The 69,693-nt window shown below is 49.9% G+C and overlaps 3 protein-coding genes and 2 long non-coding RNA genes across 6 annotated transcripts; all 5 read left to right on the forward strand.

The window, feature by feature from the left end:
* Window positions 1-868: 868 nt before the first annotated feature.
* LOC137903637 (gamma-aminobutyric acid receptor subunit rho-3-like) lies at window positions 869-8,484 on the forward strand. The gene is made up of 10 exons (XM_068747765.1): window positions 869-999; window positions 2,796-2,908; window positions 5,423-5,490; window positions 5,900-6,123; window positions 6,234-6,316; window positions 6,550-6,687; window positions 6,883-7,035; window positions 7,113-7,174; window positions 7,276-7,407; window positions 7,592-8,484. The coding sequence occupies exons 1-10, from the start codon at window positions 869-871 to the stop codon at window positions 7,892-7,894; spliced, it is 1,407 nt and encodes a 468-aa protein (XP_068603866.1). The 3' UTR covers window positions 7,895-8,484.
* Window positions 8,485-17,929: 9,445 nt separating this feature from the next.
* LOC137903979 (disco-interacting protein 2 homolog C-like) lies at window positions 17,930-39,068 on the forward strand. The gene is given in 39 exon segments (XM_068748151.1): window positions 17,930-18,008; window positions 25,239-25,310; window positions 25,779-25,883; window positions 25,991-26,116; window positions 26,655-26,951; window positions 27,072-27,194; window positions 27,540-27,686; window positions 27,811-27,930; window positions 28,984-29,148; window positions 29,151-29,180; window positions 29,694-29,785; window positions 29,953-30,063; window positions 30,741-30,864; window positions 31,020-31,129; window positions 31,445-31,547; window positions 31,658-31,722; window positions 31,949-32,042; window positions 32,143-32,262; window positions 32,715-32,829; window positions 32,942-33,081; window positions 33,162-33,298; window positions 33,374-33,582; window positions 33,707-33,821; window positions 33,899-34,100; window positions 34,204-34,304; window positions 34,557-34,637; window positions 34,738-34,861; window positions 35,003-35,124; window positions 35,207-35,318; window positions 35,553-35,662; window positions 35,859-35,989; window positions 36,515-36,683; window positions 37,180-37,350; window positions 37,425-37,486; window positions 37,584-37,641; window positions 38,171-38,245; window positions 38,335-38,509; window positions 38,593-38,716; window positions 38,816-39,068. Coding segments are annotated over 39 exon segments (4,869 nt in total).
* A 2,671-nt stretch (window positions 39,069-41,739) lies between these two features.
* Window positions 41,740-44,562, forward strand: LOC137904008 (uncharacterized). Of its 2 annotated transcripts, none has more exons than XR_011105797.1 (3): window positions 41,740-41,834; window positions 43,684-43,814; window positions 44,006-44,562. It is a non-coding gene; the product is annotated as an uncharacterized lncRNA (long non-coding RNA). The 2 variants fall into 2 exon arrangements; XR_011105798.1 differs by lacking the exon at window positions 41,740-41,834 and adding an exon at window positions 43,510-43,602.
* Window positions 42,772-43,437, forward strand: LOC137903595 (uncharacterized). The gene is made up of 3 exons (XR_011105784.1): window positions 42,772-42,882; window positions 43,085-43,262; window positions 43,354-43,437. It is a non-coding gene; the product is annotated as an uncharacterized lncRNA (long non-coding RNA).
* Window positions 44,563-47,745: 3,183 nt separating the features above from the next.
* On the forward strand, window positions 47,746-56,263 carry LOC137904120 (vasoactive intestinal polypeptide receptor 2-like). The gene is made up of 13 exons (XM_068748282.1): window positions 47,746-47,802; window positions 49,618-49,717; window positions 50,157-50,264; window positions 50,409-50,506; window positions 53,772-53,869; window positions 54,412-54,550; window positions 54,648-54,798; window positions 55,238-55,298; window positions 55,369-55,438; window positions 55,519-55,610; window positions 55,694-55,832; window positions 55,935-55,976; window positions 56,074-56,263. Exons 1-13 carry the CDS (start codon window positions 47,746-47,748, stop codon window positions 56,245-56,247), a joined length of 1,329 nt encoding a protein of 442 aa, XP_068604383.1. The 3' UTR covers window positions 56,248-56,263.
* Window positions 56,264-69,693: the final 13,430 nt, after the last annotated feature.

The following is a 69,693-nucleotide window of genomic DNA, read 5'->3' on the forward strand; positions in this document are numbered from 1 at the left end:
TAACATTGCAGTAAATTGAGCTACATAATTTGTTCCTCAGTATCTCCGTTGATTATTAACTGATGTTTATGGAATTTCACCCAATCATGTAGGATGGGGATCTCTATGTTATCACCGAATTTCATCCGAATTGGGTCCGGATTGCTGATATTATCAAGATTTTTCTAAAAACGGGGTAATAATATCGATGCAAATCCAATTACTAAAGTTATGTTTTCGTGGTTACGGAATATAAAAATATAGATAAAATAAATGTACGATCATAATTTTTGGTGCAAATCACAAAACAGGAGGACTGCACACACACACACACACACACACACACACACACAGGCCGAGGTGTGCGCAAACCTCATACAATCACACCAGGTGTCTCTTTTTTCATTGTCCCACTGAGGAAATCCTGATTACTGATTGGTTTGCGCGTTTGTGCGCGCCCGTTTGTAGGTTAGTGAAAGATTGCTGCGGCTGTAGATAAGAGGATTAGGGTGGAATTAGTGTCGTTCCTCTATCGCTGGACGAATGGATTCATATCGATTTTAATCAGACATAGAAAGAGAAACGGACAGACAGACGGCTGGAGGGAGAGGGGAGGAGGATGAGAGGATGAAGGTGCGCTGAGGGCGGCGGAGACATCAGGAGATTCCTGGAGATCAGCCGGGACGCTGCAGGGATACACGCATGGACTTGTAGGTGGACCCTCCAACCGGCGACTCATGCATTCACCTTATATGGACGTGTTGCGTCGGAGCGCCGCGGCTAACGGTTGACCCGACGCTCCACCGTTAGTCTGCAGAGCGACCAGGACGGAGGTGGCGCTGCTGGGATGCTGGCTTCGCGTCAGTCGTGGCGGGACAGCTTGTGAAGCATGAAGCCGGAGGTGCTGCTGGCCGTGGCCGTGGCCAGCCTCATCGCCATGGCGACCGGTGGCCGCCACTCCGCACGCAGGAGGCATAAGGAGGTCTTCCTCGGGGAGAACAGCAAGTTCAAGTTCGGAGGGTGAGACACAAATGGACAAGTTAATGAGCAAAAAACTGCTGGTGTGGCCAATAGGGGGCAGCAAAACAAGTTGACCTGCTAACAGGCTCAGATGCAACGTGAATTAGATCTCATTTATGTTACTTCTAGAGCCAAAACCAAACGTTGCTGTTTGCCTTTGTGGGTTTCAGAGTTTATAGTCCTTCAATTTTAATGACTCGTGTATAAAAAAAAAAATGAGATGAAGGCCAACCTGACGGGAGTGAAGACGTCTTGGATCTTCCTGTCAGCAGGGGGGGGGGGGGGGGGGGATTAACGGAGTCAGGTAGATGTGTGATCTACTTAACAGGCGACGCCGAGGCGGAAGCCCGTTCTCCTTCTGCAGGTCGGGTGATGTTTTAAGGTCGTGTCACTTCCGGTTTGGACCAGCTTTGTTTAGGAATGTTTCAAGTATAATTATGATCACACACGTGTTTTTGAATAAACCAGAAGTAATCCGTGCGTCCTTCCGGAACCTCATTCCCACGTCGACCTGTGGGGAAACCCGAACAGCGTGACCAGGCTGCTTGTCTCGAGCTGACCTGCTTCGTTCTGGAGAAACTGTTTGCTTAAATCTCTTTGTCGCTTTGAAATGGCCGATAGCTGATGTTTGTGTAGCAACGGTGGGGAAAAAAAAAACACACAATATGACCTCCATCCCGTGAGTAATGTCACAGCCCCGCCCTCGCTGCCTGACTGACAGGTGATCTATGGGAGGGATTAAAGCAATATGGAGATGAGTACCGCAGCAGGTACATGTACACGTCATACTAAACGTGTAAAATGTGATAATTATTGGTTCCAGATTCACAGATGTGACGATTTGCTGCTTCTTAATTATAATCATTAGAATTAAATGATTGATGCACGGCCACGTGTTTCTCTGCGCTGAATACTTTTCATGCTAATCAATTCTCCTGATTATACTTGGACTTTTACCAAAGCAACATTCTTAAGCTTGTGATCAAGTGTTTGTGGTATCTGTAGGTACATTCAAGTAATCCCAGATCACAGAGTAACTTGTAGTTACTTTGACTTCAGATGGTTTTTGGGTTCATTCTGCATCAGGAGACTTTAATTTGGGATTAATGTTGAATTTGGTTTGTTTTGGTGAATTGTTGTGTTTGTTTCAAGGTTAATTTAAGGGATTATGGAGATGGGATTTGGCTCAAATACGACGACTGAACTCACAATAATAGGGGGGGGCTCGGGGGGGCTCCCTGGCTTGTTTGTTTGGTGAAGGTGTGTGACTTTCAAAGAGGCCTTTAATCCATCGGCACCTAAAATCTCAGTTTTTATCTCTTCCCTCTGTGTTTCTCTGTGAACCACACGTGTGTGTTAAGTTTTTCCTTCCACCCTGACTTTATACATGAAGGTTGGAGAAGAAAGGCCTCATGGGAAACGTAGTGTAAAAGGCATGTTACCTGCTCCAGTAGCTGCTTCTATCAGTCCTGCTGCGGCACTGAGGTGCGATACGCAGCCAGATGTTTGTTGTGCGAGATCATGGAGTCACGCCACGCCTTTAAGGCCACGGCGCAGGGAAAAGGAACCAAAGTACTGCTGACGTATTCACTCCACAAATTATACTTTAAATCTTCATGGTCTTGTTTTTTTATGGTGTAAAATCTTAAAAGTCCGAATATCACGGATACGAAAGTGATCTGAGGGGAATGATTGATTAACTAGAAAACTGACGTGTGTGTGTGTGTGTGTGTGTGCGTGCGTGCGTGTGTGTGTGTGTGTGTGTGCGTGTGTGTGTGTGTGTGTTGTTTCTCCAGACGTATCGACTACAAACTGAAGCGGCAGGACAGCACGAAAACACTGCTGATAAAAAGTGAACAGCTTCTGAGGATCGAGGAGCACGACTTTGCCATGAGACCAGGCTTTGGAGGTCGAGCACACGCACACACACACACACACACGCACACGCACACACGCACACACACACACACGCCTCATTTCATCTCTCAACTCAGATGATTTAATCCACTCACACATCATCCAAGAGACAGAAATCACTCCCACGCCGATGATGCGCACGAGGTGGCTCGGTGGGTCAGCCTGACAAAGGATGCGTCAATCCCAAATCATCAAACCCCGACCCGGATTACAGAATCCCACCGCAGCACGGTGGCGTTGGAGCATTAATGCATTCGAAACGCAGGACTCTGTGTGCTCGCTCAAATGTCATTGTGTCCCTCCATGTGTTCTTGCGATATAATGCACGTGTGTGTGTGTGTGTGTGTGTGTGTGTGTGCGAATCGGGGGAATTCGTGAACATTAATCCGGATTATATCTGGAGCAGATGGAGGGGTGGGAAACCAACGGTCGACTGCAACGTAGAGCGAACAATAGTTGCCGACAAACAAAAACAGGATGCTACATTTTCTATGATTACTCGTATTAGTTACTAGTTACTCTCAATATTTAAAACCAGGTTTTTACCGTCATAACGGACAGAGGAAGAGGCGTGTCGCTGAAATGTGAACATCTTTTTACGTTTTTGAACAAAGGGCAACAAACAAATGTCTCTTAAACCAGCCAGAACGCTGAACCCAGGCTTCCTCTGACTTCCTGCGTGCGTTCAGGACTGCGAGTTCTTCTATATGTAGGTAGAACCGGTGCCACGCAGCGAGAAGGTTCTGAGTTCTGATCCACCTGAGGACCTGGAACTTTTCCGTGTTGAGCATGCATGTCCAAAAACGTTTAATACGTTGTCCTAAGTAGCCTGTAAGCGTGATTGTGAGTGTTTAAAGTTGTCGGTCGGATCTGATCTGACCTGAGCGTGTTCCGGCTCGAGGTCTGAACTTCGCCTCTCTAAGTATAAAACTACCCGCGACTCGTCCAGGACGCCGCTGTCAGAGATACTTCCTCCTGTTGAAATAAAGGTTAAAAAATAATTGGATATATATAATGTAAATGTATATACGTCTCCGTAGAGATGAACTCCGGCCTTCCTGTGACCCCGCACAAGATCAGAGGTTGCAGTGATGGATGGATCCTTTCATCTTCCCTCCGGGGCCGCATGCCGCGCTTTGGCAGCAGCCTCCGTTAGCTTTGTGTGGCAGCTTGTGTTCTTACCTGCGTCTGCGCTGCAGTCACGCACCCCCCCCCCCATGGTAGAAATCAAATACCATGCGTTTCATTTGTAACGGGATTAAAGTTCCAGATGAATGAGTTCAGTATTTCCCTCTTTTTGTGACGCACTGGAGTAGAAAACTTTAGTTCCTAAATGATTCTCATACATTATAGAAAACAATGAGCAGCGCTCGTACACGTAAAGCCGCCGGTTTAGGACATAAAGGCTGGGGGGGGGGTTTACTTTCATCACATTACACCGTGTCAATCCGAGCCGCTACGGCTATGCATGACTGACTTGAGTCTATGCCTGTAGGAAGCAAGTATATCAACTCTTAATCCCCCTCCACCTTTCAGCGCCGCCCTTCTTTTCTTGGTGTGGAATCTCAACAGATCGACGAGAGAATGAAGCTTCCGATCAGACTTCACAGCTGCTTCCTCCCCGTTATGACTTGCAGGAATTGATCCATACAGGCTTGTGTTTGGGGATTAAAGGAGTCCGTTCCGAGACGCACACAAAACATTTGGGGATGAAAAAGCACGCCGTCAAAGCTTCACAAAGCGCAATTTCCATGTGTTATTAGGTTAAATCAGCAGCAGCTGTAGATTTACCCAAATATAAATCCAGAGCCGGATGAGTGAACGAGCAAAACTTACAGTCACATAAAATACCCTCGAATATCCGGTTAGATAATCCTGAACAGCCAGTAGAGTTACGTTAGCATTATTATATTATGATGCGAAGCAGAAAGCGAAAAAACTTTAGGAGACACAAGTGTATCCTGGTTTCCCCTCATTTAAACAAGCAGCGTAGATTAAATGGGAAAAACAGAAGAAGAAGAAGAAGCAGGATCAAGACTTATTCGCTCTATTTATTATTTCATGTTCCGTTGCCCTCAGTATTGAGGAGTAGTGAATTAATTTGTAGATTCTCTTAATTTCTCATATGGATAAATCAATTATAGCCATATTTATTTTAATGCAGTTATTTGCTGAAGCTTCAAATAATCCAAATAAGAGAGAGTGCGTCTCGTTCTTCCAACATTCTCTAACGGAGAATCAGTCGTAAGGAGCAGAGCGATGGAGAGAAAAGTCACCTTCTGTTTCAGCCCCAGACAGTCGGCAGTGGTTGTCATGGTTACGCTAAAGGTTGAGTCTGCGATGGAGGCCGTTAACTGGTAGCTCTGTGGGCCGTGCTACCAGATTAACTTCATTAAATAACGTGTTTATCGAGCTGCCAGCGTTTTAGGATTGAAGTTATTCTACATGCACTTCACAGAAAAAAGTTGAGGTTTTTAAATCTGATGACGCTCTTCTCTTGTTTTAGGCGCTGCTATCCCCGTGGGCATCGACGTGCAGGTGGAGAGCATCGACAGCATCTCAGAGGTCAACATGGTGAGCGACCGCCGCTCAGCTCCAGCGCTAAAAAAAAAACCTGTTCCTGTAAACTAGTTTTAATAATCAAGCAATAGTCATCTTTAAATCCCAGGTTTATTTCATGTTTTGTTCTTTGGCTGCAGCAACTTCCCCCAGCAATGAGGAAGTGATAGTTTTCGTAATGTTTCGATATCAGAATCAGTCAATCGGTATTTTACGGCCTTTGTAGAGGAAGCGGGTTGCGCTGTCCCTCTGGCATCGCTTCCTGTTGGTCCATCTCATTTGGTTTATGGCCCCACGCTGGCTCCGCTTTCAACTCGCCGGCCTCTTATCAGCGACTTATTGAGTTCCTGCAGAAACGTGCAGAAAAAGCCCAAACAATCCCAGGTGAACTTTATTCCTTGGGTTGCGCCGGCGTGTCCTCCAGGACTTCACCATGACTCTGTACCTGCGTCACTACTGGAAAGACGAGAGGCTGTCGTTTCCGTCCCGGAACAACCAGAGCAGAACCTTTGACTCCAGGCTGGCGAAGAAGATCTGGGTTCCCGACGTCTTCTTCGTCCACTCCAAGCGCTCCTTCATCCACGACGCCACCATGGAGAACATCATGCTGCGGGTTTACCCCGACGGAAACATCCTCTACAGCGTCCGGTACGTTTATGTTGTGCCGTAAAGACACCCATGAATAAAAAAATAAACATTAAAGAGTGAGAGATGGTAAATTAGTGGTTTCCTTGGAGACGTCTGTTTGTGTGTTTCAGGGCCACGGTGACGGCTCTCTGCTCGATGGACTTCAGCAGCTTCCCTCTGGACACGCAGAACTGCTCGCTGGAGCTGGAGAGCTGTGAGACACACACACACACGCAAACACACACGCACACTCACACACACACACACGCACACACACTCACACACACACTCACCATAGTCTTATATCTTGAAGCGCAAAACTTGGGACATCCAATCTGTCTCTTTTTTTCACTTGTAATTTTTCCTCTATTTTCCATGACACTGAACACCTCTCTCTCTCTCTCTCTCTCTCTGTCTCTCGCTCTCTCTCTCTCTCTCTCATCACAGATGCTTACAATGAGAACGACCTGATGCTTTACTGGAAGAACGGGAGCGACTCTCTGAGGACGGAGGAGATTGTCCTGTCACAGTTCTTCATTGAACATTTCCACGCCTCCAGTGGCTTGGCTTTCTACAGCAGCACCGGTGTGTGTGTGTGTGTGCGCGTGTGTGTGTGCGTGTGTGTGGTTTAATAACTTGTGAGGTTTCCGTTTCCACCAGGATGCAGAAAGTGGCCCCCCTCCTAGCACTGATTTACTTTTGTTTTTACGTAGACTCATATTTGGTCCCACTTCTGGCAGCGATCGTTTGTACCCCTTTAAACTTGTGTCGTTCTGTCAGGTTGGTACAACCGTCTGTTCATTAACTTCATCCTCCGGAGGCACATCTTCTTCTTCATGCTGCAGACGTACTTCCCCACCATGCTGATGGTCGTCCTGTCCTGGGTTTCCTTCTGGATCGACAGGAGGGCCGTTCCTGCGCGCGTCTCTTTGGGTAACGCCAGACAGCCTGTCCGGATCTTTCTGAAGAAGACGTCTGTACGGTGACGCCTCTGCTGTCTCCTTCTGCAGGCATGACCACCGTGCTCACGATGTCCACCATCATCACAGGAGTGTCCTCTTCCATGCCTCAGGTGACGTTTCTTCTGGGTTTGGGTGTGTGGAGACGATATCATGAATCCTATATTTGCATATTTACGCTGGCTTATCTTTTGGATGTGTGTTTGTTGCCCAGGTATCCTACGTGAAAGCGGTCGACATCTACCTGTGGACCAGCTTCCTTTTCGTCTTCCTGTCTGTCTTTGAATACGCAGCTGTGAACTACTGCACCACGCTGGAGGAGATGAGGAAGATGAAGAGGGGGAAGGTCAGCACGGGGCACGAAGAGGGAATATTCCTGTATAAGATGCATTCAGGGAAAACAGGGAGGAAACAATGGGAAAGATAATAATAAGAGAGACTCAGGAAAAGTCATGTTTTGCTTCATGTCTCCCTCTACTGGTCAGAAAGAGGCATTACACCAGATCCTTCTGCTTTCTGCCCTTATTCAGATCCCATCCACCTTCAACGTCAGCCAGGCGATGGCCTTCGATGGCTGCTTCCATGACAACGACATCGAGCTGACTTCCTTCTCTCACATGGCGCCCACTATGACGTCTGACCCTCTCGCCACTCCAACCCAAACCTCAGACAGCCAGCCCACAGAGGGGACCCGCCTCCGGAGGCAGCGTTCCGTGCGTGAAAATGTGGACCTGCTGGTCAGCAACAGCTACTTGATTGACTCGTACTCCCGTCTGGCCTTCCCGATGTCCTACCTGCTCTTTAACACCATCTACTGGAGCCTGTACTCCTGATGCGGCGCCACAAACTCTCCGTGAACTCTGGCGAGTGTTGAGTCCTGAGAGCATGATGGAGGACTCCTCTCCACCCACAGGGCTGCGCCAAACCGAATGAACTCATGAACACAAGAGCTCTTTCAGCTCCAGCGTCATCACTAATCAACAGGGAAAAGCACTTCAGTTCCTAAGAGCAGCAACTCTTCATTGTGCACAATGATATTTCTATTTCTCTCATGGGAGTGGGTCGCAAGGTACTTTAACGGATCCCGAAGAATTTTACACTCTCTTGTTGATACCTTTCTTTACCTATTTCCTTAGCTAAATTAGTCAGGGGCCAGACTTCGATGGTTTGGGCGTGTCCAGAGGGAGGACGATGCAAAGGACAGGGTGAAGTGGAGAAGGTTGATTTGCTGTGGCGACCCCTAACGAAAGTAGTCGGAGCTGTAAATACTCCCTCCCTCAAAATGTCCTCCCCATCTGAATGAACGATGTGACTGGAGTCAAACACTGTTTATGAAGTTTAATTTTTTAATTTTGCTCAAAAGTGAATGTGTGTGTGCCATATTGTACATTTTATTTGAGTGTGAATATCGTGGTTTTTATCACCTTTGAGGCTGTTGAAGCTTCGTGATTATGTATGGTGTTTAAAATTAAAATGTCAAACATGACTAATGCAGTTTTGTTTTTTATTTTGTGAAAATAAATACCAGTATATTTACTTTTAACTCCTATTGAGTCAATAATGATTGGAAGCGTCTCGGAATATTTTCCTTGGGGATAAACAGACTAATCATATGCATAAAAAATGTGATGAATACAAAGTAAATTAATCTCTTTTTTTATTTGTAGTAGTGACGCAGAGGCTTTAAAACAGTATTAAGAGCTTTATTGGGATTAATAAAATATTTATTGTAAGCAAGCTGCCGATTGGACGGATGAAACCCGCCAATCAGAAGCTTTCTCTCTCTCTCTTCGCTTTCTCCCGAGTGGTGCGTTTGCGGTCCCGATAACAGCAGCGCTCGGAATACCCAGGAAACATCCCGCGGAGGTAATGCTGAATTTTAATTGAGGATATAACTGTAATTCTAACGTCACGTTTCCGTAGAAACTGCGTGTTTAATTCTTGGTTAAATTCATATTTTGTTTTGGAAACAAACGAAAACAAATTCACCATTCGCCACAAAAACATCCAGAAGCGAGGCCTGACTCCTGCGGCGGAGGACGAGTGACAGGTGCGTTCCTTGAAACAGTTAAATTATCTTGTACTGAATTTACTTAAAATTAATCACGCAGAGATCTGTTCGCGTAACTTCTACGGTAATGTTTGGCTGCAGTTAGCCCGCACTGACGTTGCTGTTAAGACTCGGTTAACTAGCTAACGGTGGAGGCTAATTTGGAACCCGTTCGGGTCGACTGTTTCGCCGGTACGGCCGCTTGGATAGTTTGTAGAAGCGGGTTTTTATTTCTGCCAAAAATTCTGCTCCCAAAAGTAGGTAAAAACAAACCAAATTCAAATGTAGCTCTACAATATTTAGCTTCATGAGCAGAGTTTAGGGAAGCAGCAGAACTCGACTGTAGATGTCTGTTTTGAGTAGTTTTAAAGGTGCACAGCGCGCTAAAAGCTTCTAATTTCTGTTTCGCAGAAGTAGAAAAGAGCCATTAGACATCTGATATATTAAATGTGCGCGTTATCTATTAATAAATAGTTTGATACGTTGATTGAGCGCACGAAAAGGTGGTATTTTATAACCGTGTATATCCGGTGTACTGTGCCGGAAGTCAGCCATTTTCGCGTGTGCCGCTATGTTGAGATTTGACCAACAATTCCGTAGTTTGCTTGTTTGTCTTCTGCTTGGTTTTAATCGATTAGTTATTGATAGAGACGTGAAGCTTTTGAGGCTTCTTCTTAATTGTACCGAAAAAAAGATTCAAAGCTTCAAAGCCTCAAATAAAGACCCTACCGGCGACCTCTAGTGGCCAGCTGCTGTTATAGCAGACATGATTTACACGTCTTGGTACCGATACACCGTCACTTCCGGTGTTTTATTGTGACGTTTCGGGACACCGACAGTGTTTTTTTTCTTTTGTCCAATAGAAACCCTAATTTCCTGCTCAAATTAACGGATTAGCGTTTTAATCTGCATCAGGTTTAGTCCACGTGGATAAATGTTTGTTGCCGTGCGACTCACTCTCCTCTCTCCGTTGCTCTTCCTGCCAGTCTCCGCTGTGATCATCGGTAGCTTTCGCCCCCGCTGAGCCCCCCCACCCCGACCCCCCCCCCACCTACCTGTGTCACATGACGACATACAGAAACCCTCTGCGTCCAGCAAATCTACAGGTGCAGTTGATGTACGGCGAGCTCGGCCCTGGAAATTACTTCCCCCAGGTACTGGCATTAGTACTGCGTAGACAGAAACTCGTGCTGTACCTGCGTACCTTCGGCAACGTAACTATTAATCATTTCGTAGGTCGAATTTATTCTCAGTTTCCAGTTTGAAAAGCAACTTTTATTGAAGATTTATTTATCTCAAATTTCCCCCCCGGGGTGTTTTTTGGAGAGTAAATGGGGAAAATCCATAAAATGCGATTTCTTCCATTGAGAGTATTCTGATTGTCGGGTCCAGGCAGCACCTCGGGTACCCGTCGTCCTCGCCGGGGCGCCGTTGTCCTCGCCGGGGCGCCGTTGTCCTCGCCGGGGCGCCGTCGTCCTCGCCGGGGCGCCGTCGTCCTCGCCGGGACGACGGACGAGGTTGGAGGAGGCAAAGTAGCGCAGCGGCGTGAGTCGAAGTGAAGCGTATCAGTGGGAGTTTCAGGGAGTGATGCTGCAGCGTTACTGCTCTCTGATTGGTCCCTGCAGGGGTCATGTGCTGACCCCGCTCAAACTGTAGCCTAACAAGGGCTTCCACGCACACACACACGCACACACACACACACACACACACACACACACGCACACACACACACACACACACACACACGCACACAGAGTGGTGTGTTGAGTGGCGGGGACATGTGAGCGCCTCCGCATTTGCTATTCTGGGTAGGGGAGGGGTGAAGGGGCCCGAGCCGGGGGGGGGGTCGAGGGTCGTTTCTCTTCCTGCACGTGGCTGAGCTGTCCCGAGGAGCTCCTCATGGTTGTGTCTGCGTTCGGCCACAGCAGTCTCGTGTTTTTACTCGCACTCCAGGCCGGAGGCGATGGGGTGCTGCTTTAGTAAGGAGGTCGCCCCCGTCCTGCCCAATGAGAGGAGCGGTCTGTTGCAGCCCCCGCGCCATGACGGGCTCAGGGAAGTGACCGAACGGGTCAGACGGCACGCCGCGGCTTTAGCCCAGCGCGTGCGTTTGGGCAGAGGAGAGACTCGGACGAAGCCTCTGGAAGACGATGAGGGACGCGAGGAGCCGGAGGACGAGGTCGGGACGGGGACGGAGACGGAGACGGAGACGTCTGCACCCGGCAGCGAGAGCGACCTGAGATCTGCTCACGGGGAAGATGGATCTATTATTATCATCGCAACCAGAACAAGCGCGCACGCGATGGATGAAGAGGCAGGTGGCCCCCGCTGTGCGCCGGCGTCGCCTATGGGGGTTCCGCGTCAAGGGGACCAGCAGGAGTTCAGCGTCGTCACGGCGACGTCGGGTCAAGACTTGGCGACGAGGACCCGCTGCTTCTACACCATCTGCTCTGTTGACGCGGACGACCTTGGGCTTGACCTCTCCCACGGCCGGCCCCGAACGGCTGGAGCAACCCCGCCGGCGGAGGAGGGGAGTCCGGAGCGCTGTCACGCCGCCGGCCCGTCACCGACCCCGACCCCCCCCGGAGGGCAGACGTCTCAGCCTGCTGCAGGCTTGTCCTGTGACCTGCAGCCCCCACGCAGCAGTCGGACGAACGCCGCGGAGCCGCAGACGTCCAACGGGCACACGCCGGTGACGCCACGCACGCCACGCACCGATGAGAGCGTCCTCGGGGAGGGGTCAAAGGAGATGACCGTTACAGGGGACTGTGTGTGGCGGGGGGGCCGCAGGACCGCAGAGGAAACGACGGTCGAGTTTCAAAAGGACGAACCGGATCAGGATGCGGATTCAGATTTTAACGCCGGAAGTTCACGGAGTGCCGCTTCTTCCGGGTTGGACGTCAGCCTGGAGCGGCGAGGCGAGGCGCTCGCACCGTCTCTGTCTGGAAACGGGGACGGGGACGGGGACGGGGACGATCTGGCGTTGGAATCGAACAGCAGGAGTCCCTTTACCGGCGCCGGATTCGCTGAGCGTGAGCAGCAGCTCAAGAGCGCCGATGGGAAACGCGAACACGAGGCGCCGTCTTTTAAAAGCGACTCGGGCCGGCGTTGTCCGAGCGTCCTCTTGAGCGCCGGCTGGACGCGCGGAGACGCTGAGGACGGTGACCGTCCCACCGAAGAGGCGTCTCCGGTTGAGACGAATGGAGAAGGCGAGCCGCCGTCGGCGCCGTCTGACGGCTTGATGGTTCTCAACACGATCACCGAGGACTCGAGTGCCGTGCGGCCGCCGCCCCCCGGCGGCGAGCTCGCTGTCGCTGCTTCCTCCACCTCGCCCTCCTCTTCGTCGTCTCCCGAGGGAGCCGAGCAGAGTACTCGGCAGGAGGTGAATTCAGCGCCGACGCCCGACGTCCCCTCAGACGCTGCCCCCGCCGGGACGCCGTCCCACGGCCCCGAGGTCCACGCCGACGGCAGCGTCTGTGACTCGCATGTGCTTCCTGATGACTGTCGGGACGACCTCGCCGTGGCCCCCGCCGACCCGGCCCAGATTGACGTTTACGCCTCGACCCCGTCCTATCAAATCCACCGCCTCTCTCGCGTCGGGGAGGGGGGGGCGAGGGAGACGGTGTCCGAGCTGCTCGGCGAGGACGGCGACTCTTCCGCCCGCCTCCTCTTTCCAGAGCCCTGGATCAGACTGGGTCTGGAGGAGGGCGGCGGCCTCGGGTGGGCCCGGGACGAGGAGCGGATCCCAGCCTCGGTGTCGGAGCTCCAGCCCTCCGTGGCGCTGCTGGGGGCCGACCCCTACAGCGCGGCCACGCCCCTGGGGGCCGCCCCCTACAGCGCGGCCACGCCCCTGGGGGCCGACCCCTACAGCAGGGCCACGCCCCTGGGGGGCCGCGTGTGGGACTGGCACGCAGAATGCACTCGGCCTGTAAGTGTTCACGCTACTCTGGAGGGAGCCTCAGTGACGGCGTTCACTCTGGCGTCTTCTGTCGGGGAGGGGGGGGGGCGGCGGCGCCGGGAGGGTTAGCATCCAGGCTAACTAGCATTAAGCCCTTCTTTTAAACGTGTAGACGCATCTTACAGCCTCCGGTTGTGCGGCGGGTTTATCTTTTAAAAGTAACGACCAGGAGATTCCAGGTGTCTCCGGGTGTCTCCGGCTGTCTCCGGCTGTCTCCGGTTGTCTCCGGCTGTCTCTGGCTGTCTCCAGTTGTCTCCGGGTGTCTCCGGCTGTCTCCGGTTGTCTCCGGGTGTCTCCGGCTGTCTCCGGCTGTCTCTGGCTGTCTCCAGTTGTCTCCGGGTGTCTCCGGGCTCTAATGGAACGCTGTTGTGCGTTTTGTCTCGTGCTTCCAGGCGCCTCTCGTTGCCCGGAGCCTGAACCCCGATGCCGAGGTGTGGCCCAACCCCGGCGTTAACCTGAGCGTCCACGCCCCCCCCGCGCCCCCCGCCTGCCTGCAGCCTCAGCCTCAGCAGCAATGGTCCCAGTTCTCCATCGACCTGAACGATCAGGAAGGTCTGCTGGAGCTCCACGCCTGTCGTTGTCGTCGTCGTTGTTCTTTGGGTGAATCTTCCTGCTCGGGGTCATTTCTAGGGTACATTTCCGAGTACATGTCCAGTATGGATCTGGCTGAGGCGGAGACCGACACCCCCGCGGCCTGGCCCCCGACCGACGGAGCAGAGTCTCCGGAGCAGCCGGTCTCAGGTACCCGGCGGTGAAACAAACCTTTTTATTCTGTGTTGTGATCCTGACTTCCTTCCTGATTTCAGATGAGCTCCGGCAGCAGCTGAAAACCGTTTTGGAGTCGTACCTGAGCAGGTAAGAGTGACGTCACCCCCCCCCCCCCCCGGTAGCGAGCGGGCTTCCTCTTCAGCAGGGACTCTGCTCCGCCTCCCCGCAGGGAGCACCTGGTCACCGACCTGTACCTCGTCTCCCAAATGGACTGCGACCAGTACATCGCCATCGACACGCTGGCCGGCCTGGAGCAGATCCGGAGCCTCGGCACGAGCCCGGACGCCGTCGCCGACGCCTTGAGATGTTGGTCTTTCTGTTTCTGGAGCCGTGAAGGCGTTTCATTTTGGTCTGATTGGTCTGTTGCGTTTTCCTCTCCTCTCCTCTCCTCTCATTGGCCGACAGCCCTGCCGCTGGTCCAGGTGTCTCCGTGCGGGACGAGGGTGCGTCCCGTCCAGAGTCGGTGCGTCGTCATCCTGCGCGAGATCCCCCACAGCACGCCTCAGGAGGCAAGAGGCCCCGCGCGCTGCTCTCCTGCTCCCAGTCCCAGTCCTAATCCTAATCCCGGTCCCCCGTCCTACTTCTGTCCTGCAGGACGTGGAGGCTCTCTTCGAGGGGGACGGCCTGCCCGAGTTCCTGAGCTGCGAGTTCGTGAACAACGATAACTGGTTCGTCACGTTCAAGTCGGAGGCCGACGCGCAGCAGGTAGAGTCTGTCCCGTCCGGGGGATGCTTTCTAATCCCTGACGTAATCCCGTGACGTCCGGTGAGGAACGCCGCTGGTCTCTCCCCACCTCCAGGCCTACAAGTACCTCAGGGAGGAGGTCCGGGAGTTCAAGGGGAAGCCGGTCATGGTGAGGATCAAGGCCAAGACCATGGCCGTCACTTCCTACGGCCCGAAGAACGGCTACCGACCCCCCCGGCTGGATCCGGGCAACAACCCGTACGGCGACTTCGCCCCCGCCGGCCCCTACCGGCACGGCTGCGTGCACCACGTGCCCGAACAGTGGGCGTACGACATGTGGGCGTCGTCCGTGACCGGATTCGCCGAGGTGAGTCGATTTTATCTTCGAGGTTTGTCCGGCGGCTGGAAGACGTTTTTAGGGAGGGGGGGGGGGGGGGGGGCGTGTCCCGCCGAGCTCTCTGTGATCCGGCTGCTGTTGTCTTTGTCAGCATCCTCCGGCGATGATGAACGGCTTCATGAACGGAATCCCAGCGGCCTCCGGCTGGAATAAGTAGCCGCCATCGTTCTGTCTTCTGATTGATAGCCGCCGTGACAAAGACGCTTCCCGCCCGTCGGCTGCGGCTCGATGGCGAACGATCGCTCCGTAATTCGTGTCTTCCAGGAGGGGCTCTCGGTGGTCGAACCGCGGCGACGGATGGATGGATTTCTCTCACTCGGCGGAGTCGGGGCGCCACGCCTTTCCTCAGTCAAAGGGTCGATGGAGGTCGCGGGGCGGCGTGCACGGTCCGGGCGGGGGATGCTGGGGGGACCCCAACAAGCAAGACGTGTCGATCACTTCTGACTGGACAAGGTAGCGGCGCCGTCGGCCCCCACAAATCGTTCCCGAGACGCAGTCGGGACGTGTAAAAGGCGCCGGCGGGTGCTGCTCATCGCCGCTCTGCCGCTTCTGTCTGCTCCGAAGGAGAGGACACAACCAGAGGAGGAGAGGGACGCCGAGGCCGGGCTACAAGCACGCCAGGAGCACGCACGTGAGTCGCCGGCTAGCGCCGTTAGCGTTAGCTCGCTTCGCCGAGTCTGCGTTCTGACACGCTTGTGCGTTCGCTTAGAATCCACAAAGTCCTGCGCCTCCTCCTCAGCTGCCTCCTCTTGAGCTCGGCCCGCTGAGCTTCCCTCCTCTTCCCCCTGCGAACGCCGCCATGGCAACGGACGCTGCAGCCGGCGTCGCCGTCGAGGTGATGGGGTCGCCGTTCGTCCGAGCAGCGCGGCCGGAGAAGCGAAACGTTAACACGGACCCTGAACTTTCTCCTGTCCTGCAGAGCCCAGTCGGCGCCAGCCCAGTGATGTCACAAGAGCCGCAGCCAATCGCACGGCAGTGAGCATTTTCGCCGTCGCCGTATTTCACGTTGGTGCGTCGGCTGTCAGAGACGCGTTTGGTTCGGTTCGGTTCTGTTCTGTTTCTGCAGGAACGCGGAGGGTCCAGAAACGAGCAGCGATTCCTCCCCAGCAGAGTTCACACAGGAACAAATCGCGGTAAGACTTCTCAGCCGCAGCTCTGCGCCGTCGCGGCGTCCGGTTCTGGTTCCGTATCGGATCGTTCGGAGACTCTGACCCCCCCCCCGCCGTGTTCCCCGATTGTTCAGGAGTCCAAGAAGCTGAGCTACGCCCAGGTCTGCCAGGGGGCGTCGTCCAACGCGGCGGCGCCCGCTGACCACGCCCCTTCAGAGGCGGCGCCGGCCCCGCCCTACCCGGGTCATGCATCCAATGCAGCTGTGATGATGTCACAATGATTCTTCTGCGTAGAGGAAAATGAAACACGTGGGGATTTTTTTTTTTTTTTATCTTTTGGGGTCACAAAATGGAAATGTGTAAAGTCTGTGTCGGGAAGATCAGAGAGTTAAACATCAAAGCCTTCAGACGCGCTACATTTAGGTTCTGATTTCACTTAATTGAAGCTGATTGGAGTCTGGAGCCGCCAACAACCCGGGACGTTGACTCGACATTTCTGTTGGAAGGAATCTGTAAAGTTTGTTCTGCTACTCTGTTGGTTCTGTATCGGCCCGCCTTCATTTTGATTTAGATTTAGATTTAGAAGCTTCCCTACCTGTTCCGTGTGTTTGAAGGTTTCTGACTGTACAGGATTTTTCTGTTTTCCAAACAGTGTTATTTTTTTGTGAACGTGACTTTATTTTATTTTTCATGATACTTTTCAGGCTTTTTTTTTTATATATATATTTTCTGACATTTGCAGGATGCCAGTGATGAGCAGAGGTCCAGTGTGTGTTGTGATTACCTCCTGAAAAACACTGAATACTTTATCTTGGCATGATTTTTGTTTAATTTGTTTAATTCATTTTCATTAATTTTAACTTTGTGTTAGGCAAAAGTGATTTTTTTTTTCTGCGTTAAAGCTTAAGTCTCATTTGTGTAGGAACGAATTTAGCTGTCGTGAGGTCCAATGTTCTCGGCACGGCTGTATATTTCATGTTCTGGACTCTATTTGAATTGGATCGCACTCAGTTTGATGCTCTTTTGTTTAGTTTTAAAGCGTAAGACGGTTGTCAAAGCGAGAGTCGACGTTGTTGTGGCACGTGTTGATCGGTCTGTACAGATGTACATATTATTGGACTATTAAAGAAAGTGCCTTTAAATTGAACCGTTCTGATTTTTGCGACCCCTTCCCCCCGGTGTTTCTGTAGTTCCCTCTCCCGACCAGCAGGTGGCAGAAGGGTCGCGGATAATGCGGGTGCTGCGCTTGTTTACGCCTGAGGATGATTTGATTCCAGGGAAGCTGCGGGGCTTAATGAATGGGATGAATAATACTAACGAGATCTGCTGCATTAGAAGCAGAGATTGGAGCTCGTTTACGCGTCGGCGCCACATTAGGCTTGTAATACTGGATAAAATTAAAGGCGTTTAAAAAGCAGCGAGATGCGGGATTTCTCCGACAGACGGATTATTCGCGCTACTTGTGTAAAACTATATAAAATATGTATATAATAATTTTAATTAAAAGCGTATTTAATATAATGTAAGTGTAAAGTATTCGTAAACAGGTTTCTGTAGGCGTGGTTGCGGTAAATGGCGCCCCCTGTCTGTGATGACCGGCGCAGCCTCCTCCGTAGAGTCACGTGACACCAGCGGCAGAGAGCTGCGCGAGCGTCATCATCATCATCATCATCATTACCGACAGCACCGCAAAGGCAGCGCAGCGACTCCACCGGGGTCTCCAACGATCCGCGGGACCGGGCGTCACGGCGGAGCGCCGCTGAACGCGACACCCAGATTTTTAGCCTCTTTTGTTCTCCGTCGACGCCGCGCAGCTTTTACCGGAGGAGGAGGAGCAGCGGCGGCGGCGGCGGCCGGAGGAGGAGGAGCAGCGGCGGCGGCGGTGCTTTCTACGGGGCGAGCCGAATGGCGGACCGGGAGGCGTCGCCGATCCCGCTGGAGATCCGAGCCCGGCTGGCGGAGCTGGAGCTGGAGCTGTCAGAGGGTAAGAAGGGCGAAAATACCCCCCCCCCCCCCCCCCCCGTTATCTCATCACCCCCACCATCATCATTCACATCCGCACCGCGAGCCTTGTCTACTGACGGAATCTCACCCTTCACCCCCCCCCTCCTCCTCCTCCTCCTCCTCCGGCCGCTCCTCCCATCCAGATGTTTGTCAGCCGGCCCGGCCAGCTCTCCGTGGCCGGGCCGGGGTGCGGGCGGAGCGGGGAGCTCACTGCGGGACTCGGCCTCTTTGCTCTTTGTCTCCACGGCGGTGTCGTTTGTGAGAGAAACACCCCCCCCCCCCCCCCCCCCCCACCGGGGGGCCGTTCGCCCGTTCTTTGACCTTGAGGTGTTGACACAATCAGCCGAGACTATACCTGTGTGTGCGTGTGCGTGTGCGTGATGCAACGCTGCGTGACGGAGGGGCATTGGCCCTGATCTCAGCCTCCTGTCTCTGGTTGTTTTTTGCCTGAGGAAGAGGAGGATGATACCCCCCCCCCCCCCCCCCAGTAGCATATATACAATAAATACTCTTTCTAAATCCCAGCAGTCCACCCTGCTGTTATTAGCCCCCCCACCGAGGGGCAACGGGGCATTTCTTCCTTGTATAATGGGGGCAGCATCTTTTATTCATGCAGATGGATGCACGTCGGATGTCGGCCACCCTGTTGCCTCATAGATGTCCATTTGTTGTGGCTCCAGTGAAGGTGCATCTACCCCGAGCAAACGAGGGGGGGGGGGGGGGTATTTATGCGGCTTTGCAGCGAAGATCAGATGTCGATTCAGTTTTATTCATTTATCATTTCTGTCAGGTCTGCAAAAAATCTGCAGTGAAACCTGCTTCTGTAAAAAAAAACACAGGGGTGGCGTGGAACGTCTCCGGGGTGGCTTTGAATGTCTCCGGGGTGGCTTGGAATGTCTCAGGGGTGGCGTGGAACGTCTGCGGGGTGGCGTGGAACGTCTCCGGGGTGGCGTGGAACGTCTCCGGGGTGGCGTGGAACGTCTCCGGGGTGGCGGGGAACGTCTCAGGGGTGGCTTGGAACGTCTCAGGGGTGGCTTTGAATGTCTCCGGGGTGGCGTGGAATGTCTCCGGGGTGGCTTGGAACGTCTCCGGGGTGGCGTGGAACGTCTCCGGGGTGCAGAACGACTCGCCGTGAAACGTGGAACCTGCAGCCTCGCATGAAAAACACCCGTCTACCCACCTTTTAAAAGCGGAATCAAGCGCCTCCGTTTGCATCTGATCAGCATCATCATTCATAAAAGGCTTTGTTTTCCCTCACTGCAGCGACACACACACACACACACACACACACACACACACACGCGCTGGGGTGGGAGCGTGGCAGCTGCAGCTCTTGAGTGTTTATCAGAGCAGAACCTGCTGCTGGCAGATGTTGTTCACGACGGAAACGTCAGACTGGCGCCGCTCCCTCAGGTGGGAAGACACAGGTGTGAAATGAGAGCAGAGGGCGAGGAGGATCACGCACGCACTTTGAATAGGCGATTGATTGATAATCCTGTTCAGTATCGCAGACTAATTAAATCACTTTGCTTTGTCCTTTGCGGATGACGAGACAGAAAACTCCGTTTGGAGCCGAGACTATGTGCCGATCGATCGATTGGAAGGCAGGAAGTGTGTGTAATTATAGCATTTGAACGTTTGAACTACAAATCCCACTTTGTTTTATGACAGTGTGTCTTTTGGGATTATCGGTCAGACAAAACGAGCATCTTAAAACCGTCATTTTGAGCTGCAGCTGCATGTAATCGACTTTTGATTGACTAGCCGATTAATGGGGGGAATGATTAGCTTCACCCCCCCCTAATGGAGGGGGGGGGGTTGTCTTCGTGAGGACGAAGCGACGCTCCGCCTGTTCGGTAGATAAACCCATGCGATCCGCCCGGCTCCCTGTCCCTCGCCTCGTCTCTGCGGTGTTGCTCTGACCTCCGGGCGTCCATTTTGCCCGGCGCTCTTATGCAGAGCGACTTGCAGATGGGACAAACTTGGATGTCATCTTTAACGGGAAAGACTGTCCCAGGTTTGAGGAAACCAACTCCAGCGGCGAGACTAGACGCCCCCCCCCCCCCACCCACCCCCCACCCCTGGACCGCGAAGCAACCCTTAAGGCCTTTTACGGGATGAAGCTGTGGGAGCTTTTGTTGCCTTCAACATCCTCTGGAGACTTCTTTGTCCGTCGAGCTAGGATTCGTGCGAGGCGTCTCCTCGGTCTTGAATCTGTCAAACCGGATCGAGACTGAACTGCCGGACCGGCAGGAACAAAGAGAAACAGATTTGGAACAAGGGATTGTCCACTCATGCATTTTTAATCGCCCCGAGCGCTGCCCAGGTGTGAAACCGACGGCACGAGTCTCTCCTCTGCTAAATATTTCACGTCATGGAGACGCTGCCCTTCCTCCGGACCGGATGGGGGTTGCTGGTGCTCCTCCAGATTCTCCTGGATTTGGGATAATGCGTGGTTTGCGAGTGCCTTTATTCCCTGGCGGTTTGGGGTTCCTGTGACCCGTCGGGTGTGTTTCAGGTTAGCGTAGCCTCGTTTCTCTACTGCTGCTAGAATCGTGCACCTTACATCTGGAGGAAATGCATGGTTTAGCACGCTCGATGTTCTTTATGTTGCTAACCACCCTGTAAGCATACTATCTGGGGGGGCTGTGCTAGTTAGCCTACAGCACGGCAAGCATAACTGGTCAAAAATTAGACGAGTGTCTCTAAAATCAGATTTTTTTATGACATCTTTAAATCCAAAACATAATTTTAATCATGTAATCACAAAAAAAAATCACTTTCACAGCATTCAAAGAAGATTTTTACGCTAAATTATTAATGGAAACATCATAGAAAATGGCGGATGTCAGAGGGTTAACGAGTAACGACGGTGAGGGTTCAAGAAGATTAACAGTAAGCCGTCAGGGTCAATAAAGTTTTCAATAGAATGCATCAGATCGATTAATAAAGGCGGCTTCTCCAGACTGCAGGAAAGGCTAACAGCGAACAACGAAATGTGTTGCTGTCGGCATAAAACCCTTTACACTTTTATCCTCCTTGAAAATTAAATTACAGAATGAATTAACATGCAGATGTAAAGAAGAGTTTTCACGTCTCATGTTTAGTGTCGCATCTATTTGATAATATTGTGACATCACAAGTATCTCTCATCATCTCGCGTTTGTCAAACGAGTTAATTTACACTTCGAGCAAAGAATGCGAAAAAAAAAAAAACAAGTGTTGAAAATTCGAACGTCGGAATAAGAAGGAAGAGATTTCTGAATGGAAGGGATTTAAAAAGCAAGATTGTGTGTTTGCAGTGTAAAAAGTGTGCACATTTACAATGACAATAAAAGCTAAACTTATATGTGATCTAAAACCATAAATATAAAGACCATGCGTCGGTTGAATCTTCTGTTCTTCTATTCCTCGCTGTGGACATGGAAGAAACATGTTAGAAAAGTAGCAAATATAAAAAAAGCAAAGCATTTGTATAATGCTATTTCAGACTGTGGCTAACAACTGTTAGCCATACAATCAAAATGTAGAAAGAAAAAGCAGATAATAGAGCTCCTTATAAATAATATCCAACCACCCATCCAATCCTGAAAAAAACCGAAAACCAAGAGTTTTGTTCAATGGAAAGTGTGAATTTCAGAAACCGTTTTCCTCTGTCGGTTTTAATTTTACAGTTTAGGTCTGTAATTAGGAGGGTAGAGTTCAGGGAGAGGTGGAGGCAGCGGCGCCACCTGTGCTCAGATGGTGAACAGATTAGGTACTCCACTGAAAATTGAATCTAATTGTGATAATTGATGAACCATTAGTGTCATTTATTGAGTGAAAACACCAAACACCGTCTGAGAGAGCCTTGCAGAGCTGGAACCTGGAACTTTATTATTGTTCTCAAGTTACGCAATGATTTTTGTGAAACTGGATCATATTGAATGAAATTTAATTTTCTGCTCTTGTTATTGCTGGAACTCTTTGTGATTGGCTCAGTTTCTTGATTACCTTCTCTCTGGAGTAACTGCGAATTGCTGCAAGCGCTAGCCAGCGTAGCTTCCTCCCTGGATTGACAGGCAGCTGGTGGACAGTCATCCATCTCCTGGCTAGCCGTGCGGCCGTCGTTAGCGGACCTATTAGCCGACTCGGCCCCCGGGGTTCCCGGAGGCAGGAACAGCGACTGAACCAACATTGGTGCTGTTTTTGGGCCTTGCTAGGCTAGTTAGCATTCAGCCAACCAGTTAGCAGACCTCCCAGTCAAATGCTGTTGTTGCTCTTCATTTGTTTTTGATAAATTGATTTATTTTTGGGGTTTTTAAGTGTAATTACATAATTTATTAATGATTTTTCAGAAGCATAATCACGTTTTTAGCTTCTGAAATGTATGTATTTCCTTTACTCTGTTTCGTGGTTGTGAACTTAAAAAAAAAAAGACTTTTAAAGATGCCAACTTGGCGCTATCTGTTAGCCTGAACTGGGTGGCCATTTTTTTTCCATCTCTTATCATTTTACAGATGAAATAAGAAATATCATCTGCAGATAAACAGATTAAAATAACTATTATCTGAAGCTTTAATTGTTGGGTTAATTAATAACAGAATGTGAAGATAATTGTCTCAATGCGACCAATGACGTTTCTACTTGTGACTGCTAACTGTGTGTGTGTGTGTGTGTGTGTGTGTGTGTGTGTGTGTGTTGCCGCTGGCTCTGCTGTGGACTCGTTGTTGAGCCAGTGGACCCCCACGGTCCACACGGGTTTTTGCATGTGAGTGTGTGGACCCAAGGTCCAAATGCATGACGCATGCTTCAGGCGTGTGTGTGTGTGTGTGTCTGTGTGTGTGTGCGCTTGCATGTGCGTGTGTGTGCGCCTGCTGGATGGAGATTCGGTTACCATGGTGGCTTCGTGGGTGGACTGCCCATTTTTATTGATGCGATAAGGAAGAGGGGGAGATCAAATAAAAGCAGGATGGATGAGGAAGAAGACAGAAGGAACGAGTGATGTGAGATCAAACGAGAGATGGATGGATGGAATGGACAGAAAGATGGAGGATGGGTGCAGCAGTCTGTGTGTTTTCTTTCTAATGCACATAACGGAATGATTATTTTAAATCACAGGAAGTAAGATTTGCGATCGAAAGTCTTCTTGATTGTAAATGAGCGATAAATGGCCTTTGACGGATCTGGAACGTAATCTGTAAATCAGTCCTGCAGAATGAAAGGAGGAGGAAATAGAGCCGTCTGGTTTTGTTGGACTAAAGTGACGGATGTCTTTGAGGGTTGAGCTGCCGGTTGGTTGAAACCAGTTGAATCAAGTTGTTCTGTCGGAAACAAGCCGTTTCTTTCCTGCTGAAAGCTGCTCGGCGAATATCCGAGGCTGAACTCCAAGATAAAGCTGAGGAGGCGAAATCAGAAAAATCCGGACTGACGTTTTTAAGACGGATGACATCACAGATGTGATTTGAACCCGCCAAAATTAGTTTCGGCGTTTTTTTGGAAACACAATCTCAGCGGGCCTGCAGTCGGCTGCTATCGATTCTCTCTCAGCCGTGTGCCATTAAAGCCGCCTCATGGAGCAGGGAGGAGAGGGAGGAAAGTAATGAGTCTGCCAATACAGACCGGTATGACACACACACACACACACACACACACACACACAATCATATGCACTCACCCTGGCAGGTGTCATTAGCCCACTTCTCGCATCTCAACCTCCAAATCCAAGATGGCTGTCTCCAGCCTGCTCCCGGAGAACCGTTGCCAGGCAACTCCCTCCCTGCTCTGCAGCGCTGCAAGTGGAAGATGGCGTCTCCCCGTGGACCGTGTGTGTGTGTGTGTGTGTGTAGGTGTGTGTGTAAAGAGAGAGAGCGCGAGAAGAGCATGAAAGTTACGAAGCAGTGGTGGCTCTATAACACACACACACACACACACACACGAGCAGATTGGATGTTGTGTCCGTTCTCTACGGTGAAGACTTGTACTTGTTCTATCAATCGATCGATCGGTGGATCCTCCTCTGTGTTGTTTTCACATTTTTACTTTGGGGGGTGTCCGGTGGCCCCCTGGTGTTCAGGCTTGGCCCACTCTCCGTCGGTGTTCGGCTTCCTGTCGTTGGCTCGTTGAACGTTTCAGTGGCAATCGAGTTGGGATCAATAATCAGCGTTTAAGGACATTTAATGGTGGCCGCTGTGATAAAACTACGTTCCGTGTGACGTCATCATGAGTTTTCTTTTCGGAGGAGAACTTCCCTCCAGGGAACCGAGATGCTGACGCTCTGATTGGCTAAGGCAGTGATGACATCACGTAGGCTGTCGGCCACACTGGATGTTTTGTGCGTGACGGTATCTCTGGCTCGGGTTTAGGGTGATCAATCATCCGTGCGCTGCTACAGTTTAAAGTGTTCTTCGGTTTGATTTCTGGCTGCTCTATTTAAATGCGAAGCGCTAAAACGCCACATTTACATACCGGTTCCTCCTCACCTCCTGTGGGATCTCGGCGAGCTCTTCCACCGTTGCTTATCTTTCGCAGCACGTCGAGCCTCGCCCCGAGCTGTCATGGCGGTCGGTCCGTGCATCGCATTTCTCCATGGGGGTTATTTTTTTTATTGCCCCTGATCCTTTGTATGGAGGAGTCTGGAAATAGCCCCAAACGTGGAAGGAAAAGAAGTAAAACTGTGTTGAGAATAAAGTGTTTTATCTTCTTTGCCATCATTATTCATCACACCTTTTATTTCATGTTGTTTCAGTTTCTTATTCTTATATTTGATTAACACGAGGCTTGTATTTTACGTGTATAAATATGCAGTAAGCCTCCTTAAGCAAGCCTCGCTTGTTTGAAGGCTCAGTAGATAAATCAGTTCAGAGGAAACTGGCACTCAGAACAGCACTTCCCTCTGCCAGGACCCGACAGGCTCCAGTTTCAAGCCTTCAGAACCCATCAAACGTTCTAGACACGCTCACAGACCCCTCCCATCAAAATCCATAAATTATACCTTAGAAATAAACGTATTTTTGTGTAATCCGACTGAAAACCTAAAAAACATATCAAACCTCGCAGGGCGAGCCGATGATAACAATCAAATAATAATATATTTGCAGGCGCTAATCCTGATCTAATTCCAGTATTTAAGCAACATTAAGAGTATTCTGGCTAAATCAGGACCAGCCGCCCCCCCCCCGCCGCCGTCGCCGTCGGCGATCTCACTCTATCTATTTCTATTTGTTCGCAGGGGACATCACTCAGAAGGGTTATGAGAAGAAGAGGCTCAAGCTGATCAGGGCATATGTTCCACATGTCGGAGGTAATTTAGCGACCTCTGCCCCCCCCCCCCCCCCCCCCCCACACACACACGTCCCCATTACACAACTAGGGTATTGATCCGGTATCATGACGAATACGGTTGCACGGATCGATTGAGACTTCAGCCGCCGCCATTAGTGGATGTCCGTTAAGACTCCCCAGAGCTCAGCTTGGGCCTGCTCCTCTGAACGTGAATCTGAACATGCACGCACACGCACACGCACACACACACACACACACACACAACATTATTATCATTTTTTGATTTTATTTTTCACGATCTTTTTTTTCTGCCAAATCAAGTCATCCTCATGTTTGTGTTTCTTTTTTTGCACTGTTTTTATTGCTCCTGTCAAACATGTCTGTGCAATGTGTGTGTCTGTGTGTGTGTGTGTGTGTGTGTGTGTGTGCGCGTCCATATATGTGTGTGTCTGTCCGCCTGCGTGTCGGCCCGCTCTTGCCTCTTCAGGTATGGAGGGGCCCTTGTCTCATCGGGCCCCGCTCGGGCCTCCGTCTGCTGCCCGCTTCCACCGACGGCGGACGTCCGGCACCAGAGACGAGCGCTACAGATCAGGTAGAGAAGCCGCGGCGGCGGCGGCGGCGAATCCGATTGGAAACGTATCGATCAATTAGAGTCGATCTTTTATTAACGTAGCTGGAATCCTTCCGTCTCGCTCCTAGACGTCCACACCGAGGCGGTCCAGGCCATGTTGGCGCGACACGTGGAGAGGAAGGTGGCCGTGCCGATGCCTTCCAAGAGGCGCTCGCTGGTGGTGCAGACGTCCATGGACGCGTACACGCCTCCAGGTGACGGCACACACATCCGCGGCGGGATCAGCGGTTCCGGATCGCTCTAAGGGGCCGCCCTGCGCCCAGACAGGATGACCTCATAATGCTGCGTCGCCGCCTCTCGGATGTTTGTTAATGCTGAGAGAGAAGCGCGCTCATTTTACCAAAAGCTGCAAACATGCGCATTTTCCCAAGGCAATGCGACCCCCCTCCCCCCGTCAGATTTACAGTCCAAACCAACCACCGGCCGCTGAGGCGTTGCAGCCGCGGGCGACCGTAAGCCCGGCGTTCCGTGCCGAAGAGGAAACATTCTAATTATTGGCTGTTTGTGAATGTTGTCTGCTGTAATCGCAGGAAGTCGACCTTTACCTCGACTACGAGCTCCTCAGGGTGAATATAATCATGTGATAACATCGTTTGGGTGTTCGTAGAATCGCCATGAAGGAAAGCTAATAGCGCTGCTAATCTGCTTTTTGACCTTCGCCGACGTCCTTAAACGGAAACAACATTTCTGTGAAGCTGCACGGTCGACCTTTCCTCCGTGTCTCCCGCCCAGGCCTGTCGCCGCTGTGTTCAGACTCCTCATCGGGCTCCGAGGAGGAGGCGGGCCCAGGCGACGACATGTCGGGCATGGAGCACTGGATGAGCCGCCCCTCCCAGTTAGGCCCCGCCCACCTGGGCTCCACCTCCTCCTCGTCCTCGTCCACGCAAAGCGGCGGCAGCGGCAACGCCGGGCGGCTGGCCGACTCGCTGGCGCACACGCACATCTCGCACCTGGTGCACACGCACCTGGCGCACACGCACCTGGGCCCGGCGCACCATCAGCAGAGCCACCTGTCGCAGTCGCACCACGGTAAGAACGGACCGGTTCTGGTCTCACTGAGATGATGGCGTCTGAAGAGTTGCTTGTTTTTCTATCATCAGATTTAAACGTTCTTTTTTTTTTTTTTTTGCTCCGTGAATTTGCTCGCAGGTATCGGCCACCTGTCTCTGAAGAGGAAAGGCGCTCTGAGCATCGCCGAGAACGGAGGCTCCCTGCGGCGCTCCTGTGAGTTTGGGTCCGACATGCTGTGGCCCCCGCCGCTAGAGTCCGACGGTAGGTCCCGCCCCCCGAGGGCAACCGATTCGTGCTTTAATCAAATGTCAAGAAATAGAAGCTTCAATTATTGGAATATAAATGCGTCTGATTTTCTGTTGAATGCTGTTTTTTTACGTTTGAAAAGTCTGATAATCGAATTAGAGCCGATAATTCTGTCTGATCATGACTTTGTGCCGAGGTCTTAAACATTTGCGCCATAAAAGGTGCTTTTATCTCATTCTGGGCGAACAATGGGCGTATTGTTCGGTGTGGAAGAGACGTTCCCGCCGTCCTCGACCTCGTTCGCTCCCGAATGCGTCGTCACGTCGAGCAAACGATCGTCTGTCCTTCTGCCTGCCTCAGAGAATCACTCCGCCCCTCCGGATGTGACGGGCTACTCGTCAGACTCGCCCCACTCCCACACTGAGCGCCACCACATGTCTAACATGGGAACCATTGCCCGGAATACGCAGAAGTACGGCAACGCGGAGCGCATGGAGACGGGCGAAGGTAGGGATCGGCTTCCCGCCGGAGGCTCTGAGGGGAGATGGGATAAAACCTCAATCGGGAGGCGGGCTCACGTTTGGGTTCGTGCCACGCCCCTGGATGAGCAGGTGTGTTTGTGTTGTTCCAGGTGTGCCAGTGAGCAGTCGGGTGTCGGCTAAAATCCAGCAGCTGGTCACCACGCTGAAGCAGCCTCGCCGGCCTCCTCTTCGAGAGTTCTTCGTCGACGACTTCGATGAACTCCTGGAGGGTCAGAAAGCGTTCCATTCAGGCAGGTTTTCCTTCTGCTCTTCACCGCCATCGCTCCGTGCGTCTCCACACGCCATACCAAAGGAGCACAAACTCATAGTTCCTTTAATGAATCGCGCCTCTTTTCACCTCATCCCATCAAAATGTTAAATAATATCCGGGCGAAATTAACCCGGAAGGACTTCCTGGAAGGACTTCCTGGATAGTTCATCCTGGTAGTTCATGCTTGCTTCTGCCCTCGTGGCGCTCTGCCTTATCCCTCCCAAATCAGCGCGGCGGAGAGTGAGAAAGAGACTGGGCGGGGACAGTGGAGCCTGCTGGTGGATACCGGATGGGGGGGGGGGGTGTGGGGGGGTTGGTTGGATAAAGCAAAGCATCATCAGCGGTGATGGTCGGAGCCGGGATTTTGGAGCTCAGCTGGAAACTGAGAGAGAGTGACAAATGTAAAAGATGTGTGGGATGGGGGGGGGGGTTGATAACATCTTTATTATTCGTGTGCTGACGCTAAAGTTCTGGTTCTGAAATGCGAAGGTAGAATGTGTGAGGATGAGGATGAGGTAACGTCCCGATGACCTTTGTTTTCTGGAACGCGCGTAGGCGTCAGGGCGAGGAACGGCGTCCAGACACTCACATGGAACCGATCACCGGCACCAGATGAGGAGCGGACCCGGTTCCTATGGAACACAAAGTTCTGCAGCGAGCCTTTGGAGGAATCTGACACCTCTGGCTGGGCCTCCGGTCTTTGTCTCCTTACTTCTCGTCTGCTCCTGTTTTTTAGATTCGTTTAGGAGACTTTGTGTTTAAACAGTTGGGATAACGAACACAGAAGGTTACGTCGGGGTCGCGGCTCAAGGTCGATCCTCCTCCCAGCCGTCCTCCATTCAGAGCGGAGTCCTTTGAAGCGTTTTACACACGCTCACACTTAGTCCGTGTTAATAACAAGCGCTCCTAATTAACCGCGTGCGTCCCGAAGTGTCTCTCCAGCTCCTTTAGCGTAAAGGCCGGACGTTAGCGAGCCGAAACGGATGAACTCATCCGTCTTCCTCGTCTCCAGTCCAGCAGCCGGACCCGAACCAGCCGCGGCCGGAGGGGGCGGAGATGATGCCCGTGCGGGGGGAAGCCCTGGGGGTGGTGACGAACTGGCCTCCGTCGCTGGAGGCTGCGCTCCAGCGCTGGGGAACCATCTCCCCTAAAGCGCCCTGCCTCACCAGCCTGGACACGGCGGGAAGCCCCTCTACGTGCTCACATACGGTAACCGGAGCCCGGGCGCTGTCCTCTAGCGGGACCCGCTGATCTGGATGGATGGACTTTGTGTCTCCCTGAAACGTTATTTGATTCATGCTTTTAACTTTAACAAACGTCTTATTTTTTAAAGCCTTGTTTCTTCGTGCACCTCCAGGAGCGGATTAGTTATTTTAAGTATAGCCCATGATAAAATCAATGGATTCTCCCAGGACCGCTCCGGACTCTATGATGTCTCACTTTAGGCTGTTTTTTTTTTTTTTTCTTCAGTCTGAAATCGATTTTGTGTCCTCGAAATAGAAATCCCGAGAACACACACTCATGTCCTCCCTTCCTGTCTCCTGTGTCCTGTCTCCTGTCTCCTGTGTCCTCTGCCCTGTCTCCTGTCTCCTGTGTCCTGTCTCCTGTGTCCTGTGTCCTGTCTCCTGTCTCCTGTGCCCTGTCTCCTGTCTCCTGTCTCCTGTGTCCTGTCTCCTGTCTCCTGTGCCCTGTGTCCTGTCTCCTGTGTCCTGCTCCCTGCAGGAAAGCTGTGGTCTCGCAGCATCAAGCTCGCCTATAACATCCTCCACAAGCTGGGCAGCAAGCAGGAGCCCATGGTGCGACCGGGCGATCGGGTGAGTCACAATAAGTCCACGGCAAAATTAGAGTTTTAATTTGAAATGCGTCCACCTGATTTAAAGGAACAGCGTTACAATAACCCCCCAAACAAGTAGAACTATTCCTTTAACGTTTAAACAATTGCTTTAAACTCTTGACTCTCTATCCCGTCGTCTCCCCTCAGGTGGCGTTGGTGTTCCCTAACAACGACCCCGTGGCCTTCATGGTGGCGTTCTACGGCTGCCTGCTGGCCGAGGTGGTCCCCGTTCCTATCGAGGTCCCCCTGAGTCGCAAGGTGCGTCGTAACCTTTAGAACCTGCTTTAGTTCCACGGCAGGCTCTCTCGCTGCCGCTCTCCCGTCCTTGTCCTTACGTTTTCAGTTTGACATCATTCCAGGGGACGATTTAGAAGTCTAATCCTCTCTCTCTCTCTCTCTCTCGGCCACGTCTGTCTTTCGCCCGAGACGCCGGCGCTTCGAGCTCCTGCTGCGTTTGGTTTCCGTTCTCTTTGTGTGAGGCGGGTGCTTTTGGATAAGAAACAAGCGCTCCTGCTGCCCCCGCCGTCACACGCAGAAATGCCGCCATCCGGATCTTGGACGTTTTATTTAGGAACCATCTTCAGCTAAAACCATGAATTTTATGACTTTATTTTCTCACCCCCCCGTTTGGGGACTCCGTGAGACGTGGCTGCTTGCCTCTGCAGCATCGTCAGCATCGGGTCGTCATGGTTACACTCTAATTACTGCTGCAGCAGAAAGCACTGTTCGCTGCACGTTGAACCCCCCCCATTCTTTTCCAATAAAAATCATGTTTGGGCGGAGAAAGGAGCGGCAGCGACGCCCCAAACATCTCGACTGCGTCCAGTCAAGACTCTTCCTGCATCTGCATTCAAATCCATTCAATATATTATCATGAGTCTGAGTGACAGAGAGAACAACAGCACCCCCCCCCCCCCTCTCATATCGTCCAATAGGATGCCGGCAGTCAACAAATCGGATTCCTGTTGGGCAGCTGCGGCGTTACCGTGGCGCTGACCAGCGACGCCTGCCACAAGGGCCTGCCGAAGAGCGCGACGGGAGAGATCCCACAGTTCAAAGGTCGGAGCGGCCTGAACGGTCTCTGTGGGAGGGAGTGGGGGGGGGGGGTCACATGAAGACACTACTAGTGGAGTTAGAGGAAGACCATGAGGAAGATAACGTTAAAACAAGTTTGCGTTTTGGTTTCGGAGCTTTTACCGAAACGTCTTTTTCAGGGTGGCCGAAGTTGCTGTGGTTTGTGACCGAGTCGAAGCACCTGTCCAAGCCCCCCAGGGATTGGTTCCCTCACATCAAGGACGCCAACAACGACACGGCGTACATCGAGGTGAGCTCAGCGTCGCCCCAGCGTCGTGAACGTGTAGATCGCATACATCTATACATTTATACAAATGCTAACTGAAGCATTCTGAACGTTTGACTTGTTAAAAACTCTCATTTAAAATAGATCAATCAAAAACTGAGCATTGCTGGATTGATCGTTTAACCTTGATCTCCTGGGGTCGTGTTCGATCGCAGTTATTGATTCCTTAGTTGTAACTTTGAGATCTTCCTGAACATTTTGAAACAAACAGTTGACCTAAAACAGAGCCCAGAGGCGCCTCGCCGCTCGTTGCTGATTCCGCCATCTGTTGTCTCTCAGTATAAAACCTGCAAGGACGGCAGCGTGCTGGGCGTCACGGTAACGAGGATCGCTCTGCTCACACACTGCCAGGCTCTGACCCAGTCCTGCAGCTACACAGAGGGTAGGCCAACGCGCACGCACACACACACACACACACACACACACACACACTCCAGGTCTCCAGGTCAACATTTTGCTGTTTAACCCTTCCCTCGCTCCCTCTTTCTGCAGCGGAGACCATAGTGAACGTGCTGGACTTTAAGAAGGACGTGGGCCTGTGGCACGGCATCCTGACGGTAAGACCCGCCCCTTAGAGGTCGGAGGTCATGATCTTAATTTCCTGTTTTCTTCTCGCCTCTCCAATCCAAAGAAATAAAGAGAAGATCAGTCAGTGCATCTGTTTGAATATTTAATGACCAGATCCAGATGATAATAATAATAATAAACTAAAGTTGGTTCAGTTTAAAAACGTAAGTGCACGTTTAGAAATAGAACAATGAAAAGCTGCTGTGTGTTGTGCAGAGTGTGATGAACATGATGCACGTGATCAGCGTGCCCTACTCCCTGATGAAGGTCAACCCTCTGTCGTGGATCCAGAAAGTGTGCCAGTACAAAGGTCGGCCACGCACACGCACACGCACACGCACACGCACACGCCACCCCGCCCGTCAGGTCCCGCGAGGCGCTAACGTGACCCGTCTGTCTCTCTGCTGCAGCCAAGGTGTCCTGCGTGAAGTCCCGGGACATGCACTGGGCCCTGGTGGCCCACAAAGAGCAGAAGGACATCAACCTGAGCTCGCTGCGCATGCTGCTGGTGGCCGACGGATCCAACCCGTGTAAGGTCACGCCCCCCCCCCCCCCGCGTTCCCGCTTAGCGGAGTTCAGAGAGGTGCGTTTTAAACAGAGGATGCCAGGGAGGCGGATCGACTCTCACGGGACGCCGTGAATCTGGGTCGCTCCCCCCCCCCGAGCCCAAAGATTAAAAAGAAAAGTGTTATTTATAAAGTGTGGCACAAATCGGTTACTTCCCTCCATGTCTGTCTGGAACGTTAATGTCATCGGTTCAAGCACGAACATCTGCCGAGCGCTGCCTGAGGGGGGGTTTCTGCCCGGGGAGTGAACCTCTGGGGGGGGATCCTGCACGCTGCTGTTGTGTTCCAGAACAGCCGTGTTTTGCTTTCGTTCCTCCGAGCGCCGCGCCGCTTCCGTCCTCTGCTGGCGGTCTGCGTTGGTCTGATCCGGGCTTCGTGATGCGTTCAGGTTCCGTCTGAAATCTCGTGTCCGACAGGGTCCATCTCCTCCTGCGACGCCTTCCTGAACGTCTTTCAGACTAAAGGCCTGCGGGCCGACGTCATCTGTCCCTGCGCCAGCTCCCCGGAGGCCCTGACGGTCGCCATCAGGAGGTACGTGCAGCCCGACGGCGCCTCACGCAGACACACCTATGCAAACGCACCCGGAACAGATAGACAAACTCGCACAAACCTGTGTGTGTGTGTGTGTGCGTCCCGCGTTCAGGCCCGTGGAGGACAGCAGTCAGCCTCCCGGTCGGGGCGTCCTGTCCATGCAGGGCCTGACCTACGGGGTCGTCAGGGTGGACACGGAGGAGCGCCTGTCGGTGCTCACCGTACAGGACGTCGGTACCGTCACACCAGGAGGTACGTCAGTGTGTGTGTGTGTGTTGGAAACCGACCGCCGTACCTCTGGACAGTTACCTGCTCGTCTCCGCCCACCTCAGGCCTGGCGTGCGTGGTGAAGCCGGAAGGAATCCCTCAGCTCTGCCAGACGGACGAGATCGGGGAGCTCTGCGTCTGCTCCGTCGCCACCGGCACCTCCTACTACGGCCTGACGGGCATGACCAAGAACACGTTTGAGGTGCGTAGTGCGTCTTCCTTCACACGTTACCCACGCGCGGCGGCGTCATCGCGCTCCGGCTGGTTTTTCCCGCAGGTTTTCCCCGTGAGCGCCGGCGGGGGGCTGATCAGCGAGTACGCCTTCGTGCGGACCGGCTTGCTGGGCTTCATCGGCCCCGGCGGCCTCGTCTTCATCACGGGCAAGATGGACGGGCTCATCATGGTGAGCGGACGGAGGCACAACGCCGACGACATCGTCGCCACGGCGCTGGCGGTGGAGCCGATGAAATTCGTCTACAGGGGCCGGTGAGCATTAGCCACATGCTAGCGCGACGCCAGCTGTCGATGAGCCGAGGGCGGGCTCTCGGGGCTGACGCTCCGCCTCCGAGGGCGGGCTCTCAGGGCTGACGCTCCGCCTCCGTCCCTGCAGGATAGCGGTGTTCTCGGTGACCGTGCTGCGGGACGAGAGGATCGTGGTGGTCGCCGAGCAGCGACCCGACTCCACGGAGGAGGACAGCTTCCAGTGGATGAGCCGCGTGCTGCAGGTGGCGCCGCCGCGTCCAGCGTTAGGACGGGACATTGATTATTGATCAGTGATATTATTGGTACGCCCCACCCGCAGGCCATCGACAGCATCCACGGGGCGGGAGTGTTCTGCCTGGCCCTGGTCCCGGCCAACACTCTGCCCAAGACCCCCCTGGGGGGCATCCACCTGTCAGAGATCAAGCAGCTGTACCTGGAGGGGGGGCTCCATCCGTGCAACGTCCTCATGTGCCCCCACACCTGCGTCACCAACCTGCCCAAACCCCGGCAGAAACAGCCAGGTGGGAGCGTCGCACCTGGCGGAGTGTCGGCGACCGGTCCCGCTTTGTGGTTCTGAGTGTGTGTGTGTGTGTGTGCGTGTGTGTGTGTGTGTGCGCGCCGTAGAGATTGGCCCCGCCTCCGTGATGGTGGGGAATCTGGTGTCGGGGAAGAGGATCGCTCAGGCCAGCGGCAGAGATTTGGGACAGACCGACGACAACGATCAGGTAAAAACACGCCGGCGTGAGACCAGGTTCACGGTTACACCCCCAAACCCCCCCCCCAGGGGAGGAAAAGACGAGTCAGCGAGTTCAAAGGTGAACAATTAGGGTCAGGAGATTTGATTGGTCGCTTGTTATTAACCTTTTAGAGTCGGCGTCTCCAGAAGTTCTTCCAGATTTACGATCTTAAACTTTCTCACCGGACCCGTGGCGGTTTTAACTTCGAGGTAAAGACCGGGTCCCCGTGCTGTTTTTCAGTTCCTGTTCTTGTCGGAGGTTTTGCAGTGGCGAGCTCAGACCACGCCCGACCACGTCCTCTACACCCTGCTCAGCTCGCGGGTAAGCTCCGCCCACAGCCAAATCACATACCCGATGCGACGTTGGACCTAAACGTTGCCCCCCCCCCCCCTGTGCTGCCTCCGTCTGTCCCCTCCTCCAGGGGGCGGTGTCCAGCTCCCTCACCTGCCTGCAGCTGCATAAGAGGGCGGAGCGAGTGGCGGCCCTGCTGATGGAGAGGGGCGGCCTCCAGGAGGGGGACCACGTCGCCCTGGTCTACCCACCAGGTGGGCGATGGTGCATTTATTATTCACAGCAAACCTGCCAGGTGTCCGTTTAAAGGGGAACTCTCCCTGCGTGTGCGTGTGTGTGTGTGTGTGTGCGTGTGTGTGCGTGTGCGTGCGTGCGTGCGTGCGTGCGTCCTGCAGGCATCGACCTGATCGCAGCGTTCTACGGCAGCCTTTACGCCGGCTGTGTTCCCATCACGGTGCGGCCGCCTCACCCTCAGAACATCTCCACCACCCTGCCCACCGTCAAGATGATCGTGGAGGTCGGGCCTTTCTCCCGCTCCCGTGTGTTTCAGGCTAAACGCCGGCGCCGTTTTGGAGCTAACGCCCGACGTCTCTCTGCAGGTCAGCCACTCGGCCTGCGTGATGACCACGGCCGTCATCTGCAAGCTGCTGCGCTCCAAAGAGGCCACGGCCACGGTGGACATCAGGAACTGGCCGCCGGTCCTCGACACCGGTACGCCACGGGGTCGCATCTGAACTTTGACCCCTCGGCCCGGGAAAAGCAGATTAACATCAGAGGGAACGTTTTATTAGCTCGCATTCTTCGCTAGCTGCGCCGCGGGTTCATCGAGAGGTCAGCGTGTCTGAAATGAATGTGAAGCCGTAAAGCGTGTGTGTGTGTGTGTGTGTGCGTGTGTGTGTGTGTGTGTGTGTGTGTGTGTGTGTGTGTGTGTGCGTGTGTGTGCAGATGACCTGCCGAAGAAGAAGCCCCCGGCTCTGTATAAGCCCACCAACCCCGACGGTCTGGCCTACCTGGACTTCAGCGTGTCGACGACCGGCATGCTGGCCGGCGTTCAGGTCAGCTCGGCTCTCGTCCTCGGCCACTCTTGGAAAAAGTCTTTCCCTCCTTCCTCCCTTTCTTCATTCCGGAGGGAAATTCATCCGTCAGAGCGGCAGAAAAATATTCTCTGCAACCGCGGCGTGCTTCGCTCTCGCTGCAGGCGGACTTCCTAAGTTTAACCGTCCGTCTCTGTGTCGTCCTGTCTCTCTGCAGACGTCCCACAATGCAGTGGGAGCCTTCTGTCGCTCCGTGAAGCTGCAGTGTGAATTGTACCCGTCCAGAGAAGTGGCCATCTGCTTGGATCCGTACTGCGGCCTCGGCTTCGTCCTCTGGTGTCTCTGCAGGTTGGCGTCCTCCGTCCTGGATTGCTTCCGGTGTCCGTTTCCAATAGCAACAGTTAAAAAAAAACTCCATCGAACTTCAACGTCAGTGTTGGTTGGACCCTCCCAACCCTGCAGTCCAGCGTCTGCTGCTGGTGGAGAGAATCCGACGTTCATCCGTCAGATTTAAGAGTCAACCCCACGTGTCCGGAGACTTTTGGCCACATTCTTTCACCAGAAAAACAATCGTCGTAGTTCTCCATAGAGCGGCTTTAGTATAAAAGGTTTAATATATCTAATGCACGAGTAAAGCCGTTCCCGTTTATCGGTGAAACAGCCGGGAGTCTTCTCCGCTCCGGGTTCCAGATCTCGGGTCTGTTTAGTCTCAAATCCTCAGCTCGTAAATCGTGAACTTGGCGAGAGCAGATTTCTGCCGCTGGACGTCTTGCAGATAAAGCGGACGGCGAGCCCCCTTCACGGCGAGGATGCCTCGTCCCTCTGGGAGCGGCTGATCACGCCATGGCCTGTGTGTGTTGTGTTCCGCTGCAGCGTGTACTCGGGCCACCAGTCCATCCTCATCCCTCCGGTGGAGCTGGAGTCCAACCCGGCGCTGTGGCTGCTGGCCGTCAGCCAGCTGAGGGTGCGAGACACCTTCTGCTCCTACAGCGTCATGGAGCTCTGCACCAAAGGGCTCGGCCTGCAGACCGAGGCGCTCAAGGTCAGCCACACGCCGGCGCCGTTGTGTTTCTAAATCGTCTTCAATAATAATAATAATAATAATAATAAATAATAATAATAAACCCAGCTCGGATGGAGAGTTTTCCTAAGGCTCGCATCGGGACATCGAGGGGGACGGGATGTCACGTCGGATCCCGGGACCGCCCCCCCCAGATTTAATGTTCAGAGCGGATTAGCACTAATAAACTGCCAAACCGTCACTTTAAGTCGTAATCCGATCCTGATTGGTCGACATCGGCCCCATCAGACTCAAACCTGTGACTTAAAGTGAACCAGAGGGATATTGGTTCTAACAAAGCGGCCCGAGGCCGGGTCTGAGCCAGCGAGCCAGCGAGTCACCGACGCCTCTGATTGGTCGCCCGTGGGAGCTGCAGAGTTCATTTTAGTCTCCATGGCGACTGAAGGTTGGAACACGGTGGAAACCCGGACCCTCCCCTCCACCCCCTCCGCGTGACAGCGTCCCCCTTTCCTTCCAGGCTCGGGGGCTGGACCTGTCCCGGGTCCGGGCCTGCGTGGTGGTGGCGGAGGAGAGGCCCCGGATGTCGCTCACGCACTCCTTCTCCAAGCTGTTCAAGGATCTGGGGCTCCACCCCCGCTCCGTCAGCACGGCGTTCGGCTGCAGGGTGAACCTGGCCATCTGCCTGCAGGTGAAGCGCGCACCTGGTCACGGTGGGGGGGGGGGTCACTCCGCTGATCGCTGCTGTGTTCTGATTGGCTGCAGGGCACGTCGGGACCGGACCCCACCACCGTGTACGTGGACATGCGAGCGCTGCGACATGACAGGTACCGCCCCCCCCCCCCCCCCCCGTCCAGTCAGAGGCCTCCTTTCGCTTCCCTTCGCCGAACACGACGCCGACATTTCCACGCCTGTGTGTTTCAGGGTCCGGTTGGTGGAGAGAGGTTCTCCTCACAGTCTGCCCTTAATGGAGTCCGGAAAGGTGAGCGTAAAGGTCGTAAAGGTCGTAAAGGTCATCCGGCGCCACACAGTCAAAAGTAATCTCAGAACCGATTCGGTTCGTCATTGAACCTTGATTTCACTCGAGCGCACGACACTCCGAGCTATTTCTAGCTCCGCCCACATTCAGTGAGTCAAACCACAGCAGGTTTGTCTTCATGACGTCCCCCGCCCTGAATATCCCAGCTAAACTAGGAAAGGTTAAGATTATTGAATCATGTTGTTAGTCTAAAACAAATAATCCTGGAAAAAACGCATCCTGCAGTTTGAAGAGCGCTGATTTCACCGAGTCTATTCATAGACGGCAGATGTTGGGCCGATTTGAGTACAACTTTTTAGAAATACTCTTCTTGATATTTAATTAAACGTAAACGACGTCGCGGCCGATGTGGGACGGTCGTCCTTAAATTAAATGACGTCTTTTATATTCCACGTAAAGCCGTGGAGTCGCCGTGTTAAATGTTTCCAGCTGCAGAAACGTAACCATGGAAACTGATTCATTTGCTTTCCAGATCCTACCTGGGGTTCGTATCATCATCGCCAACCCAGAGACCAAAGGGCCGCTGGGGGACTCGCACCTCGGAGAGGTCGCCTCGCCCTCCGTGTTTTCCCATCGCTGGCGTGTAGAGTTGTTGTTGTTGTTTTTTAACGCTTTCTCTTCCGTCTCTCGCTGCAGATCTGGGTGACCAGCGCTCATAACGGCAGCGGCTACTACAGCGGTTACGGCGAGGAGGTCCTCCAGTCCGATCACTTTAGCTCCAGGCTCAGTTTCGGCGACACGCAGACGGTCTGGGCCAGAACGGGCTACCTGGGCTTCCTGCGCCGCACCGAGCTCACCGATGCTAACGGAGGTTAGTGTCCCGCCTGGGTGCCTTCCCTCGACTCTTTCTCTCCCGCCTGCCCCGACGCCGCCGCCTCCCTCTTTGTTTCCCAGAGAGGCACGACGCCCTGTTTGTCGTGGGCGCTGTGGAGGAGGCCATGGAGCTGAGGGGGATGAGGTACCATCCCATCGACATCGAGACCTCGGTCATCCGGGCCCACAAGAGCATCATGGAGTGGTGGGTCACGGTTAAAGGGAAATTCATGTGGATAATGTGCATGAGTTCTGCTGCCCCCTGCTGGCCCAGACAGAACGAGTCCTCCTGTCCCCGCCTCAGTGCCGTCTTCCCCTGGACCAACCTGCTGGTGGTGGTGGTGGAGCTGGAGGGCTCTGAGCAGGAGGCCCTCGACCTGGTTCCCATGGTGACCAAGGCGGTGCTGGAGGAGCACTACCTGATTGTGGGCGTCGTCGTGGTGACGGACATCGGCGTCATTCCCATCAACTCCCGCGGCGAGAAGCAGCGCATGCACCTCCGTGACGGCTTCTTACAAGACCAGCTGGACCCCATCTACGTGGCCTACAACATGTAGCGTGTGTGTGTGCGTGCGTGTGCGTGTGTGTGTGTGTGCGTGAGAGAGAGAGAGAGAACTAGCATGCGTTTGTATGCCGTCCATATCGCCGTTGTTCATTTATTTGCCCAAATCAAGATGTACTGTATTTTCAAACCTGCATATGTTGTGGTCTTAAGTCGTCTGTTTTCTTTCCTGTCGTGCCGCGTGATTGGCCGATTGCTGAGTGGCGGTAGGAGCGTCCAATCTGGTGACCCTTACCGGAAGCTCGTCACTGTAGAAAGCCTTAGGGGAGGGGGGGGGGGGGCACTTTGTGTGGGGCGACGCCGCCGGTTGGATTTAGGAGGTACCAGTGGAGAGAGACTAGAGACTGTATCCGACATCGTGTTTGACTGGCCCAATCAGAAAGCCCAGCTCTGTGGTATTATTTAAATTAGAACAGGGGCAGCCAGATTATTGTAAAAAAATATATAAATATTGTACATAGATATAATAATCTATATGGAGAGGTTCCTAAAACACAAAGATGTGTAGTAGCCCCTATATGCAGCTCTCTCCACCTGCACCGTGTGTGTGTGTGTGTGTGTGTGTGTGTGTGTGTGTGTGCGCGCGCGCGCGCGCGTGTGTTTATGTGCAACAGGGACATTTCTAAAAGTTTTAATGCGATGAACAAATACAACATTTTTATAAAGAGTAAAAACAGAAAAAGAGTTTAAACTAAATGAAAAAAAAGCACTGGAAGGATCCAAAGTACTGCTTTCAGTGTTCCGGGAGTGGAGGCGCCGCATCGATTCAGCTTCAGGGTTTTGACCTTTCTGACCTATACTTAGACAGGAAACACGTTTATCACCTTCATGCATCGTTTTTTCTTTAGACACGGCATCCTGTGAAATTAAAATGCATCGTCGTCGAGTGAAAAGTGAGTCGAGGAGAAAGGGAATGAATATTTAAAGGGGGTTTATGGGAGAATCAAAGGAAGCTGAACACTCCACAGACGTTTATTTATTTGTGCTTTGAAAGGACGTGACGCGTCTCTGATCGATCTTAGAACTGATTAACTGCAGCAACATCCGGAGGCCGTCGAGGTTTGCAGGAAAAAGCTCATTTTGTAGCAATAATGCCAAAAAGGACTTTCTTCACTGCTGAGATTCAAGTTTTAAAGAACGTTATCAGTTTTTGATATTTTATTTTATTGCTGGTTTAACTTTTAATCCTTTTGAACATGATTCGGCTCAGTAGATCAGACTCTTTTCTCTTTGGTGATTCCGTAGAAGGAAAGTTTCCTGCTGCCAAAACCTTTTAAAAAAACCAACTCCACGTCTAAACTTATTGGAAATGTCATAAATATTCTGTTTATTTTTATTTACCTCGACCATCCGGAGCGAGATGTTATTAAATACTTCTCTCCATATCCGCCTCAGCAGACTTCTATACATTAAAATGATAGAAGTAACCATGGCAACTTGTTAGCACAGAAAACGTCCTCCTTTTAAAACAAACCCAAATCGAATCTTCTTTTTCTTTCGTGATCCTGATCAGGAATCCTCAGTGAAGAACATCCTCTTGGCTTTTGCTGCCGCCGATGCGAATGACCTCGTATGATGAGATAAGGTTACAGATAAATATCCAACTTTACTGTTGATGTGTGGCTGACATCATCATCATCATCATCATCGTCTTTGTGTCTCTTCCATGTGAGGAAAAGAAAACTTTATGCATATCAGAAGTTGCTTAGCGCTCGTTTGGCTGACAGGAGTCTGTTTCAGTCCCTGTGTGTGTGTGTGTGCTTGCGTGTGCGTGTATTGTATGTAAATAGTGTCGATTTTGTACGGTACAAGTGTGTGTGACTTGTTTTGTACACATGATAAAAAGATAAAAATGACACTTTTATAAGAGCCTGCTATTGGCTCACTGTCACACTATACAGTGCAATAAAGTGCTTTGATTGGCTAAAACACTGCCGGATTATTGTTGTTGGGTAGATTTGTCTTAATGCGCCAGGAATCTCTACACGAATATATAAAAATACGATTATGCCGTTAGCGACTGATTTCAGACTTTGTGAGTTCAAAGTACATTTTGTATGACCATTACAAAAACTTTGGTATTTACAAAGTTTATTATAATAAAATCCGAAGAGAAAGGTTTTCTTTTCCCTTCCTCCTGCCGCTGTCGCTCCAAGGTTTCCCAGCCTTCTTTATTACCTTCATATCCAGCATCCTCTCGTTGTTTGTCCTTGTAAACATGAGATGTTTACAAGGACAAACAAACAACACAGAGACGCTGCAGCTGCTCATGAATGTGAAACTTCTTATCTCCTTCCTTCTGCTTCTAATTCCCTCTCCTCCCCGATCAGACTGGAACGCCGCAGTAAAAGCATTCCTGAATGATTTATTTATCTAAGGTCATAAATGACTGAATGATCTGAGGGTCACACGGTCGATTCTCAATCCTTCATCCCTTCATCTGCCGCCGACGCCATCGTTCATTTTGTGTCATTTTGGTTGGGGGTGTGCCGCAGGATTTTGTAAATGTAAAAAATGTGCCGCGGCTCAAAAAAGGTTGGGAAACACTGCGCTAGACTAACACTTTTATTTTGAAACTTTCAGCGGAAGTTCCATCATTGTGATTGTGACTTCCGCTATTTAACGCCGGGCATTAGTGACGTCAGAAGTGTGTCTTGCACCGGACCGCACGGCCAGGTTTGGCATTTTCTAGCGTCGAAAGCGCTTAAAATGAGATAAGAGGAGTTAAAGGAGACCAAACGAATCCGAAGGCTTTGAAAAGGTAAAATGAGTTTCCCGATTTATGACATCTTAACCGATTCACGCGCAATATAATATGCTAACGGTAGCTAGGCGCAGCTAGCTCGGGCAGCTTTTGTGTTTTCTCCAAATCCCTTTTTTCTGTTTTGTTCTCACGCCGATCCTAAATACCGCTCGTTTTCTGTGAGTGTCCCTTTGTTTCATGTCACATAAAAAAGACCGATGTGAGAAAGTAATAAGGCCAAAAAAAAAAAAGGGACTCCTGTTCGTCAAAGGACGATGAATTAACTTGTAGGAATGTTTATGGGATTCTGAGCCGCGAGAGAAATTAGACACCCTCAGGTGAGCTCTTCTGTTGAGCTGCACCCAGGTGTGGCTGGGGGGGGGGTAATGAAATGCAGTTTAGCATCTAACCGGAAGTGCAATTACGAGACAAATGTTCAGGTTAAAAAGATTTTACACTTGTTACGTACACAGATTTGGTGTTAGGAAGATTCTACAATAATAATATACGGTGTCTTAATCCTCCTCCTCTGTTCAGAGATGGTTTCTCCAGAAATGGCTTCTTTAACTCCTCTTTAAGCGTGCGTGTGTGTGTGCGTGCGTGTGTGTGTGTGTGCGCGCGTGCGTGGAGCAAATGGCACAAACAACTTTCAGGTGACTTCAACCTTCCTCGGCTGGAGGCCCAGAACTCTTTTTGTTGTTGTTTTTGTCATTAGATGTTATTCTGTCTCTCTCACAGTCCTCAAAAATGCGGAGTCGACCTCTGACCCTGAAGGACAGCGATGGCAGGCGGCAGGGCTTGGGGGCGGCGACGGCGACGCCGCATCCAGCTCGGCCTTCGGCTGACGATGAGGCCGATGGCGGCGCGTCTGATGGCGGCGCTCGTCCAATCGCAGAGCTTTTTACCTTTTCCTCAGCACTGCCTCCTGTAGCCGTGCCCCCATGCTGCGGTTCTCAGCAGTTGCCATGGAGACGATATTTGAGTCGGCGAGGGGCGTAACTTGTTTGAGTCCCCTGAGGCCATTGAAGGACTGGACAGCCCCGCCTGGCCTGAACAACGACCACTGGTTGGTTGGCTCTAATATTAACCCTTATTAATATTCATGAGTATTAGTACATCATAATATTGCACTTAGAGCATTAACTATAACTTTCCTTTCTCCTTGCAGCTATGTGCAAATATACCCTATTTTAATGTCTTATTTCTTTGTGCGTCATTTCTAGTCGGTGTGCGGTTCGTGCATTTTAAGTAATTTATATCTCTACCAGCCCAGCTTCTCCCGCCCGGCGACTTCAGAAGCAGCGGTCCAATCACAGCTCCCGTTGCCTACGCCTCCCCCGGCGACGGTCTCTTCCTTCGCCGTCATCTTCAGCCAATGGACTGTCTGCTCTGCTTTCCACGAGCCAATCGACAGCGGGCCCAGAGTTTCTCAGCGCAAATGGAGAGGTGGATATTTTTTTGTTTCCTATTTTTTATTGTCAAGTCATTTTTACTCATAGTTTCCGCTGATTGGATCTCTGTGTCCATTTTATGTCAGCGAGCCAAACGCGTCTCACAGATTCGAATCCGGCGGGCATCACCGCGTGAAACGTTGCTCACGCCAATGGGACTGCCAAAGGTCAAAGGGTAGGTCGCGTGGGTGTGGAGGAAATGAACACAGTCATTTACAAACACATTGACCATATTCCAAAATCATCAGTAAACATTTTTTCAGGTTAAAGAAGAAAGAGTTCAGTCTGGAGGAGATTTATACGAACAAGAACTACAATTCCCCCTCAACCAACAGGTAATGGTGACCTTTAAAATGAATAATGCAGATCTCGCTGAATCTCCAGTCTTCTACCATGTTTTGTTTTTCACCACACAGGAGTCTTGAAACAATATTTGAGGAGCCACGGGAGAAGAATGGAGCGCTACTCCTGATTGGACGGCAGAAAAGACGGAGGGTTCTCCTTTTTCCTGACTTCACTCAGCCCCGGAAGAGGAAGAGACTGCAAGGTGGGTTGGGAAATGTATTGAGAGCATGATAAAGCGACGGTAGTCTCCTTATTTATGTCCCTCCTTCGTGTTATTTTGTATTTTATTTCTAACTACGCAGTTGTATTCATTATTACTACATAGAGGTAGCACTTCTCTTTTCATCATCTTGTTCTTCACACTTCTTTTTTCAAAATGTTTGTCGACTTCAGGGGCGGGACTTCCTGTTACCATGGTCCCCAGGAAGCGGAAAGCATCTCTCCGTCAGTGCAATGGCAGCGTCCCTCGTGGGGACGAGTCAGACGTGGATGTGATGCTGGTGGAGCGACTCAGTGCTCTCGAAGACTTTCTGGTACAACGAGGCTTGGATGTGTGATCTGTGACATCACATCCTGTCAGCAAACCAAAGGCCAAATGAACACATGGGTTTTTTTTGCAGTGTATTTGCTGTTTTATTTTTTACAGTGTTAGATGTGAAACGTGAACCAGATGGATAGAAATATAAATGTACATTTTCTTCGTATTGCTGATCTGATCTGCTCGGAAGAAAAGCCCATAACGGGTGGCTTATATTTTCAAGAGGTTTGTTAACATCAATACTCTATTAGTACTGGGGCAGTACTGAATGAGTACTACGGCAGTATTGTGTGAGTACTGGAGATCTAAAATATTTGGACCTTTTTAAAATGTAATATATTTCAGCTGGCAAAATGTCTATATTTGGATCAATACAATTTGTGTCTGCAGTTGGGTTTGTTGTTGATTATTTGTGGACATGAGATTAAAGTATGTATATTCAGATTGTCTGTGATGTCATCATTGGTGTTGAGGATTTGTTAATGACTGGTTATCAGCTGGTCGAGTTTATGCTGGCCTCACAGCCAGATGGTACTGGGTTCAAATCGCGTCCGCGTCGGGGTTCTGCTGTTTCCGCCCACCTCCAAAAACATGCAAATTAGGGGAATCGATTACTTCAAATTGTCCGTAGCGTATGAGTGTGTGCGTCGGTGTGTGCACGGGGGTGGGGGAATAGTTGGTAGCAATGTTGAAAAGTTCAAAGAGCCCCGGCTTCAAATCCCACTACGGGAATGGGATAGAGAGGGGGTAGCAGGGTAGGCCCAGGGCCGCCTGGGCGGGGTGAAGTGGACCGGTCCAGTTCACCCCGCCCAGGCAAGGCCCCAGGCCTACCCTGCTACCCCCGCTCTACCCCACCCCCACAGCGGGACTCGAACCCGGGGCCTCCGACACGGTGGTTGGTAGCAATACCAACCACCCCCCAGTGCGGGGTAGGAAACTCGAGGCATTAACAAAGTCATGCTTGTCGGATGATGAGGTGCTATTTCAGACCACAGCGTGTTGCACTGGAGCTGTGCTTTTTCCTTATGTGACGTCGTACTGCATTCTCGGTGGTGCAGTGGGTAGCACACTTGACTCCCAGCCAGAAGGTCCTGGGTTCGAAACCAAGGGGTGCAGCATGTCGTTTTTTTTTTTACAAGAATTTGAGGTTTGTTGTTTGGTCCTCGGCAGCTGTGTTGGATCAGTCGTTCTTCGCCTCTGCGCTTTGTGATGATGCTGGAGAGACACTGATTTTGGGTGTGAGAGTTATTATTGCGTGTGGATTTTGGTTCATGGGTTAATGTGGCTTCCAGTGTGTGTGTCTCTAGTTCAGCTTTTCCCAACCGGTGTGCCGCGAGAGATCGTCAGGTGTGCCGTGAGAAATTTTCCAAAAAAAAATATATATATATATATATATTTTTTTTTCTAATATCACGTAATTAACATTGTCGGGTGTCCGCGCTGTAATAAAGTGTGTGTGCCGCCCGTAGATCGCTCTTCAGACTTTGAAGTGAACGACAAGAGCTGGTTTCCGTCATTGTGAGCCAAAAAAAAAGTCTGTTAAAGTCTAACGTGATTGGTCGAGATGTGTGTGTGTGTGGGCGTGTGCGTGTCCACAACGAGCAGGGGGTGGGGGGTGTTTACGCACACGCAGCACAGCGAGCGGACGAAACGAAAGGGAGGCAGGGAGAGAGAGAACTTTAGACTAGAGACAAACGACGTGCTAGAAAGGGTGAGGAAAAAAACGAGCGATAGAAAACGTAGAAATCTGGACACATTTTAACGCGGTTGACACAAAGGCAAAATAAAATAAAGTAAGATCGTATCTTGAGGAGCCGCTTATCCAAAGAAGTGCAGACCCACTGAGCTGGTGGGAGTCCAGGTGTTCAGTCTACCCACGTCTCACACACGGAGATTGAGACTGTATCGTGGCAACATCTGTTCCCTCAGAGAGAATCTTCTCCAGAACAGGACAGATGATAACAGAAAGGAGAAACAGGATCAGCCCCTCCAAGCTGAGCCACTTGGTTTCCTTTGATGCCAATCTTCAGTAAAACAGTAGAACTGTTACCTGATGCTGCTTTATCTTTTGCACTTTTTAATTTATGTTTTCTTGTTGTGTTGTTTGAGATTTAAATGCAGAGATTTGACCTTGTTCTCTGTGAGATGTGTTTGGTTTGGTTTTGTATTTTATATTATATAATATGTTTATTGTAGCTAGCAGTGCAAAGAGGATTTAAATAAAGACATTTAATAAACATTTGATATATTGCATGTTTTTACATTAGTAGCTAATTTTACACTGCACATGATTTGGTATTAAATTAATTTTGTCAACAACAAAAAAATCTGAGGAGCCACTTGGGAGCCAAAAGAACCGGCTCTCTTAAAAGAGCTGGAATTCCCATCACTACACTGAACTGAAACAAGATGGTGGTTTAAAGCTGAACTTTGCTGATCTTCCTTTGGACAGTTTCTGGTTATCTGTTGCCAAGGAGTTCCCCGTTCTAGCCAACAAAGCTATTCTGACATTGCTCCCATTTTCAACCACATATCTGTGTGAGCTGAGCTTCTCAAGCTCGACGGCGATAAAAACTACAAGCAGAGAGAGACTGAGAGCTGATGAGGAAGAGCTTCGTGTGTGTCTTCATTTTGTGTTCATCGAAACAGCCCCAGGTTTCCCACTAAGTATAAATACATAAAAAAACTATATTATTAATTATATGTACTATAATAAAGGTCATCTAATCTAATATGTACTGTTAGAGTAAACTTAATGGAAGTCCGTGGTTTATTTCAGTCTGGGAATAGTTGCACAAATAGGCAGAAAAAAAGAGATGACGTCACAAGCGGTGGAGGAATTGTTCAGATTCTTAATTTGATTAAAAATACAATGGTTACCACATTTAGCCCAATTAGAGGAGCATCGTGACATCGTTTAAATGAAATCTGTGATTTTTGGTGAGTGAATTGAATGCAGATTTTTTTTAAGCCTCTGTTAAAAGTAAATGGGAAAATCAAAAAATAATTTGTATCCAGACGGGTATCCGGATCGCTCTCAAGATTTAATGGGATTTAAATTATACCAAGACCCATCTTCAGGATTTATTTCATCAAGATCCATCCAGGAGTTTTTCCATTATCCTGCTAACAAACAGCCAAACGCAAAATAGAACCTCCTTGGCGGAGGTAAGAATTAAATTGTAGTGGCGCAGATCGGCCGCTAGGCGTCGCTGTTGGCTTCGTGTGAACCTTAGGCGTCTCCGTCGCGTCCGGAGCGCGCGCGTTAAGACCCGCGTGACGAGAACGCGCAATTGTGTGTGAAATTGACCAGAGGGGTGAGAGCGAATCTCACATTCACTCCGGACCCTGAACGCGTCACAGAGTGGACCGGTTCGCGTCGTTTTGGACCATTATTCGGGTTGAACTTTTTTTTAAATACATTTTGGGATTGATTTTATTTATTTATTTATTTAGAAACAAGCGTCTTTGCGCGTTCGCGTCACAGACCTGAGTTGACAGGCTGCGCGTCGTTTCGGTGCGTGTTTCCTGTTGGTTTGGGTTAAATGAGCTTCAGGGGATTCGACCCGCTGCTGGATCTGGATGAGATGCGACCATGACCCTCCCGCAGCTCCTCGCTCTGCTCCTGCTCGGCGCCGCTTTTATCCGCACGGTCAGTCATCAATCATTATGATCGGAAATGTTTAAAAAGAAGGAGTCTCACCTTTACGCGGATATCAGGCTCGTTTTATTGTTTGAGCTCTAATCGATTTTAAAGCACCGAAATACTCTAAAATATTCACACGATGAGTTTATAGTTGCATTTCTTTTATTTTCTTTTAATTTTTTCCCCTAATGTTTCTATTGGAGCTGTATTTGAACGTCTCAAACGGGCGTCGTGCTGCGTTCAGGGTCGTTGTTACGCAGCACATTTTTGGCTGTTGCTGGTTAATTTTTAATGTTCGGGGTCTGGTTCTTGTGGACCTTTAGAGAAACCACCCAAGTAGATGATTAAGTCTGTAGAAACAGTGTAAAAGTGACGTCAGAGTGTGACTAACGTCTTATATAGAATTTTTTTTTTAATTAGAGCTGGAGAAATTTCATGACTGATAATACGGAATCAATTTATCTCCAGACAATAACAAACCTAAAGAGAGAGGTTTATATTCTAACAGAGGATCAATCACAAAATATCACTGCCTCTGAACTTTGATTAATCGTCTGTAAAAGCGTTTTTAAATCTGCTTATAAGCCACTAAAGATGCTCAACAGATTGTTTATAGCGGAACGATGATGTCATATCTCTCATAAATGTCTATAAATACGTTTTGGCATCGACAGACATTCTTCATAACTCGGAACATTCCTGAAGAGTTCCAGGTTCACAAACTGGATTTAAAAATGATTTTAAATGCAATCTGATGTTTCATCCATGATGGATCTGTGTGTGTGTGTGTGTGTGTTAGATGAGAAACGGCGTTCGTTAGACAGCGGCAGATGAAATAAAGTCGAATGGTTCATCCTCCATCCTTCGCATTTTTCTATTTGTAGAGGAGCGTTCTGACAAATGAAAAAGTGAAAGCTTTAAAACGAGAGAGGAGCGAACTGTCCTCCCTGAGGAACACCTCAAGTTTACGCCATTACTTATCATCCCTGGAGAAATGTGAAGTCATCTTTAATTTAGTGTCATTTATTGAGCAAAACTAAAACAGAATGTCTCACCTTTAGTTTTAAGATCCGCACGTTCAAATGTTAATGTGATGGATAAAATGTTCCTCAAGCTCTCCTCGTCGTCTTCGGCGGACTCGTCGGGCGTTTAGAAGTCAGGAAATCATTTTCCTACTCCGAAGCCCGGCTGCTGCATCCGTATCGCCTGACGCACGCCGGCGCCTGTCAGATTATTTCTAATGAATTTCATTCCATTCCAGACTTTATCCAGATTTTATCTCCGTTCCAGAGATGATGAGTGGATCCTGCAGGATGGGATGCCAAGCGGAGTTTAGAGGAACGATCGGGAATGCCGTCAGAAGATGAAGTGATGTTTGATTGGTCAACAGGGAGGTTGTGTGTGTGTGTGTGTGTATCCATGGTTACCATCAGCCACACCAGGACACGCTCGCGCTTCCTGGATTCATCTTTTGCGGTCGACGATCAGCCGATATCAGAGCTGCTAACGAGGGGAGGAAGAGGAAGAGGAAGAGGAGGAGTCTGTTGTTGTGATAAACGGTTTGATGAGACTTTTATTGGGCGTGAAGCCGCTTCTGCTCTATGCAGATGACTGGAAGCAATTCGACAATGACTGCGGTCGGAGGAAAGTTTCCTTTCCTGATGATGCTGAATTATTCCCAGTGAAAGTTCCCACCGGTCGTCGTCTGACTGCGACTGTGTGTGCTTCAGGCACAGGCTGGCGTGTGGGAGAAACGACACTCGGAATGCGCGGTAATATGGAGGAGATATTAATATTCATATTTACTTCCTCTCCTGACAGGTTCATGGAAAGTTTCCCCGATGCCACTTCTTTTGGGAGATGCAGAGATCCATGAGCGAGTGTGTGACGCAACTGGAGCAGCAGACGCCTGGTGGCACAGGTACGCACACGCACACACGCACACGCACACACACACACACACACACACGAGGATTTCTTTATAAATGCAGTGTGTATAATATTGCAAGGTGGGTGTGTTCAGACGCAGTTTCAACACAATCTCTATCAATTATTAATTTGCCTCCCTGAAGAACACAGGAAGTACTTGTGCACAGGTACTCACACACTCACACACACGCACACATGCACACATGCACACATACACACGCGCACGCACACAGGAGTGTGTTTTCTTAAAGCTCCTGTGTTTGAATGTTTCACCAGAGTGGTAATAAATTTTATCTTTGTGGCTTTCAGCCTGTGGATGGGGAGGTTTTTCCCACGCCAGCGTGTGTGCGTGTGCGTGTGTGCGTGTGCGTGTGTGTGCGTGTGATGCTGTCTATGTGAGTAACTGAATGACGCCTCTTCTGCGTGTCCAGGATGTCCCGGCGAGTGGGACAATGTGTCCTGCTGGCAGAGCGCCGCGGCCGGCGAGGTGAGGACCCTCCCCTGTCCCGCCGCCCTCGTGCACCTGTCCGGAAAAAAGGGTGAGTCCTCCGCCGCTCCACCCGCCGTCGCCGTCGGATCTGATTTTGGGAGTTTTTAGAGGCGGAGCCACTTGACGCGTGTTCGATGCATCGCAGGTTAGCAGGTGCCGGTTCTGAAGGTCTGTCCCCGTCCGTGTGTCTCAGGTAACCTGAGCAGGAACTGCACGGCGAGGGGCTGGTCCCCCGTCTACCCCGTCATCACCGCCGCCTGCTGGGCCGACAACACGGACGGACCCGGAGAGGTGCGTTCGATGCCCTTTCTTCTTTCTGATTCAAGGTGTTCAACTGTCGGGATGTCAGTAGACGATTTCCTGGAGTTCCGGCGTCCCGGTTTCGATAAAGGATCCGCGAATGTAGAACAGGATGTGCAAAGTCTCCGTCTGCACAAAGGAAAGGATTAGTAGGCTACCGCCCCGCCCCGCCCCGCCCCGAAAGAGAGATCTCAACGTGATGTGGATTTAGTCAACCGTCGTTTGTTTTTGCCCGCCGCGCCGGAGGAATCTGTGCGTTTCAGCTCCAGGCCGTCGTTTGAAGGTGCGTCTTTTAAAACCGGGCCAGATACGAGGAGAGGGACGGACACAAGCTAACGGCAAAATGGCAAACGCAAGAAGAAAGGGAACAAATGATGCTTCCACCGAAAACCGGGAGGAGGAGAACGCAGCGGTCCGGTCACACTTCATGTCGTCACTTCGCCTCCGAACCTCTTTTCTCACGCGACACGATGAGGTGTGAAAAGAGTCCAATCACCGGATCAAGGTCGAAGGTCGGGGGGTTAAGGGAGCAGATCAGACGTGAGGAAGACGGATCTTTGACCTCCAGCTGAGCGTCGGGCTCAGATAGATGGGGGCATTCGGGATTTGATTTTAGGGATGGAAGCGCCCGCCGGACCGGGTTCTGTAGGATTCCGAGTCGAGCAGCTGAGACTTGTGGCGAGACACGGGCTTAGACTCTCCTCCGGCTGACTTGCGGGGTTCAGTTCTTCTTCCTTCTCTAATCCTCCTCGTCTGTTTCTCTACAAGACGAAGGCAGAATTTATTTTCCCCTCTGCAGCCGAGCTCCTCGGAGGATTAGGAAGCCGCGCTGAACGGTTAACCCTCTGAAGGTTGCAGGTGGTTGTGAAAAAAAAACAAAAACATCCTCCAACGTCCCCGAGTTGATTCCCCGCCCTCGCCAGTCCTTGCTTGTTGTCTCCGTCCATCACGCCATGGACGGTCAAACCGTTTCTGGTTTTTTCTCTTCTGATTTGCGCTAATCTCATTTTACGATCGCTGGCGTGCACTCGAGTTTAGATAACGGTATCTGAGGCTCGGCGAAGAGATAAAGAGGATGCAAAGCGCGTTAAAACACGCCAGCGGTCCAAACGGCGCTTCCTGCGTAAACGAGAGCGTCAGATCGCTGTCGCCCGTTTCGTTTTACCGCCGTGTTTCTATCTGATGGGTCGTTTGGCTGTTTTCTGCCGGTTCCCATGGCGATAAACACGAAGAGGATGTCGACCGCTGCTGTAATGTTAAAGTGACTATTATTATTTTGTTGAATCAAAAGTATACAAGGCTCCTTTTTATTTGTTTGGAGGCGAGCTCCATTACAGATTTTATTTAGAAAATGATGGTTTGCCGTTTCAGAAATGAACTTTATGGCGGTAACTTAAAAATAAACTTTATTGCAACATCTAAATCTGCAAGAGAAGAGTTTTTGAGGTCTAATCTAATAAGCGGAGAACATAATCCGATAAGTCATGTACTGTCCACACGCACACGCACGCACACACACAGCTGCATGGTGATCCTGTCCAGAGCCCTCAGGTGTGGGATTCCGGCTCCTTCACTGTCTTGTATTTGCTTCCTGTTGAAGAGGACGGAGGTTTTCCGTCTGGAAAACATTCTGCAGCGAGATGAGCGCCAGACGTCACCGCTGGCGCTCGTCTCTCTGCAGAAGAGACACTTGAAACGCGGCGAGACGCCGTTCGTCGTCCTCGGATCGCTCTCGCCGCCGGAAAGGACGGAGCTCTTTAAATAAAGCGATGAAATGTCCAGTTCTGTGTGTCTTTAGATGACAAAGGATGAGCACGTTTTAACGACGTCATCAACGCGTTTTATTAACGACACGACTGCAAAGTTCTGACTTGGATTGAGGCGATAAAAGTGCAGAAGCTCATCGCTCAGGAAGGGAAAACTATCTGTTGGGCCGAACTCCAGCATGCAGGCCCCACGCCAGAGCTCCGTGCTGTATATCTCACGGGACTCGCTCTAACTCGGGCTCTAATTCGGGCTCTCAGGCTGCAGGGACGGACTCTGAGAATCACGACAGGGCGTCACTTTAGTTTCCAGATGTCGCCATCCACGGCGTTCCAAGATCATGGAACCTGCTCTACCTTTCCTGCGGTGATCTGTCGGCGGGAAAGAGGCTTCCGGGCTCTCGACGCCAATATTCAGGAATTACTCATTTAAAAAAAAAAACATTTCGATCAGATATAAACGGAGCTGTGCACTCTGACATGTCAGAAGTCCACCGATATTTCATGCAGCTACATGTTTTCATTTGATTCAATCTTGTTTTATGAGCACAAACGAGATGACCCACCGGATTTAGACCAACGGGCGAGACCAGGAGGTTCGCTCGGCGTGACTCCCTGCTGTCTGGGGAGGAGGAGACGGGAGGAGAACCCGCAGCAGGAGTTGATGGATGATGTCGCGTTTGGACGTAGAAGGCAAAAGGCTGGGCCAGCGGGTCATCAGGTCTCGGAGAGAAGGCCTGAGAATCGGTCTGAGGAATGAGCCGCTGTGTGTGTGTGTGTGTGTGCGTGCGTGTGCGTGCGTGCTTTTACATCCCCGTGGTTTAAATTGTAACTAGTTTGCTCCAGTTCTGATTTAAACTGAGGACATTATTGTCTTTTTCCGCTGCTTGAGAATAAAGATTTGGTTTTAATTTAGCGGCGAGCTTCATGCCGAGTCCGAACGTGTGCAGTTCATTCTATGAAGGCGTTCACGTGTGGAAACGAAATGTTTAACGTGCGTGACGCGTGTAGGCTTCGGTGACATCTAGTGGTGAGGCTGCAGATCGCAACCTGCTCCCTGTGTAGATATAAAAGTCCAACCATAAGGTGTCAGAAATAGTTCTATTCCGATAGATCGTCCTGCACACTCCTCCTGTAAAGTGTTTCTGCTCAGGAAAGACGATGCAAACTGTACATATCGTGTGTGTGTGTGTGTGTGTGCGTGTGTGTGTGTGTAATCGCCAGATGGTCTCTCACAAGTGGGGAATGTTGTTTAGAAATGACGACAGCGATGAGTGCCAGGCACCATCGCGCAATTCCAAAATCCAGATCCTAATCGTGCTCTTATTGTGAAAGAGCCTGTCTGTAGAAAACACAGGCGGGGCCCTCCTTCATCAATGACGGGATACAGAAGGGCTGTTTTTGTTCTATTCGTATTTACTAGCTCATGCTCGTCTCTGATTGGTTGTTGCCTGCTGGCTGTAATTGTTGGCTTCCTGTCTGTGTGTGTGCAGCTGGTGTTCTACAGGGTGGTGAAGATTCTGGCCACTCTGGGCCACAGCCTGTCCTTCCTCTCCCTGCTCACCGGCGGCGTCATCATCTGTGCCTTCAGGTAAACGCCAACGCGGCGGATAGAAACCAGCGAGGCAAAGGCATTCGAGCTGAGACTGACGGATGCTTCGGCCGGGAGGAGGTTGGGAACGGCGGAGGGTCCAAGTAGAGAGTCGAGCCCTGACCTTTCTGATGAGCTCTAATCAGAAAAACCCTTCATAATCCCGACTCGCTGCGGTTTGTATCTCGCCGAAGCGTCACCTTTCTCCAGGTTAAGTTTAAATGTCCCTGAATTTAGAGCACGCTTGCTCTAACGCGGGCTCTAACGTTCCACGCCAGCTCGTCTCAACACGGGGTGCCTGAAGGATTATTCAGGACACGCATAAATCTACACGCACACTCGAGCTCGAGCGTTTCCCAACGCGCACGGCGGCGTGAGGCTGGCGGGATCCGCAGCTCCGTCTGGACTCTGGACGCGCTCCAGCCGTCCGCTCGCCGCTATCGGCGTGTTTAGATACGGCCTCTATAAACACGCTTCTTAACATTCTTCTCTCTCTCTCTCTCTGTGTGTGTGTGTGTGTGTGTGTGTGCGTGCGCGCACAGGAGGCTCCACTGCACGAGGAACTTCATCCACCTGAACTTGTTCGTGTCGTTCATCCTGCGAGCCGCGGCCGTGCTGGTCAAAGACGCGCTGCTCTTCTCGGACGACGAGTCCGTCGACTGCAGCACGCAGCCCTCGCTGGTGAGGCGTGCGTCTGCCTGCACGGCGCCCGTCGCGTTTCCACCGCTGTCCGTGCCCCTCCAACGGCGCGTGTGCGTGTGTGTGTCGGCTGTTCCAGGTGGACTGCAAGGCCAGCCTGGTGTTCTCCAACTACTTCATCATGGCCAACTTCTTCTGGCTGCTGGTGGAGGGCGTCTACCTGCACACACTGCTGCTCGTCATCCACAAATACTCCACCCGCCTCCCCGTCTACATGCTCATCGGCTGGGGTAGACGCCGCCGGACGGCTTTACAGGCGTACCGTGACACGCGAGTATAAGGCGCTCCCGGACCGAGCTCCTAACTCAAATCTCAAATCAGTTTTCCCCCTCCACTTAAAATAACTGGAAACGATTTCATCCGCTCCGTTCCTCAAATCGGCGCTAATAACAATGGAAAGCCCGTTTTTAATTGCTATATAGCTGCTAGCATCGGCTTCATATTTACGTCCCCCCCCCCGGAGCCAGCCGCTTCCTGTCTGCAGGGCTTCTTGCAGAAACACGGACGGAGCGTTTCACTTAAAGGTCAGCTGGTAAACAGACTCCCGTCCTCTGTGTTTGCTCAGCGCGCTCGTCTTTCCACCGACGCTTCCTCCTTAATGCACCACCGTTTAGCTCCAGCTGCTCGGGACGCTAAACAGACGCTGCGCTCTGTCCGTCCCTCTCCCAGGAATCCCTCTCGCGTTCATGGTCGCCTGGATCGTATGTCGGGTGACGCTGGAGGACGCGAGGTGAGGACGCCGTCGGCGCCAGCATCCGGCGGGGTGGAGCTAAACGCCGATTTGTGTCCTTTCCTCTCAGGTGTTGGGAGATGAACGAGAACGCCGTCCCCAGGAGACTCATCAACTGGCCCATCATGACGTCCGTCATTGTGAGTGTCTCCTCCGACGCCTTTTATCCAGTCTGAACGACATTCTGACTTTTCCTCTTCCTGCTCGGTTTGTCTCCCAGATCAATTTCGTCCTGTTCATCAGCATCATCCGCATCCTGGTGCAGAAGCTGCGCTGCGCCGACGTCGGGGGGAACGAACAATCGCAGTACAAGTGACGTAGTTCGGTTGAGAGGGCGCGCTCCAGATTCAAGCTGTGAGCAGACGTTGAGCGGCTTCTCCATGCGTGTCCTCCAGGCGTCTGGCGAAGTCCACCCTCCTGCTCATCCCTCTGTTCGGGGTCAACTACGTGGTGTTCGTCTACCTGATGGAGCCGTCCAACAAAACCTTGAAGTACGTCAAGATCTTCTTTGAACTCGGCCTTGGATCCTTCCAGGTAAGGAAGGCGTCGCCGGTGTCTCTTCCCACCTGTGGCGTGACTTCGCCGTGCCCTCAACTTGCAGTATTTTTTACTTTTGTGTGTGCGCGTGTGTTTTAGGGTCTCATCGTGGCCGTCCTCTATTGTTTCCTCAACAGCGAGGTGAGCCGGAGCTCACGCTAATCTTTCTAGAGTCTCTACTTCAGACTCTAAACTCGATTTTCGCTGTATGTGTGTGTGTGTGTGTGTGAGGGGGAAGGTCCAGATGGAGCTGAGGCGGATGTGGAGGCACCTGTCCTTCAGGCGTTTCAGGGGGCGGGACTACAGGCTGCACACCTTGTCCGTCAGCAGGAACGGCACCGAAACCTCGGCCCCGCCTCCCAGGCACGCCAGAGCCCAGTCCGTCCTGCAAACGGAAATCACCACGCTGTGACCGGAGGGGTGGCCGGATTCTGGGAAGGACGTTCGGAACCGATGTTCTGAAGCGGCGAAGACTCACCGGGGGGGACAACCTGTCTGGACAAATCGTTCGTGACGTATCCGAGGCGAAGGAGCAAACATGGTTGCCTTGACGACGGGCGTCAGTTCATGACAGTGCCTACTGATATCATGCATCATTTGAAACCATATTCTATATATATTTAATTATAACGTTGAATTTTCAGTATATTGTATTTACATTTTTTTTTACATCACTATTAGGTGTGTGCATTGATTTTTTTTTATTTTTTATTTTATTGGGGAGGCTCTAAAACAAAAGATTTACCACGGCTTTGAAGTCCATGTTTACGGAAGGTAGCGTTGGTCTCTTTGATTGGCGGTTATCGTAGCCAATAGGGTTACACTCCCAACGTCACGCAGAAAACCATCCGAGTCCGAGTCCTTCGGTCATTCATCTCACTGCCGACATTCGTCTTCCGTTGTAGGAACGTCGTCCCAACCCGAGGGCAAAGGTCGGGAAGCAACCGGTTACAGAAGCTCATTTAAAATAAGGCGGCCCTTTATTTTTCATTCAGGTTTGAATTGTTGTTTTTTTGTGCCTTTATCTCCATCCAGAATTTTACCAGAACAGAACTCTTTGGACTAAGGTGTTTATCAATGATTGTGCATTAATGCAGGAAAGAGCCCAAAAAAAAACACACACATTTGACAGCTGTATCGTTGTTCAAATGTAAACCTGTGAAACTGTTTTTTGTATTAAATCTTTTATCGGACCTGCGTCATGCTTGGTTTTTATGAATGAAGGGTGTAGTATTCTGTTTTAGTAATGATGTCTAATATGATTAAAAAAAAAGGGGAGGAAATACTAAGTACAAATCTTCCTCTTCCTCTTTCAGCTTGTCTCGTCAGCAAATCAACCTTCTAGCCGATTGAATACTTAATTCTGACAAAGTAAAAAAGTACGTTTCATTATTTCTAACCCGAACCTCACCACGGACATCCGGGAATCTAATTGCAAGATTACAAAACAATTGGTTAATATCCCGGAGGTCCCGCCTACGAAATACGTTGATTGGACAAGCCCCACCCACGCGCCTCGAGCCGAGCAACGACAGGTGAGTGCAGCGTCACTATTGAGATTTATGTGATTGTTGTGGTAATAACTGACGTCAGCGGCTGCAGTTTGACGTCAGACGTAAATTTGTGTTTGTTTTTAATGGCTCCTTTTGCTTTTCTCTTGTTTATGTGGATATATCATTGATAAAACGATAAAACGCATGTCAGAATTCACCAGAATGACAAATGCAGTTCAGCTTCCTTCCACTAGATGGCAGTGAGGTCGGGTTTAAAACTCATTTAAAAAGTGTAATCTAAATATTATACAGGTTCGATTCTGCTTGAAAATGGATAGACGGTAAGAATTACCGTCTAATTTAAAATAATTTTAATAAATACTTTGTGTATTATTGTACATGCCAAGCTTTGACAATAAAAAAACATTTTAAAGACAACAGTAGAGGTCAGATGTCAAGGAAGCTATTTTACTCAACAACTGATTCATTATTTTTCTACATTTCATTTCGTTTTCTATCTCTCTTTCTGAAGAACGTCCCCCGGGCTCCGGTTCTTCACAACTCGGTAAATGTGGCGGTGACTGTGGAACAGAGAGAGACGCGGGGATTAGAATCGGTATTTCTGCGTTCATTCTGCTGCGTGTTCGTGCTGCTTTACATGTCGGGACCCATCTGGCCTCTGGATTAACGCAAACCGGTCCGCGTCTTGTGGTCAAGCTGTGAAAAATAGAGAGAATGAAATAATGGAGACTCTTTCAGTTCGGAGAGTCGAGCCTCACGCAACATGCGCAAACTTACATGATAGCCTTCACGCATGGAGATCTGGCGGGAGGTTTCCGATAAGTGTCCCCAATGACGTCACTGCTGATGTCGGCGTTGGTTCGGCTGACGCAGCACGGAGGCGCGAACCTCCGGGACGGATGGCGCCCTGCCGGGGACGGAGAGGACATGGGCGCTGGTGCAGCTTTATTATTATTATTATCATCATTATTATTAAAAATAACACAAATCTGAATATAAGACTTTATTTTAACTTTAAATGTGGAGTCAGAGTTTTCTCAGATGAGTGAACATTTATAATGCCACTAAAAAATGACGTTTATGTGAGGATTATTATCAGAAAATGACCTTGAGATTCGAACGGAAATGGGAAATGAAAGTGATGAAATAAATCAAATATTACAATCACTCGCTTGTTCCAGTTTCCTGTCACATTTAATTATAATTTAAACATAACTGAAGGTTTATGAGCATGTGAGGAATTTTTACTTTACTATTTAAAAAAATTAATTCATCTGTATTATAAATACAGACGCTAAAACCCAGAGAAGCGTGTTTGACTGTAGGAAGAATAAATAATTGTTCTGTACTTACAGTTGCCTGCAGACGCAGCACAGCAGGCCAGGAGGAAGAGGAGGAGGAGGAGGAAGGTGACGGACTGGGCCCTCGTTCGCATCTTCATCACGATGGACCGGTCGACGGAGCGTTTAACGGGTCTGGCTGCAACGACACAAAGCGATGGACGTTAAATTCAGAGGTAGAGGAAGGGTGGCTTTGGGGTGTGAGCCGCGCCCGTGACGCACCGTTGTGTGTTTTTTCGTGGTCGTGGTGCGATCACACCTCCGCCTCTCAGCAGAAAAACCCTTTAGACCGGCAGCGTCTTTCTGAGAAACGTCCACACTCATATTTTCCATGTTGCTTTCGTGAGCTCGATTTATTTATTTTTTACTATTTGGAGGTGACACAGGTTAATTTCAGGATCACCAGCAAGTCAAATCCTAAAATATACGACCTGGAAATACACTTTAAGGCTGAAGTGAACTCCCGCAGGTCAAGGATAAATACTTCATTCTGGTTTTACCTGAGTTAAAATGTGTTTTCCAGCTTAACTGAATATATTTAAGCGGACAAACCTCTGAAAGCCTCAAACTAAATGATTCTGCTTTCATATTATGCCGTCAGACAATGCAGATATTTCTCAGGGGATATAAGAGCATATGTTTTCTCAGCCACATTTAAAGTTCCAGTTGTATTTAGATCTTTTTATCACTTGATTGCATCGGGTGATTTCCCCACATCGTAAAATCGTATCGGAAAAACAAAGCAAAGCTAAAACGTAACTCTGAAACCAGACGGGTGTCGATGGCGTTGTCCTGACGGACAGTTTTAAATCCTAAATCGGGTCGACTTCCTTCCTCTTCCTCGGCAATCATGTGATTTATTTAAAGTGCCGACGGAAGAAGTGACCCAGCAAAGTGATGTCAGCGTTTATTAGATGCCAGTCACACGCAGAGCGGCGCAACGATGCTGGCGAATAACGTGATGATGGCGTGCGGTGAAGACGAGAGCGATGAAGATGCTTTATGCAATGGGTTAAATGACCTCTTTGACCTTCAAACTGCCCGTCTAGACTCGATTGTCTTGATTCGCCCGAGCATGTCCCGAGAGAAGCAAACAAACAAACACTGATGCAGACGCTCAGATGCAGCCTTTATTTGTTTTAACAAGCTTAAATATCAATAAATATCTCAAAAGTATTTTCTCTGAGTAGTTTCATCCATGAGTTTAAGTTAAGTTTCATTAAATTACATCATTATCATCATAAGGTTTTGTAAACATCAGTAAAGACACTCAGTAATTAATACTTCAGTCCATTAAATTAAACTAATAAATACTTGTACTGAAAAGATCTTAAAAGACGCTAAATGTCCATTTGAGGTTCATCACAAGATCCTGTTCGACAAACTCATTCTCTGGAGGTGGAGGAGGAAGGAGCGAGCGATGGAGAGGAGGGCGGAGGAGACGAGGAAGGAGGTGAGGCGGTGGACGTGATGATGGAGAGGAGGGAGACGGTGGACGAAGAAGTGGCCAGAGCTTTGGCTTTCCTGTAAGGAAGATGATAAGAGATTAGAGATGGAATAAGATCAGCGTATCTAATCATAATAGTAAAAATAAACTCACTCAAACGCCATGATCTTGCGGAGAACCCAGGGAGCTCTGATGTAACTGCAGAAGAAACCCTTTTCTGTTTGAAAGCTGCAGGAAGGAGAAGCGAACGCGACATTAACACTTTAATTATTATTAAACGGTGTTTTATCGCCGCTGAAATTCAGACGCATCCACCGCGTGGTTTTACGCCGACCTACATGACGGCCAGAGGGCGAACTCTCTGGACCCGGTACCCGACGATCGGGTCGGTTATCTCCAGGTGGCTGGTTGTGCTGCAGTAGGAGGCCAGCTTATCCACTGAGCAGGGAAACGGGTGAGAGTTCGTAAGAAAACACGAATGGAATGATAATTCAGACCGACGTCGTTTATCTCCATCTCACCTGCCGAACCAGAGCGAATCACGGCCATGAGGGCGAGGGCGAGGGCGACCAGGGCTCCACGGCTCATTTCAGGAGGAGGATGGACGGAGCGCTCAATGAAGGGGTAACTGTTGGCCTTCCTCGTCCAAAGAGCTCGGCTGTGCAGACGGCTGACGGGAGGATCCATACTTAAGGCCTGAAAAAGCAGAAGCGCCCCCCCTCCCCCCCCCGGTTTAGTCACGGCCCTGCGTTTTTCTTCATTCACCGCCGTCTTCATCTGAATGAATGAACCTTTAGCCTAGACAGATTTCCATGAAGTCACTGACAGGAAACGCTTTCATCACGCTGTTTTATTTGAAACATGTATTCGTGGTTTCTCCTGTATTTCCCGTCTCAGGGTGGGGAATCCGTCACAGGCAGGAGGTCCACTTATTGACTGGTGAAATAAGCAGCAGACTCAATGCCGTCTGGTGGATATTTGGTTATAAAGAAGAGACCGCTGAGTCGGACAGGGAGGAAGGAGGTCAGAGAAATGACTAAACATACACTTTAGTTGTAAGGAAGTTGTTGGGTGAAGTAATGGATCAGGAACCAGAGTTGATGAATCTGACTGCCACTCAGCATCCTTCTACCGATATAGTCCCCGTCTCTCCTCTGGACATGTCCAAACCATCAAAGTCTGGCCTCTCTGACCTTGTCTCCAAAACGTCTAACCTTCACTGTCCCTCTTATTGTCTCAGTTCTAATCCAACCTGGTCACGCCCAAGGAGAACCTCATCATCTTCATCTCCGCCACTTCTAAAGGGGCTCAGAGCTGATCCCTGGTGCATCCCACCTCTACATAAACTCCCCCGTTACTCCTACTGCACACGTCACTGCTGTCCTACATGTCCTGAACTACTCTGACATACTTCTCTGCCACTCCAGACTTCCTCATGCAGTACCACAGTTCCTCTCTGGGCACCCAGAGAGGAACTGTGGTACTGCATGAGGAAGTCCCACTGTACTGTGGTACTGCATGAGAAAGTACCACAGTTCCTCTCTGGGCACCTTGTCCTAGGCTTTCTCTAGATCTACAAGGACACAATGCAGCTCCTTTTGACCTCCCCTGTACTTCTCCATTGCTAGCCTCAACGCAAACGTTGCGTCTGTGGTACTCTTCCTCAGCATGAAGCCATACTGCTGCTCACAAATATTTACTTCTATCCCTAGTCTAGTTTCAACTTCTTTTTCCCATAACTTCATCGTATAACTCATCAGCTTTAGGGTCCACAACTCTGTTTGTCTCCCTTCTTGAAAATGGGCACCAGAACGCTTCTCCTCCGTTCCTCTGGCGTCTCCTGTCCCTCTAGGATCGTAAACAACCCCGTTAAAAACTCTACACTAGACACTTCCAAACCTCCACAGGTATGTCATCCGGCTCAACTGCCTTCCCATTCTTCATCCTCTTCATCGCCTTTCTAGCTTCCTGGTCCACAACAGGTTCCTCTACGCCCCTTTGCTCTCTCTCATTTTCCTCATTCATTAATTCCTCTAAATACTCCTTCCATCTTCCTACACACTACTGGCCTCTATCAACACCTTCCCACCTCTACCCTTCATCGCTCTAACATGCTGAACATCCTTCCCGTCTCTCTCTCTCTGTCTGTCCAGCTTGTACAGAGTCTTCTCTCCCTCTTTACTATCTAACCTGCATACAGGTCATCATATGCCCTCTGTTTGACCTTTGCCACCTCTACCTTTATCTTGCATCTCATCTCCCTGTACTCTTGTTTACTCTCTTCTGTCCTCTCAATGTCCCACTTCTAATAATCCTGTGAATTCATGCATGATTACGTGTGAAAATACAGAACAGTTGTTGGTCTTCCTTTACCGGAAAGGTCACCATCTTTAATTTATGCTGCCCCTTCTTGCAGAGAAATGGGACACGCTCTCCTACACGCAGTTCGTTACGGGGGGGTCATATGAATTGGGCCTTTTGTCTTCTAAAATGTGCACGTGTAATGTTGATGCAAATTTCTACGCTTCCTGTCCACACGGAAACGCAGTTATCAATTTTTAAAGCATTAATTCAATTCATATATAACAAGAAGGCATGAAAATCAGTGACGACATGTTTGAAGATGCGCTTCTGTCAATGTGGCTCCTGTAATGTTCCGATCAGAAACCCGCGGAGGTCACGTGGCGTGTTTCATGTTTGATTCATTTTTGATTCATGTGTGGATAAAACTCCCACAGCCTCTAGAGCTTCTTGCTTTCGCAAGGAATGAAATGACAAGATGAAGGTAAAAATGTGGTGCAGCGTAGGATTTATTTATGACCATCAGGCGAAACGTTTTTGACAAGTTTTAAAATAATTTAATAAATAAATAAGTATCTCTAAATAGTTCCTACTACACATCAGGGTTCAAATTAAAAATGTATAAATAACATCTCTCATCATAAGGTTTTTTTTACATTAACTTGTAAATATCAGTACACACACTTAGTAATCAATACTTCTCAGTACTTGCATTCAAAAGGCATTGAAAGAAACTAAGTATTCATCTTTAGTTAAAGGAGGCAGGGATCTCAGAGGAGGAGAGGGCGATTAGGAGGAAGGAGTGGAGGAGGGAGGAGGTGAGGCCGTGGATGTGATGATGGAGAGGAGGGAGGCGGTGGACGAAGGCGTGGCCAGAGCCTTTGCTTTCCTGTGAGAACAATAAAAGGCAAACATGTAAATAACGGACAGAATGAAAAGAGTCCGAGTGAAACGGCGGGCCGTAGTGAACTCACTCGAACGCCACGATCTTGGAGCGAACCCACGGAGCGTTGACTTGACTGCAGAAAAGACCTTTCTCTGTTTGAAAGCTGCAGGAATGACGAAGACGTAGGAATGAACACTTTCTCTCTCAGCCGAGACACGAATGAAAAGTTCTTATCAATGATAAGTGGAATTTATTTCCTGTTAATGTGTCAGTTTGAGGTCAGTTTAAATGTGTAACGTTAGAACAGGAGCCTTTAGAGCGCACGCGGCGCTGGTTTTACTTACATGACGGCTCGGACACATGGAGGCCTTGCTTTCTGGACCATGTAGCCCGTGATCGGGTCGGTGATCTCCTGCCTGCTCACCGTCTTGCAGCAGGCCGACAGCTTATCCACTAAGGGGAGGACAAAAGGTTATTGAACACCATGAAATGACAACTTCCTGTCAGGCTTGTTCATCCGATCCCTGGTCCTACCTGCCGATCCGGGACGGATCATCACAGCCATGAGGGCGGCAGCGAGCAGCGCGCTCTTCATCAGGGTTCCACAGTTCATTGTGAGAAGAGGATGAGAAAAGATGAATGAAAGATGGCCCGTCTTCCTCTTCAGAGAGCTCGGAGTTCTGTCGGCTGACCGGAGACATCGGATATTTAAGGCCTGAGAAAGCAGAAGCGATGCCTCCGGTTCGTCATGGTCCTTCTTTCTTTCTTTTACCCCCCCCCCCCCCCCCCCCCTTTCTTCCGGGGATCGCTATGAAATTACTGACCACTCGCAAACAGGAAGCACTTTCATCATGAGGTATGGTTTGCAAAATGTAGTCATGGGTTTTCCTAATGTCCTGATACCGATAGATAAATAGCATTTCACTATTCAATCTTGAATCTCAGATTTCTCACTTTCCCCCCTCCAAAAAAAAATTGTAACTTCAATCTCAGAATTCTAACTTTATTCACAAAATTCTCATTCTCATATCTCATTCTGAAGCTCCCTTGAGAATGGAAACACTGAACTTGTACACGACTGTGCAGACAAGAAGGTTCTGGGTTTGATTCCCATTTGTATGTTCTCCCCATGTCTGAGTGGGTTCTCTCCGGGTTCTCCGGTTTCCTCCCTTCTGACCACTTTTGCAGAGGATGAAATGATGGAGAGGAGGGAGAGGCACACAAGAGGAAGGCCAAGTTTACCTTTCCTGTGAGGGGGGAAGAAAAATGAAGATGAGGAGGTTTTGAAGATCATGAAGATTTCGACTGGCAGGGTCGGATGGGGTCACGACACGCTTGTGATCCATGCACGGTCACGTCCCAACATGTTCCTCTGAGCCTCCAACCAAACGTAACAAACGACACACCAGTCGGGTTGCGTGCACGACCTTTCAGGATGCACTTTAGAAACACGCCCGATTCTTTATCCACATTTCTGGAGAGCCCATTGAGTAGTTTTCTGCATAGTCTTGCAAAAAGAAAGCCAAATCGACACTTTGAAAACACAACCTCCACGTCGGAGATGAGGTCATTTGCGTCTTCTCGTTTGGTTAAAGGCTAAACCTTCACGTTTCCTCATCATCCTGTGTGCATCTGTTTTATGTCGGTGGCAATAAAGCTAAAAGTGGCAACGCAGCACAATAAAAATACACATTTACAGGCAGGACCTTAAGACTGTAAAACGGTAAAGCACAAAGACATGACCCATCAGGCCTCAGTGCAAAACAAATCTTTATAAATGTGCTGCTTTGGATTAGATGAAGGAGACGGGAACCGTGTCGGATTAACATCAGAACCAGGACTTTCAGTTTATTGTCCGTGAAAGTGAAAAGGATCTTTGGGTGGAAAATTAAAACAATGAATCTCTTTCTTGGAAATATTACTCATTAAATATCCCTGAAGTTTCCTAATATCCTATGTTGTAGAAGAGGAACCGACTGGTCAGTCCGAGCGACAGTCCTCTTTGTAATCCTGCTGACTATCCCTTTTCAGTGGGGGGGGGGGGACTTCTATCCGTGAGTGATTAATTTCCCGTCAGCGGCACTTCTTCCTTTTATCATCAACATCATCATCATCGCTGCAGAAGGTGGCAAGACGGCATGTGATTTTGCAGACAGGACTTCCTGAGAAATAAGCGAAGAGGAGGGGGGGGTTGCGTTTACTGGGGGTGACAGCGCAGCGGTAAACACCTTCATAAACTTTTACAGATCGTGTGGCCTTGATGGAACAGCTGTTCCAAGGATGTAAAAAAAACACTTCAAATATATCTAATGTGTATTTTTTATATGAAGAGATAAGACAAGAATCTGAATCGCTCATCTCAGTGTCGATGGAAGGAACATTAAAATAAACCCAACTTCCTTCCTCTTTGCCCCCCCCCCCCCCACACACACTTCTCATTTGGAGTTGCAACATGAGGGGTGTTTTTTGTACGGAGAGGGCTTCAAATGCAGAATGGATTTTTATTTTTTACTCTTACCAGAAATCATTTTGAAGGAAAATCCGGTACGGTCCGTACGGGTCGGAGTTCATAGAGCAAAAATATTAACGCTTTAATATATTTTAGTTTATTTATCCACTTAATCAAGAGAACCACATTTCCTGTATTGGCACCTCTCTTGATCGTATACCCCGTAATGATTAAAATGATAACTCGTCGTGGTCAGACAGATGGACTGATGGGGGGGGGGGGGGCAGCTTTTGAGGACGTGTCCCCACCGTGGATGAGTTCTGGGACGATGCCTCGGTCATGTGCCTCACCGATCAAACCGCAGTTTCCCAGGGGCCGGCGTTTCCTTCCGTTTGCTACAAAAAGGGAAGCATCTTTATCCACCGCAGCAGAGCGGATGCCGTCGTTGTCATTAAACCGAAAGGATGTGACGGATTGGTCAGTTTCTCTTTCACCGTGATGTCACTGATTCACCTTTACCATCGGGTGCCGTCTGCTGCTGGTTGAACTGGGACCATCTGTGAGTCCGTTTCCTGCGGCGCCGACGTCAGCACATTCTAAACCCTTTAGCTTATTTTATATTGGGCGTGAAAAAACCAGGCTGACATGTTTCAGTATCTTGACTGGCTTTCCTCGGCACGCACAATCACATCTGAGTCAGCACGCGGTTGTCATGGAAACGGGATGGCTGTGTTGATTTCCAGAACCTCCATGTGACGATTGGTGAAACTGTGAGGATCATGTGATGGGAATGCTTCTCAATGATTGGTTCAACTGGGGTTTTTTTTTTTTAAGTATATGAATTGACCTTCAGGAAAAAAAAAATTATTCATCTTTACGAATTTATTATCATCATGGAAAGATAATGCCCTCGTCTCATTTGAAGGATTTAAAGACCTAATGTCTCCAGGCCGGGCATCTGTGTTGCTGAATTTTTACACACACACACACACACTGACAGAGCCGGTTGGTCAGTGTTTTATCGCCCTCAAGTGGGGGAAAGATAACTTGCCGTTAAATTGCCCAAAAATATCAAAAACATTTTTTACCTCTGGTAAGGAGGTTCGGTTTTTGATGGTGTTTGTTTGTTTGTTTATAAGCAGGATTACAGAAAAACTGCTGGATGGATCTTCATGAAAGGAAATCTGAAGATGGGCCTTGGTCTAACTTAGATCTCATCAAATTTTGAGAGTGATCCGGACACCCGTCTGGATGCAAAACAATCTTGTAAAATGTGCATTCAATTCACCCACGTGTGAGTGAGTGAATTGTGCTTTTCTAGTGATTAATGGTTTCTGGATACCAAAGAGCCACAGCTTGATTGATCACCGTTTCCATCTTTAGGTTTCACATGTAGGAAGAGTCAACAACTTTATAAATCCATTTGACATGATTTATTATTGGCCCCAGGATCAGTGGAAAGATACTGATCGATACTGTTTAGTGACAGATAAAAAAAGAAAAGGCCACAAAATAGCATTTTATAAAAAATATAACATTAAATATTTAATTTATTTTAAATAGAGTGCTGTGTAAATGTAATAAATAGTAATCAGCTGCTGCTTTGCTGGAGTATTTCACATTCTGTGTTGCCTTCCTAACCTCAAATCAGGAGGACAAGCCAATCTGCCCTGCAGCGAGGAGAAAGGGAGGAGAAGGAGGAATAGCAGAATGAGTATACAAAATGTGGAAATGCATACACAAAGTATAAGTAGTTCGGAACTGAAGTTAATGAAACAATTTTATTACATGTACAGATACGATCTGCTAAAGCTTTAATTGATCTGTTTCTGGTTTTCGATGCATTAAAAGCTGATTGGTTAAATGATTCTCACCTGCTGTATCGCATTCTTGAGCCACGCCGCATCCGGATGGACGCACCACTGTTTATTCGTCGAGGTTTTGATCCTGGAAACAGACACAGAACAATTAGAGGAGATCTTGATGCTTCGGTTTCAGACCTGCTGCGCTTACAGGAAGGCGTGGTGGCGGCAGCCCTCTCGTGGTTTCTGCTCGTAGCACTCTTTGATTCTCTTTATCCGCCTGGAGTTGGATTTGCGACAGCAGGATAATCCGACAATGGGAACGTAGGAATCCACTGCAACACCAGAAACACACGCACACACACACACACACACACACACAAGGAAAGGTCAGCAGAGCGTCACCAGGTGTTTGGATAGCAGTGTCTGATAATTATAGTGTAGCTTAAAAAACAGCTTGATTAACTATAGACTTAAAACATTCACACAATGCTCAAGCAATAGTTCACGTTCTGCAGCTGCTTTTTATATACTTTCTTACAGAAAATGTAAAATGCAAGAAAAAAAAAAAGGTGATATTTCTTATCTGTGCTCACAGAAGAGATGAATGGATCATAATTATCATTATCTACTTGGAATTTCCACTTGTGGGAATAATAAAGGAGTATCTTACCTTTATTGTTAATTAAAGTTTACCCTTTTGCCCGGGTTTTAAAGTTGCACGAGAAGAGGATTTACCTTGTGACACAGAGACGAGCATCAGCACAGCCAGGATGAGCAGCCCGGCACGGCGGCCGGCAGAGAGAATCGTCCTCGTCTTCATCTTCGTCGCTCAACCCGCTGGAGATCAGTGAAGAACGAAGCTGAGAGGCGTCGTCTTATATGATGGAGCGTCAGTGAAAAACAGGAACCGCCGCTGGTGTGAGTAGTTCTGATGGAAAAAGTCATGCTGCGGTCATGACGGGACACATCCAGAGAATCACACACACACACACACACACACACACACACACGCGCGCGCGCGGAGGAGAGTAGTTTGACCATCGTGTCCTTATATGTACGGGTGTTTCTTTAACAGGATTCACCCTCTTCTTTGATGATGATGATGTCATTCGATGCTTGAATCCGAAACTCGGGTCCCCATATTTCCAATGAGACCCACAGCGACGACTCCAACGCCGTAATACTGGAGCTGGAAAATGTTTTAAATGTATATTTTTTCTTTTTCATTTTGACTGCTGGAGCTTTTTCCCCGATTCTGTTCATCATAATCAGATAAGATAGGACACCAGGCCCAGTTTCCCACTTGAAATCAGTCGATTTTAGAGGACTTCTGCACAATCCGGCGAGCATGCATACGCCATTAAAACTCAAGTAATAAGTAGTTATCTTGTTTTTGGTGGGTTTCATCGAATTCTACAAAACGGTGTTCAGAAATAATGTTCTGAACAGTGAAAATATCCAACAGAACCAATAACAAAAGGCTTTAATGAGATGCGTAATTCAAATTGTATTCCCTCATTTGGTAAAAAGCTTGTATGCAGCTACAGCTTACATCAATACATGAAGTTACCGATGCTAAATAACATGTTTACACTACTTACGTTACTAAATGTAGTGAGTTGGACATTAGAACGTCTCACGTTTTCTTGGTATTTTTGGTCAGCACGGAGAGGGAAACCCCCCCGTTCAGAGACGCACTATGAATACCCCTCTCAGACCAACGGACTACTTATTCTTAGCATCAAGTGTCACCGTAATAACCTCAAAACCAAGTCATAACGGCAAAAGACAGTGCTGAAAAGCCTAAAAGAGGAATTACTCCCATGAATGGAATGCAGCCGCATCCCAGTCACATTATTAAACTGTTACTAACGTAGTCCACGTTTCATGGGTTTCAGAGGCAAATGGAGTTTCACAGGGATTTGTAGCACTTTGCTTTTCTGAAATTGTCAAAATTATATAAAAAAAAATACATCCCAACATCTGAAACATTTCTTTGATGACAGTTTGGTATTTGTTTTATTTTTATTTAATAATAATAAAAAAAACGTTGCTGGTTGTTTTCATCCATCAATTGACTTATTATTGAAGTTGTAAATGAATTAAAAAAATAGCA

This window comes from Brachionichthys hirsutus, chromosome 14 (genome assembly GCF_040956055.1).
Source record: "Brachionichthys hirsutus isolate HB-005 chromosome 14, CSIRO-AGI_Bhir_v1, whole genome shotgun sequence".
Classification (NCBI taxonomy): Eukaryota; Metazoa; Chordata; class Actinopteri; order Lophiiformes; family Brachionichthyidae; genus Brachionichthys; species Brachionichthys hirsutus.

Bases quoted from the DNA above. Each gene is read 5' to 3' on its own strand.
- LOC137903637 (XM_068747765.1), top strand. From the start codon at position 869: ATGAAGCCGGAGGTGCTGCTGGCCGTGGCCGTGGCCAGCCTCATCGCC. The intron at 1,000-2,795 runs GTGAGACACAAA...TTGTTTCTCCAG, and splicing joins AGCAAGTTCAAGTTCGGAGG to ACGTATCGACTACAAACTGA. The intron at 7,036-7,112 runs GTAACGCCAGAC...CTCCTTCTGCAG, and splicing joins TCCTGCGCGCGTCTCTTTGG to GCATGACCACCGTGCTCACG.
- LOC137904120 (XM_068748282.1), top strand. From the start codon at position 47,746: ATGACCCTCCCGCAGCTCCTCGCTCTGCTCCTGCTCGGCGCCGCTTTT. The intron at 54,551-54,647 runs GTGAGGCGTGCG...CGGCTGTTCCAG, and splicing joins GCAGCACGCAGCCCTCGCTG to GTGGACTGCAAGGCCAGCCT. The intron at 55,977-56,073 runs GTGAGCCGGAGC...GTGAGGGGGAAG, and splicing joins ATTGTTTCCTCAACAGCGAG to GTCCAGATGGAGCTGAGGCG.